General features: G+C 37.5%; 3 protein-coding genes across 3 annotated transcripts; 2 read left to right on the forward strand and 1 right to left on the reverse strand.

The window, feature by feature from the left end:
• Window positions 1-33105: 33105 nt before the first annotated feature.
• On the forward strand, window positions 33106-37242 carry LOC133782939 (omega-6 fatty acid desaturase, chloroplastic). Its single transcript, XM_062222420.1, has 10 exons — window positions 33106-33326; window positions 33418-33472; window positions 34207-34451; window positions 34536-34679; window positions 34806-34957; window positions 35260-35382; window positions 35485-35662; window positions 36243-36361; window positions 36483-36597; window positions 36743-37242. Exons 1-10 carry the CDS (start codon window positions 33288-33290, stop codon window positions 36902-36904), a joined length of 1332 nt encoding a protein of 443 aa, XP_062078404.1. The 5' UTR covers window positions 33106-33287; the 3' UTR covers window positions 36905-37242.
• Window positions 37243-38125: 883 nt separating this feature from the next.
• On the reverse strand, window positions 38126-40415 carry LOC133782940 (BTB/POZ domain-containing protein At2g24240-like). The gene has a single exon (XM_062222421.1). It carries the CDS (start codon window positions 39939-39941, stop codon window positions 38610-38612), a length of 1332 nt encoding a protein of 443 aa, XP_062078405.1. The 5' UTR covers window positions 39942-40415; the 3' UTR covers window positions 38126-38609.
• An 18051-nt stretch (window positions 40416-58466) lies between these two features.
• On the forward strand, window positions 58467-60163 carry LOC133782941 (uncharacterized). Its single transcript, XM_062222422.1, has 2 exons — window positions 58467-59291; window positions 59385-60163. Exon 2 carries the CDS (start codon window positions 59414-59416, stop codon window positions 59957-59959), a length of 546 nt encoding a protein of 181 aa, XP_062078406.1. The 5' UTR covers window positions 58467-59291; window positions 59385-59413; the 3' UTR covers window positions 59960-60163.
• The last annotated feature ends 11926 nt before the right edge of the window (window positions 60164-72089 follow it).

Below are 72089 nucleotides of genomic sequence, written 5' to 3' on the forward strand. Positions count from 1 at the left end.
CTGGCACAATGTTCAAAGTGTCAGCATCTTTCGCGCTTGCGAGTTTGGCTAAGGCATCTGCATTCGAATTCTGGTCTCGAGGTATCTGCTGGAGGGTATACTTCTGGAACTGTGCCAATAGGTCTCTAGTTTTATTTAGGTAGGCTCCCATTTTGAGACCCCGTGCTTGATATTCCCCTAGAACTTGATTCACCACCAGCTGTGAATCGCTGTAAATATCGAGCACTTTTATATCCATGTCTTTTGTCAATCGTAATCCAGCGAGGAGGGCCTCGTATTCTGCTTCATTGTTCGAGGCTACGAAGTCAAACCTAATGGCACAGTGAAATCAATGCCCTTCCGGCGTTATCAATATCACCCCTGCTCCCGCGTGAGATTCGTTTAACGACCCATCCGTAAACAACTTCCACGAGGGTGCCTCATCATGAGGCTCAGGCGTATTAGGTTTTTCGCATTGCTCGTCGTCTGGGAGTTCGGTAAACTCTGCAATGAGATCGGCCAAGACTTGTCCCTATACTGCTGCTTGCGGCGAATATGTAATATCGAACTGCCCTAGTTCAACTGCCCATTTTAATAGACGCCCAGCCGCCTCTGGTTTCTGGAGGACTTGTCGAAGGGGCTGGTCGGTTAAAACTGTGATAGCATGGGCTTGGAAGTAAGGACGTAGCTTCCTGGAGGCCAGGATTAAACAGTATGCTAACCTCTCGATGAGTGGATACCTCAGTTCTGCTCCGATTAGCCTCTTGCTTACATAGTAAACCGCTTTTTGTACGCCTTCTTCCTCTCGTACTAGTACCGCACTAGCAGCAACTTCAGTGATCGCCAGGTAAATGAACAAAGTTTCTCCTTCGATTGGCTTAGATAAAATAGGAGGCTGTGCCATATGGGCTTTCAAGGCCTGAAAAGCTTGCTCGCAGTCTCCTGTCCATTCAAATTTCTTGTTGCCCCTAAGTAGATTGAAGAAAGGGACACACTTATCCGTTGATTTGGAAATAAATCTACTTAGGGCCGCAATTCTCCCAGTCAAACTTTGTACATCCTTGATCTTTTCTGGTGATTTCATATCGATCAGGGCTTTTATCTTGTCGGGGTTGGCCTCGATTCCTCTTGAATTAACAATAAACCCCAAAAACTTCCCTGATCCAACTCCGAAGGAACATTTGAGAGGATTTAGTCTCATCTGGTACTTGTTCAATACGTCGAAACACTCTTGCAAATCCTTCACATGTCCTTCCACCTTTTTCGACTTTACCAGCATGTCGTCCACGTATACCTCCATGTTTACGCCGATCAACTCTTTAAACATGTGGTTAACTAGTCGCTGGTAAGTCGCACCTGCGTTTTTCAGTCCGAAGGGCATTACTTTATAACAGTATAATCCCATATCGGTTCGAAAGCTGGTGTGATCCTCGTCAGGGGGATGCATGCTGATCTGATTGTAGCCCAAATATGCATCCATGAAAGAGAGGATCTCGTGTCCTGCAGTAGCATCGACCAACTGGTCGATCCTTGGGAGTGGGAAACAATCCTTCGGGCAGGCTTTATTGAGGTCCGAAAAATCCACATAGGTTCGCCACTTGTCGTTAGGCTTGGGAACCAGTACTGGATTGGAGACCCACGATGGATAAAATGCCACCCTGATGAACTCATTCTCCTTTAATCTCTCCACTTCTTCTTTTAAGGCTCTCGACCGATCCTTATCGAGAAGCCTTCTTTTCTGTTGCACGGGCGGAAAACTCTTGTCTATATTCAGGACATGGCTTATGACTGCAGGATCTATCCCAGCCATGTCTTTGTGCGACCAGGCAAAGACTCCCTAGTTCTTCCGCAAAAATTCCACCAGTGCATGTTTCATAGTGGGCTCTAAGTTTTTCCTGACCTTCACGACTCTGGTCGGGTCCTTTTCGTCAAGTTGGACCTCTTCCAGGTCCTCGACGGGTCCAACATTTTCCTCAAAATCCCCAAAGTGAGGATCCAAATCTCTATCCTCACTTTGGGCAACACCCTATTTGGTGACTCCTTCACCGGATTGGGCTTGTGTATCAATTGCCATCTGCAACCTTTCAGAGGGAGTGCTTTTTTATGTTCCCTTCTTCACCTTCGTGACTGAGGCATTGTAGCACTCCCTGGCCTCCCTCTGGTTTCCCAACACGTGTCCTACCCCTGCGTCTGTCGAGAATTTCATGGCTAAGTGCCACATAGAGGTGACGGCCCGTAGGTCAACCAGTATGGGTCTTCCAATGACGGCATTGTACGCCGAGGGACAATCGACCACTATGAAAGTAGCGAGTAATGTCCTGGTAGCAGGCACAGTTCCTGCTGTCACTGGAAGTCTGATTGACCCTGCAGGGGCGAGTCCCTCGCCAGAGAAGCCGTATATTTTTTGGTTGAAAGGCTCCAAATCCTTAACGGAAAACTTCATGCGTTCCAGAGAAGACCTATACAGGATGTTCACTGAACTTCCTGTATCGATTAGCACTTTCTTCACCATCATATTGGCCATTTGGATGTCCACGACCAGCGGATCAGAGTGTGGGAACCGGACATGCTGGGCATCGCTATCAGAGAAGGTTATCTTGCCCTCCTCTGATCGAGCCTTTTTCGGCGCGCGGTCCTCCACAGCCATCATCTCGATGTCCTGGTCGTGGCGCAAGGTTCGAGCATATCGTTCCCTGGCCTTGCCGCTGTTTCCCACGAGGTGCGGACCTCCGCAGATGGTTAATAGAGTGCCGGCTACGAGATCAGGCTGCAAAGGTGGCGAGCGTTGGCGTGTGGACGCTTGCTCGTTGCCACCTAGAGCTTCTCGTTGGTAATTTCTCGAGGCCCGTACATATCTTCTCAAGTGTCCTTGTCTGATAAGGAACTCGATCTCATCCTTCAACTGGTTGCATTCATTGGTGTCATGTCCGTAGTCGTTGTGATAACGACAGAACTTGGTAGTGTCTCTTCTCGAAATATCCTTTCGAATGGGGGCAGGCTTCTTATAAGGCACACTGGAACTCGTGGCCTGATTTACCTCTCCTCGAGACTCAATTAGGGCAGTATAGTTAGTGAACCAAGGTTCATAACGATTACCCTTAGTCCTTTTGTTGTCAGAGGTGGAAGGCTCGTTGTGTGGCCGTTTTCCACCATTCTTGCCATTGCCGTTGCCGTTCCCGTTGCCTTTGCCGTTACCGTTGGGCTTGGACCTATTGGCGGCTTTGGCGGGCTCGGCTGTCTCCTTATCTTTGCCTGGGGGCTTTCCTTCATTGGTGATGGCGTCTTCGAGCTTGATGTAGCGATCAGCTCGATCTAAGAATTCCTGGGTAGTTCTAACCCCGTGCTTTCTGAGGCTCTCCCAGAGAGGGGTACGGCGCTTAACTCCTGCCATTATGGCCATCATTTTGCCTTCATCACCCACCGTTTTTGCTCTAGCGGCTGCTTGCATAAAACACTGAACGTAGTCTTTCAGCGATTCTCCATTTTGCTGGCGTATCTCGACCAGCTGATTTGCCTCAGTAGGGTGCACGCGACCCGCATAGAACTGCCCGTAAAAAATTTTCACGAACATTTCCCAGGAAATTATACTTGCAGGAGGGAATTTAAAAAACCACTCCTATGCAGCGTCAGAAAGTGTTGCAGGGAAGATCCTGCACCTAGCGTCTTCGGACACTTTCTAAATGTCCATTTGTATCTCAAACTTGTTGACATGAGATACCAGGTCACCATACCCGTCAAAGTTTGGAAGCATAGGCATCTTAAACTTGCTAAGAGTTTCCGCCATGGCTATCCTCTGGATGAAAGGAGTACCTTTTCTCTTATCGTGGTCGATATAAGATGTTCTTCCCCCGACCAGCTGCTGCATTGCCTGGTTGAGGGCATCTATCTGGGCCTGCACGGCGCTAGGAATCGCCGGGGCCTCTGCTGTTGGGGGGACGTACTCGCCGTGCCGCTCGCAGTGATCGTTGAGAACATCTCTCAAGTCCTCATCTCTCCTCCGCTACTTGCTAGCTCCGAGCCGGTTGAAGACGTTATTTTGTCTGGGCTGCCCCTCAGCGTCCCGTCTGTCGGGCTGGTCATCCTGAGGTAGCTAGCTCCTGCCTCCACCTCTTTCTTCATTTCTCCGACCGGCATTCCCTCTGCCTGAGTCGGCCTCATTATAACCATGGCCATCTCTGAATCTTGATTGGCTATGGTAGGATTGACTGTTCCCTCAATTTCCCTCTCAGGCTGGAACCTCCCGAGATTTAGAGGGTGGTTTGCGTTGGTCGTTAGGTCCCCGTGAATTATCATGTCGTGGAGGGCCTCGGATCGCAGAGCCTAACTCTAAGTTCCTCCTGTTACCAGGAGGATGTTGTCCTCTGTTCGGAAGGTTTGGCTCATCGCCCCTATGGCGTCTAGGACTACGAGGCTGCTGCCCGGTCCTACTCTGCCTCTGCTGCAGGGGATTGCCGCGACCAGCCTGTGAGATAGGCTGTGCTTCAGTATCCCTTGGTGGGAGATCTTCCTGAGGCACAGTCGGCTGCTCGGGCCTTTGTGGGCTCGAGGGTTGGATAGGCGGGCTAGGATTGGGACCCCTCTGGGGTGGCCCATCCGCGGGTTGATCAGGCTACGAGGCAGGTGCAGCCTGATTCCTAGCCAACTGTAGGGCTGCTTCGAGGGCTGACATGGCCTCCCTCTGACGGCGATCCATCTCCGCCTACCTTTCACTCAGCTCCAAGCGCTACCACTCAATTTCCTGCTGCTGCCGCGCCATGATTTCGGGGGCACTTTCCTGGCTGGCCCTAAGATTGGCCAGCTCTTCATGCAGTTCCCCTAGGGTACTCTTCAGCGTCGCGTCGTCCATTTCTTCCTCATCGAAATCCAAATGTGGCTCATCCTCAGCCACGTTTGCAGGAGGAGGAGGAGGAGGGTTAGATGGTGCATCGCCGGCCGCCTGTCCAGTTTTCCTAGTAGTTTTCGCCATTGGTTTTCTCAACGATGCTATATCAAGCTCTCAATGAAAGCACCAGAATGTTGACCCAGATTTTGGCCAACTGACACGGAGTCAAAATACGCTTGACGTGGATGAAAACATTGAAAAGAATGTGATGACAAAAATAATAAAGACACAAGATTTTATAGTGATTCGGCCCCAGGATCTGGTAATAACCTACGTCCACTTGAATTGTTATTGAAATAAGATTCAAAGGGGTGATCAAAGAACTGGGGTTCAATGAGTTTCACTAACCTTTGAAGAAGAAAATACAATTATTCTCGTGTAATCCCTCTCTAATCTCAAATGATCTTTTTTCTCCAAAAGAAAAGGATCCGCTTCCCTGAGCCCTCTTCCTCTATTTATAAGCTCAGGGAAGATTTACATTGATTTGTTACAGATATTCTTTCCTAAATAATCGGATATTCAGGAAATCATGGGAGATAATTTCGAATTCCATCATAACTGCCTAAGATTTCCTCCGCGTATAATGTGCGTACGACCAGGCTGGTCGTATGAAGAAACTGATCGCATGATACTGGATGTCTTCCTGGTCGATAGTCGAACACAGATTCTGCCAGGTGTCAGCCACGTGTAATTAATGCCTGCCATGTCATCCACTTCTGATTTTAGGGATAACAATATATTTATGTCATTCTTTTATATATAATATTTTTTATTTATTTGACATTAATATGACAATGTTACAAATTTAATAAACATAATTAATAAATTTTATAAATATAACTAAGCAAATGTACATTGCACGTTATTTGTATCTAGTTTTTCTAAATATGCTATCATCCTTGTATTTTATTAAATGACAAAATAGATCAAAATAATACCATAAACCCGATTTTAGTCAAAATATTTTCAAATATAATATTCCATTATCAGCTCTTCGATCACATTCTCATCTATTCTTAATTCATCGCATCACTAGTGGCACAAGAATTGTTCTTAATAATTAAAATATTTTGACCAAAATCAGATCTAAAATACTATTTTGATTCATTTTATAAAACACAAGGTACAAATTGTTATTTAACAAAATATAGGGATCGATTGCGTATTTGAAAAAAAAAATACAAGAGTCAAAATTGTTCATTTTATAAAACACAAGGTACAAATTGTTATTTAACAAAATATAGGGATCGATTGCGTATTTGAAAAAAAAAATACAAGAGTCAAAATTGTATTATTTCTTTTCAATATTTAAATTTTTTATTATCGATTTTTTTCTTATAATTTAAAGTGATTTTATGAAAAATTGGTGATTTTGCATTGTGGCCTAGTTTTGATTTTTTTTTTTTTGCAGAATTACATTTGTCTAAAAATTCGACTAGTTGTTTAAATTTTTCGACTGAATGTCTAAAACTTTTGACGAGCTATCTGAATTTTTCGACGAGCTGTCTAAAATTTTCGATCGACTGTCTGAATTGTCAGAGGTCATTTTGCAAAAAATTATCAAAACTAGGCTAGAGTGCAAAATAACTTAAAAAAAAGGTCATTTTGCAAAGGGACCTCCTATTTTATATCAAAATATTATTTTTTTCCCCGAACTATAGAACTTATAGACTTTTGCCCTTCGAATTTTTTTTTGGCAAAAATACACCCCAAACTATGACACTTATAGACTTTTGCCCCTTCCGTCCAAAATGGTAACTGTTTGCTGACGTGTTACAGCGGAATGGTGGTGGGTTGGCCCAATGTACAACAAAAATTTTGTAACATATTTAAATTACCTTTAAATATGTGGATCTATTAATATACATACATTAATCATAAGCAAGTAAATAGAAAAAATATCTCTTGATGCCTATCATGTGTCCTTGCTTTCTTTTCGTAATCTGAACGAACTTTACATCCATGCTGCTCCCAGGTACTCACACCAAGATCTTCTACAACGTTCTCTACACCTCAAGAAATGTTTTTCAGGGAGAGATTGAAAAGTATCGTTCTTTTCACAGAGTGAATAATTCAGTATCTTGAATCTTGTGTATATTTTCTGATAAGTCTTACTTAAAAAGAAAATATTCAAATTTAAAAAATAAATTAGTAACTAACTTACAATTTATCTTTTAATTAATTAATTATCTTATTAGTGAAAATATCCAAAAGCTGATTTTTCAATTATTAATTAATTAATTAATTAAAATTGAAAAATATGTCTCTAAAAATATGCAGTACACGCCACACACAGTCCATGGATTTTGTGTGGTCGTGTACCACCCTAATTTTTAGAGATATTTGAATTTTCTATTTTATTTAATTATTTATTCAAACTACTTTATCAGATAAAAATCTAACGACCTGATAATTAATTCAAATTTAAATTAAATATCTTTTTAACTAATTATCAAATATAATTAATTATTTGAATAAATATCAATCTTTTAAATTCAAATCCAATTTGAACTTATTAGATTATTATCTCCCACTCAAATAAAGATATTTAATTAATTGGTTAAAACCAATAATTTCGAAAATAAATATTTAATTTATTATAATTTCAAAAATTCTAATTAATTAATTATTTAATATAATTTCAAAATTAATTTAATTATTTAATATAATTTCAAAAATTACATTATAATTCAATATTAATTAATTTTTTTAATTACAACTAATTTGTAATTAATTAATTAATTAATCGCTATTATCATATAATTGCATGTTTGGCCCGAAGAACAAATTTCTTATTAAATATGTCTTTCAACTATTTTTCCCTTATATATCAATTCTTGCCTTGAATAGTGTTGATAGAGCCGTTGTGGGGACCTATGGACCTATAATTCCAAGCTCCAATACATTTTAGATTATTAATTAAACTCTTTAATTAAATAATCTTAATTTATTAATCTCATGCTTATTCCACTATAAATATGAGACTGCATTATTGTAATTATAGACATTTCATTTACTGAGTAATTTATAATGATAAAACGTCCATTGATATAATCATTGCATACAAATTAACCATCTAATAATGGTTCATAATTAATAGGGAATAAAATTACTTTTTTACCATTTTAATTATATATTGTTTCCTTAAGTGCCATTGACTTTACTAGTGAAGGTTAATTCATAACTAAATTATGAATTTGAGCTCAATAACATTTTCAGTCCCAAAAGTTAACCCTTAAGAGAACCATTATTCAATATCTTGCGAGAAGGCATAGATTCAATATCTGTATACTATGTCCCCAGCCATTTACATTAATGAGTTTCCAAAACAAAAGTTTCTAGCCTGATAATTTTGACAGATCCTAACGAGTGAATCAAAGAACTCATATAACATAAACAGAAGTTCATAGTAACTTCAGGATTAAAATCTATTTGTATATGATCATCAGTTGATATATTTAATTAATACTTCGAAACAGGATTTAACTAAGTATTAATAAATATATCTGGTCCAGTTCTATATATTCTCTAATATATAAAGTACATCCACTAAAGTATCCTACTACACTAGTGATCTAGATCTAGATCACATGTATTCATAATACTAGTGGACCGTACTTGCAGTAATTAGTCTAAAGATTCCATAACTTTATTTTATTGCGAACTATTCAAGTTCATTTATCTCAAACACAATCCTCCTGTACTAATACGTGTTTGAGATCATATATATGAACTTATGAATGTTTCTGATATTTACTTAATATTATTACAGAATAATATAGTCCATAAAATATATGCATAACAAATTCAATTTATTTATTTATTTATTAAAACAATGTCTACTACATATGCTTTCAGGGCACAATTCCCAACATGGCGTGGCAGTTGAAAAATATTTTTAAATAATTTTTTTATTAATTAATTGATTTTAAATTAGAATAAATAAATAAAAATCATTTTTTTAAATTAATAAAAAATCATTTTTAAATTTATGAAATTATATAAAATCCTATAAAAAAAATAAACATAATTTTTTTAATCCAAATATAATTTTGAAAAAACTAAAATTAATATTTCTAAACTAAATTAAATTAAAAACTTAACAAAATCTATATTTTAAATGATGATAATCAAACACATTTAGAAAACAATCAACCAAAAAATTACAGATTTTTAATTTAATTTAGTTCAAAATATAATTTAGTTTAGAAATATTAATTTTAGTTTTTTTTTAAATCATATTTGGATTAAAAACTATTTATGTTTATTGATTTTTTTATTATTGAATTTTATATAATTTAAAAAATCAACTTTTATTAATTTTTTCTAATTTAAAATAAATTAATTAATAAAAAAATTATTTTTAAATATTTGTTTAACTGCCACGTTAACAAACTATTACTATTTTGGATGGAATGTACAAAAGTTTACAAGTGCTATAATTCAAAAGTATTTTTGCAAAGAAATAAAACAAGGGGGGGAGTCTATGAGTACTATATTTCTTGGAAAAATATATAATTTGTACTAAATATAACGATGAGATGGACAAACTTACTTGTCAAACAAGTAGGTGCCCATATGTAAATCATTTTACTCACAATTTCATAAACACATTTCTCTTCTTTCTTCGCGAATTATGGGATTAGACTATTTGATATCAAAGAAGAAGAGAGTAGTAGTATTATGTCTCATGCTCATGTTCATTTTGAGTATCTTTATCCACTCTTGTGTGGTGTTGTGCTCATCTCATATCATCATCATCAACATTACTAAACATCGCATAATAGAAATTACTTGACCATTTGTTATATGATCACCATTACATGTGACAATGCAGAACATAGATTATTGAAACTGTGGTGATTAGTCCAACTAAGTGGATGTTGCCTTGGAAGTAAGATCTCATTTATATAAGTCTATATGCATGCTTTTTATTGCACAAAATAATATATAATAGAAAACATAAATACATGCATAGAAAACATACTTGAACCAAGCTATAAGGAAATCATCGTTTCACTTCTTAAACAGAAACTATAGATTTCATGTCTATGATAAATACTTTCACTCAATTATACTACTAAATGTCCAATATGTAAGTATGAGCTAGTCCGTAGGATAAGTTGGTAATAAACAAATCAAAAGACTTGAATAATACAATTAGCATAATATTAATCACTTAGAATTAAGATTGAATTGACTTATGGTCAACGTTGTGATATGATTAGATTAAATAATAACAATACTTACTTATCTTATCAATAATTAATATCGATCTAATCCAATGTAACAAAATACATCCGATCTTATCCACTTGGTCAATGTATTGGATAAGACATCACTCCATGAATGTGTAAGTACATCATATCGTAAATTACCAGATCAATGAAAATCCAATGCACTGACTTAATCTTAGGACTCGTTATTTTGAACATATAATCACAATTATAATCCATTGTGACCTAATCACTATAATTGTAATTATTTATGTTAGAGAATATATTTTATTGCTCAATGGAAATATAGAAAAACCAAAATACAACTTGTTACACCCAGATTTCGAACCTTAAGAATTGTGATCTCGAAAGCTGGACTCGTCAGGTATGGGCTCGTAATGTCTAGGACACGTGTCCGCAACCTAGACACCGAACCTACAAAGCAGGGGCAACCTCGAAGATGGTAGCCTCGAAATCCTCACAAGCTCGAAGGACAGACATCGAAGTACGTCTATTCTTGGATGACCTCGGATCAGGGGTTCCGAGCCTAACATAAGTATGAGCTCGAAGCCACATGATCTCGGGGAAAATGCTACAACTTGAAAGTCATTATGAGACCTGGGTTGGCATGGCACTGACGATGTAGATTGATAACTTTGAATATCTTAGTGAGTCATTTTGGAGAGACGCAATCTACATTTATTGATGTAAATCCCCTATAATAAAGGGGTATTTATTATTTAGTTATACGCCCCTTGGTCTTCAGGGGACGTTTCCTTGTATATAGGAGTTACAGGCTTTTAATGTCATTAAATTTATTTACATATACATAATAACTTCCCGAAACGTGTGGGATAGTATTATGAGATCTCCTCTATAAATAGAGAAGTCATGTACCATTGTAAAGGACCAAAATTTGGTGATCTTGAGAGAAACTCTGGAGAATTCATTCTTGAAGAATTTCCAGAAATCACCTTAAGTTCTAATAACAAAGACTCGTGGACTAGGTAGAGTTAACTGTTGAACCACGTAAAAAATCCTGTTTGTCTTATTGTATTTTTCTGGCCATAACTATTTATTGTTTTCGTGCTCTTTATTCACTGTTGACGAAAAACGGCGTCAACAGTTTGGTGCTTTCATTGAGAGCCTTAAGCATTCAGTCCCTGAACAAGTTATGGCCGCTAACGATCAAAACATTCCTGAAGAAAACTATCCGAGACGCCCTGGGAAACAGCCAATGGTAAACCCGGATGCTGAAGAGAGAAGCGAGTCCTCCGATTCTCGGGGACCACCCGCACCTCCAAGGGATGAGGATATGTATTACAATCCTGAACGGTATGTTCCCATCGTGGAACTTGAAAACCGGCAGCTAAAACAGCAGTTGGCAGAAGCCAACAAGCGGAATGAGGAGTTAGCAAGGATAGCCGCAGAGGCGCAGGCGGCTCAGCCCCCGCCTCCGCGGGAAAACTAAGCTCCTCCTCCGAGGGACGTACATGTTCCTCCCTGCAGGCCTCGTGGACATCCACGAAAGAATGCTGCCACAAGAAGGCCGGAACAACCTCCGGCACCAGCAAAGCCAGCCGCTCCCTCGAGACCCCAGAGAAGTACCCGAGTTAGGGCTCCGGTTAATCCACCTGCGGGGGTACCTGCGGGAACTGAGAACAACCAAGCCCCTGCAGAGGCTCGAACTCAAGTTCCTGGGAACACACAGAATGCAACCAACCCATCTCGAGCAAACTCTGGACCGTCCAGGCCGTGAAATGGGTGGCAGCCACCGTCACCCATACGGTTCCCTCCATCGCCTATAAGATATCCTTCACCTCATTGCAGGAATGCTCAACCAGTTCGAGATGAGGACAAAATACGTGTGGGGAGGAGACAAGGGAACAGGGAAGCTTTCCGGGAGCAGAGAGGCGCCCTATCTGAAAAAAGTCAAACGTCCCGGTCTCGCACTGCAGAAACGAGGTGGCACGAAAAAGATCCATCTCGAAATAATCATGCGACAAGTCTTACTAGTGACGACTCTGGAGATACCAGATCAGTCAGTATGCATGATCGACGTCAAAAGAATACTAGGAGCCACAGGAATCGCTCCAACTTGCGGGAGCACTTGAATCAGAATCGGGGTAATGCTAACCCGACGAACCAGGACCTGAGGGATCGCTTAAATAGGCGTAAAGACCCCCTGCGGAGGCGCGAACCTGGAATTGTGATCGACAACAACCAATTCCAGACAAGACCCCTCGCGGACCCGGTCCAGGAAAGAATTGATCAACTAGAAAAGGCCTTCAGGCTCTTGAAAAATGAGCAAGGTCAGGGTGGATATGAAGATTCTGACGAGGAGCTTGAATCGTTTGCTCCCCATATTTCCAACACTCTGTTTCCCCAAGGATTTCAGATCCCTCACGTCCCAACGTTTGAGGGAAAGTCTGACCCATACAGCCATTTGAGTACATTCAATACCATAATGAGAGCAAGTAACGTGGGTTACGAGCTCAGATGCATGTTATTTCCAGCATCATTGACGGGACTAGCCAAAAGCTGGTTCAAAAAATATAGAAGACACACAATAACTTCTTGGGATCAGCTGTCTAAAGACTTCAAGAAGCAGTTCAGAGCCATGATGGGGGTTAGATCTGAGACATCAACTCTGACTAACGTTCGGCAGCAGCCAGGCGAGACATTGAAAAGTTACCTTACAAGGTTTAACTTGGACGTTGCCCGAGCTCGAAATGTGGATGACATCGGTCATCTAATGGCTGTCCAAGCTGGAGTAACGCCAGGTAGTGCTCTCTGGGATGACATGCAGAGAAAATCGGTGAGGTCCATAACTGAGTTTAACAAACGAGCACAGAGGTTTGTCAATGTAGAGGAAGCGAGGTCGACACTTAATGTGACTTCCCAGCCCGTAACTACAACGATAAACGTAAACTCTGCCTCAACTTTGACGGACACACCAGCTTCAAAGCCTGCTGCGAAAAACCCTTCCAAGAGAAAAAAGAACGAAGGGAGTAACCCTGAGGCCGAGGGAGGAAAGAAAAAGAAAGGGGAGAGATATTTCTCCGTGTACAGAATGTACACCGAGCTCAACGAGTCTCGGGAGAAAATATACTTGGCTAATGAAAACCAGGTCCCCTTCAGGCGTCCGGACCCAATGAGAAATCAGAAGTCCAAGAGGGACTCCAGCAAATATTTCTGATTTCACAGAGACACCGGGCATACTACTGATGAATGTCGACAGCTGAAAGATGAGATTGAAGGATTGATCTCGAGAGGTTATTTCAGACAATATGTCAAAAACCAGAATACTAAACAGGTGTCTACGAGCCAGAGGGCAGTCGCGCCACAACCCACACAAAACAACTATTCCCGAGCTAGGGAAGAAGATAGGCTCCCTCCAATTGATGTAGAAGACGTGATAACCATCTCGGGAGGGCCTCATCCTGCGGGCATGGGCAGAAATGCCCAAAAAAGATATGTGAACGAGCTAAAGACTGGGGACGGGTCTCCTTATGAACCCGTGCCTAGAGCTCCAAAAAATCAAAAGATTGAATCCCAGCCAATAACCTTCATTGAGGACGACGCGTCCCATGTTCAGTTTCCTCACCATGACCCACTGGTCATCACTCTCTAGCTCGCAAATAAGAGTGTTCACCTGGTTCTCATAGATAATGGATGCTCGGTTAACATTCTTTATAAAACCACCTTGGAGAAAATGGGGCTCACTTTTCGCGACCTGAAAGCATGTGCAACAACACTGTATGGATTTTCTGGAGAAGGGATGGCTTGCTTGGGATCCATCAAACTCCCCGTAACCTTGGGAGACTACCCAGTCTCAACAACCAAGATGATGGAGTTCGTGGTAGTAGACCTACCTTCGACTTACAACGTGCTGCTCGGAAGACCCGCCCTGGTTGGGCTGGGGGCAATCTCGTCTGTAAGGCATCTAGCCGTTAAGTTCCCGACCCCTAGTGGCATCGGGACATTGAAGGGAGACCAGTTGGATGGAAGGGAATGCTACAGCATTTCCTTAAGAGGAAAGAAACAGACAAGCGCACATGCACTTGTCATTGTTCAGAATAAAGATGGGACGGTCTTGGAGATTGATGAAGAAATCGACCCGAGGGTTGAGGAGAAAGTTGATCTCGAACCGTTAGAAGAGCTCGAATAAATCCAGTTCGAAGAGTCCGATCCCTCGAAAAAGGTAAAGGTTGGAAAACACCCCCAGGAAGAAACCAAATAGCAACTAATTTGCTTTTTGAAGAGAAACCAGGGTGTCTTCACATGGTCACATTCGAACATGGTAGGAATAAGTCCGAACGCAGCGAGCCACGCGCTAAATATTGATAAAAGCTTCCCTCCAAAGCAACAAAAGCGAAGACAGCTGGATGACGACAGGAAAAAGGCGCTGAAGGAGGAGGTCGACAGGTTAAAAGCAAACCGGTTCATTAGGGATGCTCTTTACCCTGACTGGGTAGCCAATCCGGTGTTGGTCCCAAAGCCTAATGGGACGTGGCGAACCTGTATTGATTATTCGGACCTCAACAAAGCTTGCTCGAAGGACTGTTTTCCTTTATTGAGGATTGACCAGCTCGTGGATGCCACGGCGGGGCATGGACTGATGTCGTTTATGGATGCCTATTCTGGATATAACCAGATTCCCATGCATGCCCCCGATCAGGAACATACGAGCTTCATAACGGATAAGGGGCTATACTGCTATAATGTCATGCCATTCGGGCTCAAAAATGTTGGGGCCACATACCAGCGGCTCGTGAATATGATGTTTTCGGAGCAAATAGGGAACAACATGGAAGTTTATGTTGATGACATGCTAGTCAAGTCTCAACTTAACGATAACCGTGTTGATGACCTCGAAGAGTGCTTTGGCGTGCTCCGGAAGTATAACATGAAACTAAATCCTCAGAAGTGCTCCTTCGGGGTATCATCAGGAAAATTCCTGGGCTTTATTGTAAACGCTCATGAAATAGAAGCCAACCCAGACAAGATCCAGGCCCTGATCGACATGCCCTCATCTCGAAGACACAAAGATGCCCAAAGTTTGACCGGCAGGATGGCGGCACTAAGTAGGTTTATTTCGAAATCTACAGACCGTTGTCTTCCGTTTTTCAACCATTTGAGGGGAGGCAAGAAATTTGAATGGACGGAGGAGTGCGAGCTGGCCTTCCAGGAGCTTAAAAAGCACCTCGCAGAACCCCCCATCTTATCAAAATCTAATACGGGAGAAGTACTGTACTTATATCTTTCCACCACCGAACACGCAATAAGTGCAGTGCTCGTGCGAGAAGAAGAAAAGGTACAGAGACCCGTATATTACATCAGCAAAAGATTACTGGGGGCAGAGTTGAGATACCCCTTGATGGAGACAGCTCTCAGCTTAATTCATTCATCTCGTAAACTTCGACCCTACTTTCAGGTGCACCCCATCCATGTATTGACTGATCAACCACTTAGGCAAGTCTTGTCTAAACCGGAGGCTTCAGGTCGACTTCTTAAATGGGCGGTTGAACTCGGACAATTCGAGATCACCTACCACCCGAGGACGACCATTAGGGCATAGGCATTGGCAAACTTTATAGTGGAATGTACTGGCATGACCAATGATGAAGTTATAACCCCGGCTCACGAGCTGTGGAAACTTTACGTCGATGGGTCATCTAATGAAAATGGATCGGGCGCAGGGGTCATTTTGATTACTCCCGCAAGAAGAAGATTTCATTCTACCTTAAGATTCGATTTCAATGCATCAAATAACGAGGTCGAATACGAGGCTTTACTGGCGAGACTTCGTATAGCCAAAGAGCTCAAAGCTAAAGCAATACATTGCTACAGCGACTCCCAGCTTGTAGTTAATCAAATCTTGGGAGAATACCAGGCTCGTGGCACAAAAATGGCAGCTTACTTAGAGAAGGCAAAATCCGCATTGAAACATTTCGAGTTTTATGCGATCGAACAGGTTCCCCGAGAGAAAAACTCAAATGCAGATGCCTTAGCTCGGCTCGCTACTTCCGCCGAGAATGATGAACTAAATGTTGTGCCAATAGAACACCTCTCGGCACCTAGCATTAATGAGCCAGAGGAGGAAGACGTGTGTATGATTGAGTCCGAACCTACCTGGATGACCCCGATAGTCGAATATCTCGAGACCGGAGTCCTTCCAAAAGATCGGAACCAGGCTTGAAAGTTAATGTATCAACTTCCCTGTTACACCATTTTGGACGGAAAGCTGTATAGAAGGGGATATTCCATGCCATTACTTCGGTGCGTGACTCCACCCGAAGCCAAGAAGATCATTGAAGAAATTCATGAAGGGTTCTGTGGAGACCATACCGGGGGGCATAGCCTGTCCAAGAAAATCATACGCCAAGGTTATTTCTGGCCTACCATTAAATCGGATTCTTTCGAATACATAAAGAAATGCGATAAATGCCAGAGGTTCGCCACGATTCCTCGAGCTCCACCATCCGAGCTGACCATGATGACTTCCCCATGGCCCTTTGCGGTATGGGGAATCGACCTCATAGGCTCTCTCCCAACTGGCAAGGGTGGTGTGAAGTATGCTATCGTCGCCATAGATTACTTCACAAAGTGGACAGAGGCTGAACCGTTAGCAATAATAACTTCCAAAAAGGTCCTTGACTTCGTGGTAAAAAACATCGTATGCCGATATGGGATGCCGAGGAAAATTGTATCCGACAACGGAACCCAGTTCGATAACAACTTGTTCACCAACTTTTGCGAGAAGAATGGAATAATAAAGAGTTTTTCGTCAGTAGCTCATCCTCAGGCGAATGGCCAGGTCGAAGCTGTAAACAAAACTCTCAAGAGTTCGCTAAAGAAAAAGTTGGAGGAAGCAAAGGGACGATGGCTCGAAGAATTGCCCCAAGTCCTATGGGGATATAGGACTTCAGCTCGAACATCAACGGGACATACCCCGTTCTCTCTAGCATACGGTTGCGAAGCTATGTTGCCTATCGAGGTCGAAATTCCTACAATTCGAACTCACATTTATGACCAAAGCTCGAACCACACTCAGCTCGAAGAAACCTTAGACTTGATCGAAGAAAGAAGAAACGAAGCTCAGCTGAGGAATGCTGCCTACCAGCAACGAGCTACCAGGTACTTCAACAAGAGGGTTCGAGATCGAAAGTTCGGTGTGGGAGAGTTGGTGCTAAGGCGTGTATTTTTGGCAACGGGAGATCCAACAGCTGGCGTGCTCAGGCCAAATTGGGACGGACCCTACCAGATAGAGTCAGTCATCCGCCCCAGTGTCTACAAGCTAGCGAGATTGGATGGGAGCCTGGTACCGCGAGCATGGAATGGCGAACACCTAAGACCTTACTATCAATAGTGTAGGAAGGATGTTGCTTGTAACCATGCTTGTTTATCTGTACTGTTTTGCCTACTTTTGGATTTTGTTAAATAAAGAGTTATTTCGTCTAATATAATTTATTTTTGCAATCTCTCTTAATCTAATAACCTATGGTCACATTCATAGGATATTAAGGGGGCATCATTGGTATATATATAAATACCACCAGCTTGAAAAATAAAGTAACATATATGAAATACATACAAGTGTTTGGAGATAACCAAATGCGCCAGATAAGATAATTTGGATATAACCAATTATAAAAAATGTAAGTGTTTGGATGTAACCAGATGCGGGAGCTCAGATAGTTTGGACGTAACCAAATTATCAAAATATTGAAATATTTGGATATAACCAATATGTGAATTAGACTAAACATATAAGTGCATGGATTTCAAACCAATCACAGCCTTAAAAGGTTTGGAGCAAACCAGCTAAAACTAATTGACAATAAGTTGGAACATAAACCCACTTCGAGTTAAGTCGAGATCGAGGCTGGAATATCTTATAAAAAATAGTTTCGAACTCACAATCTCGGAGAGATAACCAAGGACGAGAAAAAGTAACTAAAAAATAAGGTATAACTAAACCATCTGCATTACACACCATACAAGCACTTTCGGGATCATGGTTAAAGTAATATCCGACCTTGATGAATGACGAGATCGGAAGCGGATAATTCGAGCAAACTGTGCATGAATGCATTGAACTTCGAGCCTAAATCCAAACTATGTTTGTACGAATAAACAAGCACATGTGACTCTTTAATGTAAAGTGTGCAACATATTTCAAATCAAGAAATGTAAAGCATGTATATTAAAAGAAAAGAAAAATAAATTGTATCAGCCCTACGGGCATAAATTAAAACAATTACGAAAATAAGGGGACGCAGCTCTGAGGTGGGTTTCAAGAAGGAGCAGTCTCCTTAGCCTTCTCGGCACCAGCAACGCTAGACTCCCCAGGACAAATAGCATGACTATCCTTCTGAGCAGCCTCCTCAGCTACCTCCCGAGCAGCCTCCTCCGCCTCAAGCCAAGCATTCCACTTATCAAGGAGCTTTGCCTCAAGAGGACCTAGGAAGATGGTATCGAGGTCTTCATTATTGGCCCACATTCTGTACATGGCCAAATCAACCGCCTGGTCTTTTTTCTCTTTGTACTCAGCAAGGAGGCGAGCCTTTTCACTCTCGATTATATCAAAAGTGGCGGCCTTGTCTTCTTCGAGCTTTTTATTGGCCTCCTTGAGCCGGGCGTTCTCCTTCTCAAGCTCCGCGAACTTAGCGTTCTGCTTCTTGAGCTCAGATGTCTTGGCTTTAAGCTCCTCAGCTCCTGTCTCAACTTTTGCCTTTGTCACCTTCAGTTCATCACTCAGTTTGAGCTGATGATCCTTGGCCTCCTGAGTGTAGGATTTGCTTGAATGAACCTCGTTGTTCAAATTATAGTTGAGCTGAGCTGAGCAGAGACAGCAAGAGCCAGACATATAGAGAAATCAACATTAGCATACGGACCATCTATAAATATAGCCAGCAGCAAAAAAAGAAAAATTACCACAGCGATGAGCTCGACACTCTTCTCGTAGAGTGTGTTGCTGTCTCGGGCCTGGGTCATAAATTTCCAGTGAGAAGCATCAAAACTGCTAAAGCTCTGGCCCACTCGGGACAAAACATCTGAGCCTAGTGTGGCCCCATGGGACCCATCAGCGTTGTCAACTACATACTCCTTGACGTGAGTAGAAACTGACAACTTGTGGGTTCGGGAAACAGAGGGTTTTTTGGGAGGAGGACCGAGTGTCGAGTGAACAAGGATGGGAGGATGGATCTCGACCATAGTGGATGTCCCGACCTGCGAAGTCGGTTCCACAGCGGAGCTCGTGGCGGGCGTAGCTGGTGGGGGAGGTGGCGTCTTTTCAGTCCTTTTAAGGACCTTAGCAGGCCGGTCTATTTTTCGTGATCCCCTAGGGCGCTTACTCCTCTTGGCCCCGCCGCTCTCGAGAATACTGTCGAGATCGGAGTCCATCTCACCTGTACAGTGACACCACAGTGTGAGTCATCAAAAAAGAAAGAAAATATATATAAAGTAACTCAACATCACACAAGTATGCAAAGTGATGAAGAGGCGAGTGGAGAGAAACCTAACTGGAACTCTCCTTCGAGCTTGAGCTCGGAGACCATGAAATTCCCCCATCTTCAGAAGAGGCGGGGGGAGTACCTTCCCTAAACATGGACGTCAACCTCGAAAGGTCCCTATAGTCATTGGTCCCGTATTGGACGGATATTCCATTCCATACCTCGTTCAAGCTATACATAGTATCGTATTGCCCGAGCCAGCTATCAAACCTATTAACCCGTTCATCTACCCAAGTCCACACATAAAAGTGGTTCCTATCGTCCTCGCATAACACTAACCTATCGGGTTTGTGTTTTAGTAAGGTGGGGGACCACATTTTCGAGCTTAGGATGACTGTACCTTGATCATCCGAGCCTGAGCTCGAGACTTCATCGTTGGCCTCATTCCCTGATTGTGGGCTCCTCTGGCGAACTGGAGGCGGGGGCCTCACCTCTCTTCTTGGGGGAAGGATGCCTATTGGCAAGGGCACGAGATCCCAGCGATCGTATTTTTTGTTAGACCAGTCCGAGGTGGACTGGCCATCTTCCAAGAGCCCGCAAGCTTAAAGTTTACCTTCATGCAAAAGGTATGAGAGTGATCTCCTGCCATAAGGGAGTTGGAGCAGGGTCTCCCTATGCACCTTCATCTCATTGGAAGGAGTGGGACGATGATAGTTGGCTGGAAAATAAAATACAACTCAACTAAGTGCAAGCCTATAGAAAAAATTTCGAGCACATAGATAAAGGAAGTTGGGGTACTTACGGATCCATCTGAAGGAATAGCATCGTGACGGAGACAGGCCATCCGTCCAGAAGAAGGCCTTCTTAAAATCAGGAGGATGGTTGGGGAGATCCTCAAACATCTTTTTCTCCTTTGGGTAGCTCAAGAGGTAATAGAAGCCATCTCCTCCCCAAGCTCAGGAGGGATTGCTTTTCAAACAAAAGAGATACAAGATCTCTTCTGGCGTGGGTCCTTCCCACTTCAGCTCGTTGTAAATCGACTTCAGGGCAGACATAACCCTATACGAATTGGTGTTGAGCTGGAATGGAGCCAACCCAATGAAGTCCGTGAAGTCCTTGAAGAAAGACTTCAAAGCCAGTAACGCTCCTGCCTTCATATGCTCCTGGCTCCAAGCCGCATACCTCAGCTTGTTATCAGGATTTCCATCTCCTGGGGATTGACAGCTTCGCTCTTGGGAGGTAGGAGCTCGCCACCTTAAGGAGCCTGACAGTCTGAGACCGTGGAAGGCCAGGATATCATTTATCTGACCTAGCGAGGTAACCGAGCTCCAGTAGTGCTCGGCCTCGAAGAACTCCCTCCTCGGCTGCAAGGTAGAGGGCTCCCCCATCAGTGAGAATTGGAGCTCTCCCGGGTTGTACGCGATGGTCACTTCTAGCCTAGGGTCGAGGGGGATCGGCCTGGGCCCTGAATCAGTTTCCGGATAAAGAGCTTCTCGAAGGATTCTCCTCTTCTTTTCCATGACCTCGACGATTTGGCGGCGATAGTGAGCTCAGGTTTCTTCCTGTTCGCGCGCGAGATCGTATTCACGAATCAGACGTTGGTTCCGAGCAAACAACGATTCTGGGCTCGGAGTTTTTGGTGAGTACGGAATTGCCAGCAGCGACCCCCACCGTCTTTCCAGATTCTGTGACATCTAGCGAGAAAGAAAAAATGGTGAGGGCCATGCATGCAAGGAGTTAAGAATAATGAGCTTGGCAAGACAAGCTCGGAAAGTGCTTGGGTACGAAACAAGCTCAATCCTAGAAACCCGATTATGGGTCAGAACGTGTATTCTACGGGAAAACAGAGGGGAGTGGATCTAATTTTTTAGAATCCCAAAATATCAGGGAAAAAGGTGACGGTTATTCAGAAATGGTAGTCTTAGGTATCGTGCATTCTTTAAAACCAAGATTTTGTACCTGATATCTTGGTGTGCAAGATATGTCTTTTAAATTTTGAAAACCCAGAAAAAGAGACCTTGTTTGAGCTTGTTCTACATCAAAACTGGATTTGGAACCAGTGGCTTAAGCCTAGCGTGGAAACTTAAACTTAAATGCCTATCGGTCAGAGCTTCCTAGCATGTCAAACTAAAAAATAAACCAGTACATTCCCAAAAATAAAAGAACAACACAGACAGAAACTGGCATAAAGGAAAATGAAAAGATCATAAGATACTTACACAATGATGGCGATTGCAGAGAAATCGTTGATTGAAGGAGAGGCTGCAGGTATAACCTCACAGTCTCGAACAGGCTGGCGGTCCTTTGTTTCTTTGGCTGGGAGAACATGCAAAAGCAAAAAGCTCTCTGGGGTGGCTTCTGGTTTTGTCTCTTTTCTTTTTTCTCTGATGAGTGTAAAATAAGAGGAAGAAGATGTCCAGGGCTTTAGAAGTAATTTGTGCTTAAAATTATAAATCTATTTTGAAAATGATAGTTTGATTTATTTTAACTATCACTAAAACTTGGGAATCAATATACTAATAAATATTATTAAACTTACATTTTGTGGATTCTAGTATCTTAATAATCTTTTCTTTTAACACTTATTTTCAAATCATTATTGGCTTATTTTTATTCTCTTAAATAGCTTTATTTTTCAATATTTTATTTTATGTTCATAATATTAAAGTTCATCAATCTTTGAAGATAGGTTAGAATTTATTACTTTTGATTTAAAATAGTTTTCTTTTTTTATTTTAGACAACTCCTTTGGGTTCGATCTCGTGCTTACACGAACACTATATTCCATATACGATTCGTGCGCTTGCGAGTATAAATTTTTAAAAAATACCCGTTTTAGGTCCATCACTGAACCTTTCATAAAGAGGCTCCCATTTATTTCCAACCTCAGGCAGCTGCTCTGCAGCTGGCACCAACACAGAAGGTGCCTCTGATACACTGGCCACTGTAGGTGCTTGCTGTTGTCTCAAGAGACGAAGCTCTTCTCCCTATCTCAACATTGTTGCCTGCAAATCGCTAACTATCTGCTGCCAGTTTACAGGAGCTGGCTGTGGAATCTATGACTGGTCATTCTCTTGACCCTGACTATTATTATTTTGGCCTTGATCACTCTGGCCAGCTGAAGTATTTGTCTGCCCTAGATTCATTCTTATTACTGATACCTTGCTGAAACAATGATCAATACGGCCAGTTAGGTAGTAATAACTAAACCTCTTGCCGCCTTACGGTCCAAGAACAAGCAGACAATTATCATATTCCACAGTCATACAATTATACAATTGGATACATGATTATAGCATTTAGCACTTAGCATGTATCACATAATAATCCACAATCAACAATACTAATAAGTATGTTCCAGCAATTTCAGTACTAATTAGCACACGGTTGCTGAGAATATAATATTTCAGGGCGCAGGTTTAACATGGTGTCTCATGCATACAGGTAAATCACATATACTATATTTAAGCAATCATACATATAACTACATAAATAGTTACCAAACCATGAGTTGAGCTTGACTTCAGTGATGTGTGACATGCCCAGCCAGTCTACAGGAACCCTAACCTTGGCATGCTCTGATACCAAGTTGTAACACCTCGATTACCCCAGAATAGTTACGGTGAACGGTGAATCAGAAATTTAACTTGCTACCCGAGTCATTTGGTTAAAAACGTGCTTCTAAGTGTTATTAACAGGCTAAGGTGAAAAACCAATCAAAAGGGAAGGACATAATTTATTTAATACATAAAACTGTTCATGGGCCAATAAAAAACTTTTACAAGTTATTTACATCTCAAAATGGTCATTACTATTTCAAATTTACAAACCCGCCGACCTAAGCGAAAAAAATAGGGTAAATCCCCTAGTTCCTCTAAGAACTCCTTGGTCGTGGTGGTCAAGTGGACGCATATGTACACATCACCATCTAAGCTCTCCACTCAAGGTTGTGTGAGCTTTTCTTTCTCTTTACCTGCACCACATAACACCCATGAGCCAAAGCCCAGTAAGAAAACACAGTAATACATACAGATATTAACAAATGATTATTATTATAATCACACAGAGCTTACAACTCTAAACAGATGAGTGAATATCACTTGAGGTTCTGGTAAACCATACTGAGTGACTGACAAACAAGTCACTAACTTAAATAGATGAGTGATTGCTGGGTAAGTCACTAGCTTAAACAAATGAGTGACTGCTGGGTAAGTCACTAGGGCTCAACACCCACAACCATGTGACTAAATAGTCACTGTGGCTCTAAGTGACTAGCCTTTGGCTAGACAAGCGCTTATAGTATTCATCGAACTTAAGGTCGGTCCGGCATTAACGCTCTTCTGAGTCATTTAATGCAGATGTCGATTAGATCTAATCTTTATTGGCTTGAGTTAAACACGCTAAGGCCGTTCCTGGCTTATAAGTCAACACTATGTGACCAGTGACCAGTGCCCAGTACCACTGCCGAACTTGACTAATAAGTCCCAGCTTCACAGTTGATACTGACACCTTTGCCAAATCTGACTAATTAGTCAGTGCCATGCACAGGTGAGCAAAATTTGCTAAGCATTCAATAATCAATCCATGTCCACATTTATACATTCAACATGCCTCATGAATAACCATGCATGTCACATATGGGGTGCAGTTTTCTTACCTCTGATTCGAGCGAGAATGAATAAAAGAACGACCCTTGAGAACGATCTGACTTTTAGCCCTTTAGCGGTCACCTAGTCATAACCAAATATGGGACACCATCAATAAATTGAACAACAAAGGTTCCCAAACCAAGATCTAGCCTCCGGGACATCAATCCCCACTAAGCCGAGTAGTAGGAACAATCATGAGGCCTAAAACCAAGTTCCTGAGGTCAAAACACTCAAACGAGCTCAAAACTACCCAAGGGCTGCGACCCTAGCACCTTGAGCCGTGGACCCCAGCCACACCAAGAGCAAGGGCCGTGGCGCCCAGCAAGGCCAAAGAGCTCCTCCTGCTTCTTCGAGCTAGGGTCGTGGCGCCCAAGAACAGGGTCACGGCCCCCAACCCAGAACCATCCACAAACTCGGTTTCCATCATCCCAAACCCTCCAAAAACATACCTAAACACTTCCAAATCTACAAATCAAAGTTCCCAAGCTTCCCAATGATCCAAAACTATCAAATCCCGAGGCTCAAACGAACCAAAAACTCAACGATTCACAAAATCTAATTCAAAGCTTAGAAACTCTAAAAACTAAAAACTTAGATTACCTTTGATTGGGTTGTTTCTCGTCAAATCCTTCGATCAAGAAGCTTCTAATCTTTTCTAGGATTGCTATGCCTCGATCCTCGCTTGATTCTGACTCCTAGAACTCGAGATTTTATCGAAAATGCCTCGAACGGTAAAACGAACTAATAAGAAGAGAGAAAAGGTTTTCTAACGTACGGTTCTATCTGATAAGCTACTTCAAGCTTAAGTAACCTTAAATAAAACCTAGTGCTCGTGGTCCCGAAAACACCCCCGGAGTCAAAACTCCTGGAATTCCTGCCTGATCTCAATAATTCCCAATTTATCATCAAATAACATTCTCATTACTCAATATCCCAATAAAAGACCCCATTATGAAAAAACCGCTAATTTATAATATAAGACCGTCTCATGCCGAATAGCTCAAATATATCTCCATAATAATGGGATCTCATCCATAATTCACAATATGCACCAAAATACACAAATATGCCCTCAACGGCCAAATTACCAAAACACCCTAATAATCAAATGTGGACCCACATGCATGCATATAACATCATATTATAATATAATTCACATAACACATGCATATTATCATTTAGTGGCATACTTAAACAGTTATGGCCCTCCCAGCCTACTAATCCAGCCATTAAACCGCATTAGGGATTTCGGGGCATTACACCTGCGCTCCTCCTAATTCATCTAGCAGCTCATCAATGGTAGGAATTGGGAAACAGTCTTTAATAGTAATGGTATTCAATGCTCTATAATCCACACAAAAGCGCCATGACCCATCTTTCTTTTTTACTAACAACACTAGTGAAGAGTAAGGGTTATTACTTGTCTGCACGAACCCATAGTTCATCATTTCTCCCACTAACTGTTCTATGACATCTTTCTAAAAATAAGGGTAACGATAGGGTCTGACCTTGACCAGTTGAGTACCTGGTTGCAAGCAAATTCGGTGATCCGTTCCACGGTGAGGCGGTAAATGGGTCGGTTCAGCAAAGACATCTGAGAATTCTGTAAGTATGCCCTTGGCAGCCATAGGTAAGGTAGCTTCTATTTCTGCCATCTCCAAAACAGTGTTATCCTGTTGTTCACGTTCCGCAGCCAGCATAAACATCTCGTGCACATCACCCTCGAACCATAGAGCTAAGTTGCGTGAAAGATAACTGATGAGTTGCCAAATTCGATGATCCTGCTAATTTAACAACCGCACCTTGCCACTGAAATTCCATTGTTAAGGCTTTGTGATCATGGATGCAAGACCCCAAGGTTTGAAGCCATTGCATTCCCAACACCACGTCGAGACCCCAAATAGGCAGAATATAAAGATCCATAAGAAATTTATGGCCTTGTAACAATAATTCCACTCCTTTGAAAAGTTGCGAACACCAGAGAGAATTCCCATTGCCCATGTATACTTTAAATCGTTTAGTTACCTCACAATTCAGACCCAACCGAGCTACTAAGGCCTCTTGGATGGAATCATTGTTGCTTCTTGTATTAATTAGAACCTCTAGAGGCTCCTTACCGTGGTGTGCCATAATGTGAAATATTCTCGGATTAGTTGAATTAGATAATGAATTCAAACTAACCTCATTTGCTTGTGAGTCATCATGTTTTGCCAATTCCTCTACCCCCGCAGGTGTATCCTCTTCCTCTTCTTCATCTCCCTGAGCACATAAAATGAGTACTCTGTTTTTGCATTTATGACCGAAGCTATATTTCTCATCACAAGTGAAGCACAAACCCTTCTCACGCTTCTCTTTAATCTCAACAGGTGACAACCGTTTAACTGGTAAGGAAGAGTTGCTGGGTTTTTGAAACTTTGAAGCTGCTGTGACATTGGAATTGGACCTAATGGAGACAGAACCTGCTCCATTTTGAGCCACCGGAACTGATGAATTCGAGAACTTAGGTGACCAACCAGAACGCACACTTTCGCCATGAGCATGACCCAACAAATCGTCATTGCGGTCTTCAAATAATTGAGCCTTGGCCATGGCATCTGCCAAATCAACGAGTTTAGCCATTAACAATTCTCTACGTATCTCATTCTTCAAGCCCCACACAAAAAAATTCAGAAAGTATTGTTTCGAAACCCCTGAAATATGTGTCATCAGAGCTTCAAATTCCGCTCTAAAAGTCGACACACGCCCCGTCTGGACAAGCTTAGCAATCCTGCCCAATGGATCATCATAAATCGAGACTCTGAAACGTAACCGTAATGCCCGCAAAAAGGACTCCCAATCCGAAAACCCTCCCCCTTTTTCCATCCATTGAAACCAAGTTGAAGGAGCTCCCTCAAGATGAAATGCTACCATAGCCAATCTAATCTCGGGTAAGACACTGTGCAGGTCAAAGAATTTATTTATTTTGTAAACCCAGTCCTCTACATTCGTTCCGTTAAAACGATGGACCTTCACTCTCATAATTTTGAGAATTGAATTCACATCCCGAGAGTCAATTGTAGCTTTCGGTCGTTGCCCAGTCGGTGAAGCCATGCCACTTCTCGCAGTTCCGTTAACCACTTGCGGTTTCGACGAGGATGATTGCAGTTGGTCCACACGGTCATCTAAACGAGCCACCTGCTCATCTAATCGTGCCGTGAATTAAGCGAATTGCTCCTCTGAGTGTTTCTGGAAATTAGTTTCCAGAGCTTAAATCATGGTGGCGAGTTCCTCGTTCTTCATGCTGGAGATGAAGAGACAATGAAAGCACCAGTGATAGCTCAGTACAAGGGAAATGTATTCTCTGAGTCAATACAAAACTCCAAAAGCAATTAAGCTTAACAATCAACATCCCCTTCATTGAATACAATCTTGCTATTTAAATTAAGCAATTAGGGAAATCACAATAACAGAAAATTAGTTTGCTCCTCCGCTCCTTCTTCAGCGTCTCTCCATTCTAACAAACTCTTGGAGCCAACGAGGTCTCATGCGCACGCGAGTCCCACGCATTCTCACTCTCTCACCATCGTTGGTATGAGAGTTCCTCTCTTCCTTGCTACCTTCGTTGGTTTCACGCAGAGGGTTGGGTTCTTCTCCTTCTGCCGACTCATCAAACCAGCCTTCCATTTTGTCTCGGATCTGATTTAGGTCAAGAGTTATTGGGCCATTCTTTTGGTTTGGGTTTGGGCTAACATAGGCCCCCTTGGATTTTGGCCCTGTATTTTCTACTACTTATTTTGTGACCGAATCATTGTACTTTATTTGTTTGTGGTATTATTATCTTCATCTTGTGTTAGGATACAAGGAAGAAAGAAACCAAGCTCCCAAAAATCCATGGAATTTAAACGCAAAAAAAAAGCTAAAAAAATTAAAATAGAAAAAATTGATTAAACGAATATATGTTTAATTTAAATGCTACATTTTGGATATTTTTTGTGTAAATTTTTTTGTTGGTATTTAAATACTATATTTTAGTAGTTTTGGTATTTTTTTTGCATTAAAAAAAGTTTAGATATTAAAGCACAGTATTTTAAAAACAATAGGTATTTTAGTTGTTATTTATTATATTAAAAAATAAATATATTTTGAATTAAAATAAAATACAAAAAAATATATTTTATACGAGATTTGAATTAAAAAAACCAAACAAAAAATAAACCTAATTTTTTTTAACTTCCCCATCCTATATAATAAAAAAAAACTTAATTTTTAAAAAAAAAAAAAGTGTCCATCTATAATAGAGTATTTAGAAAAAAAATGAAAAAGAACTCAAATAGCCTGGATCTAACCCTATCGCCAACCCACTTCGGCCCCATCGATCATGCTAGCATCGCTGTTGACCAACCTAAATTTGCCCCATCGTTGAACAACCCGTCCATGCAACCCTCGTCTCTTTAGTGTCGATCTAGCATCATCGACTTGTAATAAGAATAAGAAGAAGAGGAGGACGAGGAAAAAGAGGGAAGGTTGACCTGTAGTTCAATTTGTAGTTCAATTTTTAGTTCCTCTTCTGGTTTATAATCATGTTTTAGTTGGTATTATGATTAAAGTTGATGTGTTGTTGATATTTAGTTTTTTTTTTTCCAACATCAACTTATTTTAGAAAATTTGATAAATTTAACTTTTTCATGGAACATCAACTCTTTCTTACTAAATATCTACTGTTTTATTAGAAAAATGGAACATCACTCACATAAGCTAATTTGTTGAAGTATCAACTTTCGGGACCAATTCATAAAATTGGAAAAAAAAAAATAATGATAGTAATTTTTTTTTTAAACAAAGTTATATTTAAAAAAAAAATTAAAATAAGTATGTATAACTGACATAAAAAAAATCCCTTATAAACCCATAAATTATCTCTCATAATTCATCTTATCAAATCTGTTGTTTTCTTCATTCTTTCATTTAGTGTGCCTCTTTACCAAACACACTAAGAGTGAGTTTATTTACACGTAAGAATAATATACAATTAGACTTATTAGATATTAAATTGACATTCAATCGAATTATTAAATTGGAATCAGAATAAATTATTTACTTAATTTGCAGAAATCAGAATCACCAACATTTTTATTGATGTTTACATTACTTTTAAATTGGAATAAATTATTGGCAAATTACAAATTAAAGTCGAAACAATTAACCAATATTTTCAAGTCAATATTTTACATGTTATTCCCAAAAATCATTCACAAATAAATAAATAAAACGTGTAAAAAAATGAACCAATATGCTACACGTGATGCATGAGACATTGGATAAATTATGGGGCCAATTAAATAATGTTTTTACATTGCTTTTTTTTTCAAGCTTTCCCATTCTACCGTCCAGATATTTATTGAGAAACTAAAGCTATCTATCACCTTCATATATTTTTTAAGAATCTTTTTCTAAAATATTTTATGATTTTATTGATGGTGCCGACCAGTTATTTGTTACTATAACAATTTTGTTTATTATTTGTTGGAATGAATAATTGATTTTCGACAATTACCAATGTACTATTATAGAATAGGAGTAGGCTTCTTAAAAAATCAATTTCTAATAATGCATGCATGACATATGTCATTATAAAGTTATCATTGTATTTCTCACTTCTATGACATGCATGCTTAACATATGTCATAAAATTTTTCATTCACAATTTACTATGAAAGTTAAATTTTGAATATCAAAATCGCACAAACATATGTATTACCCTAAAAAAAATGTCACAAACAAACACCACACTTTCTCAATTTCCAATGCAAGATGTAAATTTTGTACTAAGTTTGATACAAATAATGAATCAATACTATATTTTACTCAATATTTATAATTGTGTTTCAATAAACAATATGCAAATTAAAAAAAAAAATCAATAATTCATTTGATATGTATTAATAATATACAAAAAATATATTTTTTCATTTTTTATTATAAAAAAAGAATTCATTAATTATTAATTAATATATTAGTGGTAACATAGTAAATAAAAAAATGACATTTATTATTGTGCTAAATTTGCCCCATGCTATATCTTGTGCCAAGATTGACACAACTTTTAACACGTGCTAAATTTAACATACTTTGTAGCACACCATTGGAGTGATAATTTTGCTAAAATGTGCTAAATATAACAATGCATCACATTTTTTGCACTCCATTGAATGTGCTCTAATATATTATAAATGAATAATGATATGTGCACCCAAAATATACATCTAAACATTATACACAATAATATAGCATTTTAGTCTAGCCAATTACATTTATTAAACTTGTAACATATTATTTTAAAAAAAACAATATCATGTTACTATGTGTAATATTTAGGTACAGATATCGTTACTCAATATAAATATAAGATTTAGATGATAATTTAGTATTTATGAAATTTATTGGTGCATTTACTTTATACACAATTAGAATAATTTATAGTTCGAGTTATTAGAAATCAAATTCATCTCAATTAGATTATTGAATCAAAGTCAAAATAAGTTATTTACATTTTTTTAAGAAATTAGAATCAAACCATATTTTCATTGAATTGTTTACTATATATTGGAATCAAAATAAATTATTAGTAAATTACAAAAATACCCGTAATTAAAGTTATATATGAGACTCAAAAATTAATTTTAAATTCCACTACACTTAAAATATTAATTTATCAAAAATCTTCACATTAGTACCTATAAAATGTCAAAATAGCCATCTCTCATTGTTGGTGTGAAGATCTTCATATTAGGCGAAAACCAACCCAACGGTATAAAGCCATTTTGATGTGAAATCCACATCATTTCTATTCCAACTGCACGAGAAAAGTTAACTCATTTAGTGGGGAATGCTATAGTGTCATCAATGATATTTTCTTTCTTTCAAATTTTATATTAATATTTTATAAATATATATATATATATATTATATGTGGTATAAATTTAGTTAGTGTATATTATATAATTTAATTGTGAACTAAATATACAATTAATATATTTTTAACAAAAATTTAAATATATCATAATTAAATATTTGTATAATTTTTTTTAATTTTAATAAAGATTTATAATATATATTTATAAGAAAATAAAAATTCAAATGCAAATTGATTAAAGAAACATCTAACAAAAAAAAAAAAGAAGCTAAACTTAACCATATATTTCAAAGTTAAAATCAAACACACAAAATATTAAAACGAAATAACATAGTAAAGTAAATAATAATAATATTTTTATTAAAATAATTAATTAGATATAATAATTATTTTGACTTAGTAAAATAATATAATAATGAAGAAAATATCCTATTTTATTCATAAAATAATATAATAATAAAGAATATACTTTTTAATTGGAATTAAAAGATATTTAGTTCTAAAATTCCAACATTTTATTGTTGTTTCAATATCAAAATACATTTCATGATTGAAATGAAAAAAATAGGGATCTTTACAATTATATACCTATAATATAAAATAATTACAAAAATCACATCCAGAATTTTATTTACAAAAATACATTGCCATGTCATCAAAAAATACCGGATTCTAAAAGTAATATACATAAATTTGAAACTTTCCCTAAATTCCAGTTTTTTCATTTTTCTAAGTTTAAAAATGTAATATTTTTGTTACTTAAAATGTTAATAACTTACCAATTAGTTATTTTTTTCATCATTTTTTATACAACTTTTTTTTTCTTCATGGTACGAGGCCCCCTCTCTCTCTCTCCACTATACTTTTTTTTAATCAAGTTCTTACTCTCTTATCTTTAATTTTAAAAATCTTTTACGGCCATGCTGCTAGTCGGTTGGGCTCAAAAGTAGTACCATCACGACCTAATCTTCAAGGTAATTATTTTGATATGTGGGAAACATATGTTTTTTTGGCTGTCGTCGGAGAAGACGACCAGAATAAAAATCAACATTTTATTTTCTTTTTTATATTGCGTTGACCAAAAAGTAACTAAATTTTAAACTTGATCAAAATTTAATATACTAAAAATTGTATTCTTATTTTACATTTAAAAGATACCATATTGTATTCTAAACATCTTAAATTTATTTAAAAATATTCCAAGTAATTTTTTTAAAATAGATTCTTTAGTATATTGTTTGATAACTTTTAAATAGAATATAAAAAAAATTATTGTATAGTATACTAAAAGTAACTTTTAATAATAACCTATATAATAATTTATTATATTTTATTGTAACTCATTAATTTATAAGAAAATAACTAATCGGCAACGTAAAAGTATCTTAAGTAATAAGACATCATAATATAACTTCAAAATGACTAATTAGTGTCTTAAGATAAAAAAGTTTCAAAAAATAAGTATTGGAGGTAATTAAAATGTATATAAAATAATATGCTATAAAAATAAAAAAATTTCATGAAAAAAGTAACTAATTGGTACTTATTAACATTTTAAGTAATTAAAAAATTAATTTTTTAAACCCAGAAAAATTGGATTTTGGGAAAATTTCAAATTCAAGTATATTATTTTTAGAATCTGTTATTTTTTTGATGATGTGACAAAATTATTTTATAAATAAAATTTTGTAAGCTATTTTTATAATTAAATTATAAAAAGCAATAAGAAATATAAATTTCTCAAAACAATATAGTCCTAACAAGATACATTTCATAATTGGAGTTGCCTTATTACCAAGACACCACAGTATATTATTATTATTATTATTGGTGCGATTGGTGTGAATTAAGCCTTTCTCAATAATAAAATGGCCATCAAATGCAAAAGTATAATATATAATATTAAAAATGCAGTGGTGGCTAGTGGGTATAGTTGGGTTTAAGATTGAGGCTGACAATGACAAATTGACAAGTGACAATATTAAGGAGACTTACTTAACAAGCGGTAGCAGTGACTTATCGAAAATCAGCCACATTATAATCTCACATATAAGGCTCAGGCAGAGCAGACCAAGCTTTGTATGTACAAACAACAACCCAGTTCCCGTATTCCATTGTTTGAGCCGAGGAAGCTTATCTTCTTTCTCCACATACCCAACCAAGACCTTTTTGGGGTCCATTTGAAGTGGGATTCCTGCAATTCTCGTCAACATGGCTTGCAGACTCGCAGATTCTATGTTCCTTTTCACGGTGAGCTTTCACATTCCCATAGCTCGGGAGTTTCCAATGCCTTTGTTTTTGGTATAAGGTTTTATTTATTTATTTTGGCTTTGATTTTCAGGGACCCCATCAGAAGCAAATTCGTATTCAAAGAATGGCGGCTCATTATTCACCAGGTGTGTCTTTTACTCTTGTTGTTTTCTTGCCTATTTTACTTGCTGATATATATGAACACATGGGTTCCTCTCGTTGGCTATTTTGGTTTTTGGTTTGAGTTATGAAGGCAATGGGGAATGTATCCTAATGGGCCCTTGGGTTTTCAGTATTTCACTTATTCTTTTATTTCTTTTAGTTGTTGTTATTGACATTCTCTCTGGTTCCTTAGTTTCTTGGCCAATTTGATGTTTGGTTTAAGTCTTAATGTTAATGTAGGTCCATAGGATCATAGCCAAATAGCTTAAAAGCGCTGCACATTTTTCTCCATTCCAGGTTTAAAGGAGGAAATAAATTTTAGTGATCATAAAAGAGAGTTTCTTCTTTTTCAGATAAAGCATCTGACTTGCCATTCAGATGGATTTCTTTTTAAATGGAGTTTGACCCATTCTGGGTTTTAAATTGCAATTTGATAACATTGATTTTAAAGATGTAAATGTAATTTATTCAAATGAAGCACCAAACTTTTCATTTAAGTGGCTTCTTCTTTTATGTGTGATGCTTGGCATATTCCCTAAGTTGGACCATTTTTTGTGTTTGTATAATTATTCTGCAGAGCTCTTGAATTGCAGTCATGCTTTCTATAAACTTTTTTTTTTATTATTATTATTGGACTCGTTTACCATCTAATAGCTCTGTAGATAAATCATTTTCCCAACGATATTGCCACCCTGTGACAATTTCTTGTGATGGGCAGGTACCTCTTTTCTTAAATGGGATGGTCTTCTTCAGAAGGGAATCAAACGACAACAATTTTCATATTCCAAGAGAAGAACTAACTTTGTACAAGCTGTGGCTATCCCAGTTACTCCATCTCCATCTCCATTAGACACTGCTGAGTACAGAGAACAATTAGCAGAAAGCTATGGTTTCAGACAGATTGGAGAACCACTTCCTGACAATGTTACTTTAAAGGATGTTGTTGATACTCTTCCAAAAGAGGTACTTTGTCATGATATGATATCAGTTTTGAAATATAGAGATATATGTTTAATGTTTTTCTTTGTGTCTTTTTTCTTCTGTAAGGTGTTTGAGATTAATGATGCAAAATCTTGGAAGTCAGTTCTAATATCTGTCACTTCTTATGCTTTGGGGCTCGTCATGATTTCAAAATCCCCATGGTATTTACTTCCTCTGGCTTGGGCATGGACAGGGACAGCAGTAACTGGGGTTTGTTCTTAACATTTCTCTGTATTTTATAGATATGTGAAAAGGCTTACTTTTTTCTCTCTTTGATTTATTCAGGTTATTTTAAACGAATCTAACTCCTTGTACATTTTCTCCCCAAACTTTTAGCTTTTTGTTATAGGTCATGATTGCGCACACAAGTCATTTTCAAGAAACAAATTAGTGGAAGACATTGTTGGAACGTTGGCATTTTTGCCGCTTATATACCCATATGAACCATGGCGCTTTAAGCATGAGCGACATCATGCAAAAACAAACATGTGTGTTGAGTTTTTCTTAATGTTTTCTTTATTATCTAAGTATTTATAATTATTTATTCACTCTCATCTGTCTCTGGTTTAGCATCTTCACAAGTTATACGATGAAAATGTTTTCTCTTCACGTGCATGTTTCATGACTAATTAACATTGAGTGCTAAGATTTTGTAATTTTTGCTGCATAGCCTTGAAGGCCTATAAGTTTATGAAATTTAAATGATATGTTTGCTTTTATTACTCCCACTTTGTATTGCTTTATTCTTCTTTGCTCTTGGATGTTAACTTGTAGTTCATCTAAATCTCAGGCTTTTTGAGGATACTGCTTGGCAACCTGTTTGGAAAGAAGAGTTTGATTCATCAACTACTTTGCGCAAGGCAATTATCATTGGATATGGCCCGCTTCGGCCTTGGATGTCAATAGCTCACTGGTAATGCTTATTTGTAATGTTTTGTTTGCTTAAACTGTGGAATTAAGTTTTGGACTTGGTTTTACCAGACATTATTCTTGATACTATTTTGGGTCCAAATAGGTTGGTGTGTCACTTCGATTTGAAGAAGTTCAGATCAAATGAAGTCAAAAGGGTGAAGATAAGTTTGGCTTGTGTATTTGCATTTATGTTCATCGGATGGCCATTTATTATATGGAAGACGGGGATCATTGGATGGGTCAAGTACTGGTTGATGCCATGGCTGGGCTATCACTTTTGGGTATAGCTACTTTCTTGTGTCTTTGAAAAAAGACAAAACATGTAGAAAAGATAAACACCGCATAATTGCCAACACTTGTTATATACCTAACAAAAGTGTGCATGCATTTTAGATTTTTATCTGCACTTCTATTAGTAAACTGTCTTATTTTGAATAATTATTAGTACTTTATTAACATCAAATGTACGTAGGCCCAAATTAGTTGAACATCGAAACTTGCTTAACAAGAAGAATATTTGTTTCGAGTATCTATGCTTGACGTGTGTCCTATACAACAAATTCATCTTGCTATGTTGCAATTATTTCAGAAATCTAATTTTGAAAATGTTACTGCTATAATCATGTTACAAATTGATAGTTTTTTTACTAGTTTATTCTACTGCAGTCCGGCCTTACATTTTTTTTATATCGTAACCTTCTGTAGTTTCTTCCACACGAACCTAGTAGTAGTGTACTAGATTTGCCTGCCCAGTACTTTGACTTCATTCTCTGTTAGTTTCTTGTAGACCAGATGATCTTTACTCAAGTGAATACATTTCAATATCCATGTCTAAAGTTTCAATCTCTTTTTACCCTGTAGATGAGTACTTTCACAATGGTACATCATACAGCTCCCCATATACCATTTAAATCTCCAGATGAGTGGAATGCAGCTCAAGCTCAACTAAATGGAACAGTTCATTGCGATTACCCTCGTTGGTACTCTTTCTGCATCTCTTATTTCTCATTGTTTGTGTTGATATCTTCTTAACTAATTGATGTCGGGAAGTGGATACTCTCCACAATGGGATTGTTTCCTGATCCTTTTCCTTTGGTGCAGGGTTGAGATCCTATGCCATGATATAAATGTCCACATCCCTCACCATATATCTTCAAGGATTCCGAGTTATAACTTGCGCGCAGCTCACAAGTCCATCCAAGATAACTGGGGAAAGGTAATTAAATGCATCATTGGTGATTATGTCCATTGCGAAAACATAACTATGTCCATAGTGTGTTATTATTGGTAGTAATGAAAATATAACTATTTAAGATGATTTGATGTCATTCATTTGGCTCGTCTTTGTATGAATCGCGCAGTATTTAAATGAGGCTACATGGAGCTGGCGTTTAATGAAGACGATAATGACATTGTGTCATGTGTATGATAAGGAGCAAAATTATGTTCCCTTTGATCAACTTGCACCTGAAGACTCTCAACCTGTTGGATTTCTCAAAAAGGTGATGCCTGATTATGCTTGAGTCTCTTGTGTTGCCTAGTGGGGTCACAAACTTTTTCGGCTTAATTCTTATCTCTTATCCTAATCTTTCCTCGTCGAGATAGAGCCGGCATGCTATGAATCACCATTTTGTTCCTTCACGATTTATCCATTTCATTTAACTGTACTTTCGAAAGGGTTTTTTTTTTTTTTATCAAATAGAGGAAATGTTACATTGAAGGAACCTTCCTGGAAGTTAAGGAATAGTTTGGTTGAATGTTATTTTTTGGATTATATAGGAATAACCCTCTTGTTAAAAGTTGAAAGATGCCTTATCTATAAATACAAAAAGTAATCCAGGACTGGGGGATTCTTTTTTGAGTGATGAGAACCTCCTCATTTTTACCATATAAATAAATAATTTTTTTGATTATATTGGAAGAAGAACACTCTTGTTTAAAAGTTTTCAAGGATGCTTGCTTATTTAACAAAAGTATCCTAGACTAGAGGATCCTCGTTGGGTTGTCAGAACCTCCTCATTTTCACCATATTTTAATTCATAACACTCTGGAACCAACTGATCTTCTAAGTTAAACTAAAACCAATATCATAGTAAGCAATGTTGGATTTAAAGTCATCATTGTGAAGAGCATCTTCTGACTTGTCACAAAAAAAATGATAGTGACTTTTTCTTCTTTTGGGTACAGACATAAATCTTGTGTTTGTTATCTAATGCCAGTCTAGTTGGATAAAATCTATCTTTTACCTATAAAAACATGGCTCTTAATATTTTTTTCCGTACAAACATTAACAGAGAACACAGCATATTAATATTAAATTCCCTTATGCAGGGTTTTTGTTAAATTGGTTTTATTTTTTTCACTAGCTATGCTTTTTGCTAAAAAAAACAGGGGACCTCAAAGAGGTTTATTCGATTGAAGTTGAGGGCCTTTTGTACGATTATTAGAGAGGCATATGCGTTTGCATGAGTAAAAGGTCATACATAGCTCTGATATTTAAGATACTCATTATTTATCAGATCAAATCAGAGCTCATCTGAAACTAAAGGCTGCAAAGTACCAACAACTAAGAACTTTATGCAAAGTGATTCATTTCATAATAATATCTCACCCTTCTTAGCAGTTGCAACTGCTCACATGCTCTCTCTCTCTCTCTCATAAAAATAACAGAGAGAGATTAACTTTGGGAAAGCCGAGGTCAAAAGAAGGAAAGTGAACCAGGTTCTCTGAGTTCTGTCCAAAAGTGAAAATATTAAAAGTGCCCTCTATCTCTTATTAGCAAAACAAAGAAAAACAAATGTTCAAAGATGCCACAATTGACCCAAAAAATAAAGGATTCAGCAAGATGAGAACAGAATTTGGAACAATTTTTTTTTCCTCTTTAAGCTGAGTAATAAATTTCTCTTTTTTTTATCAATGGCAAATATCAAAATACAGTCTTTTGACAGTGTAGATGTCTCATTAAGCTACATTACAGTTAAGCCATTGCTTTCACTTTTACTCTCTCTGTTTTGTTATTGAGCAAACCGAACCCCTATACTGTAAAAAGCTCAGAGCTCAAGTATACATATCTTCAAGTATTCTAACCTACAATATGGTAGTATTACTCTAACTTACATGAACCCCAAAAATAAAATATGGCACAACTATGTATGTCAAAGATGAACACAAGTAAAAAAAAACACTCAAAAAATTTTAACCAAAAAAAAACCGAACTTTTTAGGTGAATCATATGACAGGTGGAGGTGGAGTTTCCCATATATCAAACACATTTTCTTCACTGTGGAGAGCAAAGAGCCGATCCCCGCCAATGGAAAAATCACAAATGGAACCTCCATAGCTATTTCTAAGCCTAGAAGTTAAAACCCAGTCAGGTCCACAAAACACTGAGATGCAATCATCCATGGAAGAGAACAGTTGACCTTCATGTAAAGCAAGCTTGGGATAACAAGGCTCATCAGGCATTTTCCCCTTCATTAGCCTACTTCTTGAGCTCCACCTAACACCCCCACCTGAAATTCTCAGATCAATGAAACCCAATTCTTCATACTCATTCACAACACAGACTGAGTTACTCTCCTCCATAGCTATGGCGTCTCTAACTCGCCTTTCGTCTATGGTTAAAGGCGCACCGATATCAGACCAGTTCCAAACCATTCTCTTCTCTCTGAAATCAAGCAAGCTAATGTAACAGTTGTCTTTTCTAGGGAACAAAGTTGCCACAAGCAAACAATTAGTCCCATTTAGCCATTGGAGTTTGTCAGCCTCACCAAGTGACCAACCAGGTGGTTCATAGTAAAAATCAACCTGTTTTCCAGTCACTTGATCCCAAACACCAATCCCATACTCATTGCTTCTTCCTTTACAGCTCGAGTAAATCTTGTAATCAGAACTAAAACTCAGTGGCCCAGCTGTGAAGCTCTTGGTCTGCTCCTCATGTCTGACCTGAAACTTGTACCTAAGCTCACCGCTGGACGAACTAAACAACCCCATTCCCCCATCGCCGCGGCTCGGCCGCTCGCAGACACTGACCACCACATTCTCTGAATCGACCCAACCGACGTCGTTTACTCTTTGGTAATCGAGATTGATTGGAGGGTGTTCTTCCATCATCCAATCATAGACATGAACCATGCTCCCATGAGCCACGCAGCAGCCGCCATCTGGACCGGCCCGAATGGCGGTGCCGTCGCCGGGAGCTTGGCCCGTTACTGACCGGGAAAGGCCTAATCTGTTACCGTCGAATTGGCCCCACTTCGCCAAGCGAACGTGGTCCAAAAGACCGTAGTACAAGGCCTCTCTGTACAGAAGCTTTTCCGGGACGTTGGACGGGAGATAAAGCTCATGTGTTCGGAGAAGATCGAGAAGTACAGAGAAGCAATCAGGGTTCCGATCAAGGAAGTATTCGCCGGAGTTAATGGACTGCTGTTGAAGGTTCCAATTCTCGTCGAACATGGCTCCGAACATGGAATTACGACCCGCGTTGGCTAACGTTGTGGCCGTTGTTTCGAAGATTCTTCCTCCCACGTTGAATCTAACTCTGTCTGTTTGAATTCCCATTGTGGAAAATTTTCCCGGAAAATGAAACTATTTTCCCGGAAAAAAAATTTAAACACCAATAACGAGAAACCAGAATTGGGAATTGAAAAACTCGTTGAAATACCAGAAATGGCAATAGAAAAGGAAGATTACGTCTCAAGAAGCTACATGAATGAGCATTTGAGGTTACCTTGTCAGTAAACAGATGAAGACGAAGAAGAAAAACAGGGGAGGTTTGATTGATCAGTATGAAGAATTTGATCGAGTTCTAAGAAATATAAAGATCTGGGTATTGGAGAGGAGAAGCTAATGGAGATGGGTTTTTAAATTTGTGGGATTTGGTGAAGAAATTGGAGCGGTTGAACTTCAAAAGAATTAAAAATACAATCTTCTCTCTCTCTTTTCTTTACTTTGCTCTCTTCTCCATGTTTTTCTCTCTCTTAGTTTCTTCGCGACTCCCTTTCCTTCCATTTGGAGAGGACATAGTTGGAACTTTATTTCTCTTTTTCACCGCAAATGGAGTCCTCTGCGGTGTGGGTCTACGTTAAGGTGTTGATCCTCCTTAGATCTCCACCGTTGGATTCTTCTGAAAATGATCTTTTATGGAGCTTTGAGATCATCCAACGGTCAGGAGATTGTAGTGTAGGTAGTGCCTTATTAAATTCTTTTTGCTAACTAGATAAGTACAATTCCATGAAGTCAGCTCTCTTTGCCCTATACCTATGGAAAGCGTGTCTTGTGGGAGTGTTTTTAATGTTATTTAGGTTAAAATGTTAAAATCAATCAATAAATAAATACAAAAATTGAATGAAAAAATTGAGACCTTTTTTTATGTCAAGAGAAATGGGTACTATTAATTTTTTTATTTGATTTCCTTAAGTTATGTCACTAATTAGGGGTTCTTGATCTTATTCTTATCCTTACTTTGATCACATCAAATTTATGACCTAACAAATTATTTTGAGGTTGTTTAGACAAGTTATAGAATATTTTAGTCTATCTTCAATTTGATAATAATGTCCAAATGCCCACTGGGAGAAAGAAAATGTCCACAAAAGTGAGGACTTTGGCTTTGGGTAAACTTTGTTAATATTTCTTAGACTTCTTCAAACAATTCGGCTACAATAATAGTTAGGCTTCTTTTATTTAATCTTATATTAAAGTAAATTACTACTCGACAAAGCAAAATAATTTGGTTCAATACTTTAAAACTTAAAATTGAATCTCTTGCTCATTCTAAGACATACAAAATAGATTGTGACTAGTTGTGAGTTGAAGAATACAAGTCCACCATTTGAACAAAAATGTACTTCTCCTCTATATTTAACTTTTAGCCTAACTAACCAAGATTCAACAATTTATTTCCATGCTTGAAGTATTGGAGATGCTAAACTATGGTCATTGGTAAATAAATTTTTATTTTCTCCAATAATAAATATTAACTTTCCATGATTTTTTTTGTATGTTATATCATTAGTAATTAGTGGTAACCAATACAAATATTACTATTGATTACCTATTTTCATAAAAAAAATATATAAAAAAATACAAATATTGCTATTAATATAAATATGAGACATATGTTAATTATTTTTAGATGTATATATTAAAAATAATGTACATTTCGATTGAATAATTACGCATTTGAAGTTTTTTTTACCAAGCATCGCTATAACTTAATAATAAAACATTGTTATTTATTTTGAGTAGAGTACGATTTTAATACAAGCCGTAGTACTTTTATGGTTGAGTCACATTAATTTAAAAATAAAACATTGATTGTACATATTTATATCAATTACTTATAGGAGGATTTTACGGTGCGCTCCAAAAAGCGGCATACCGATACACCTTTTAATATTTTTGGCTTGAGAAGTATTTTTCAGTAATTTTTTTATGCCTATGTACATTGTAGTTATTTGGAACATTCTGCAAAATTTTCAGAAAATTATGAATAATTTACAGTGACGAAATAAGGTTAAAACATGTTACATTTTACGCGCATAAAAAAATAGTCACGTGTTCAAAAAACTATTTAAACTTTATTTTTTACACTATAAATTATTCAGAATTTATCGAAAATTTGCAAGATGCTCTAAATAACTATAACATACACAGCTAAAAAAAATTGCGTCGAAAATACTTCCCGAACCAAAAACTGGAAAGGGGGTGCACCAGTGTGCACCTTTTTGGGGGTACACCGAAGAACTACCATCACTTATATATTTAATTTAGACTTTGGATTTAAATTTTTTGGAACCTATCTAAGTGTTGATGCAACAATTTGGTCTTTCTAAATCGGGAGGTACTTGTCGTCAAACTCTGGTTCTCTGATCTCTCTCCGGCGATGAAGATGACTCCAATGACCGTCGAACTGTCTGAGAGTACTTGCAAGAAAGACACTCCGATGCTTAAGTCAGATTCCAATGTTTTCTCTAAATGAGGTCATGATATTTATAGGGTCAAAAATGAATACTAAGAAGTTATTCGGTTAAGTCTACTTCCTGATTGGTTGAAGGAATAATTGAATTTCCCGCCAGAACACTTTCGGATCTTTTAAGTATGCAGAGGACAGAGGCAAGGCCCGCCTCTAATCCGCGACCTCTGACTCTGACTCCTCTGCCTGGGCTAAAACGCTCCATTTCAACTTACCCAAAACAACAAAGCATTTGGGCTGAATATATTGAGCTCAACACTAAGTAATTATATACATAAAATTATATAATATAGAGAGATGTATATAAATTTATACATAAATGATATTATTATTACTAGAATTGGTTCTTAGTGTCATGGAATAGCAAGAGGTGAAATCAAATAATAATGGTCGTTATTAAGCTTGAGTGTTAGCCCCAGTTCTCAAGATATCTTTGAACCTTAGAATTAGCAGTTTGCTTGTTTAGAGACTTGGCTATGAAGAATGTTTTTATAGGGTTTTGAGTAAAGACTCTAAAGATAAGTATGTACTGTAGAGAGACAATCTAATTATAAAGCTTTAGTTTGAAATTAATAAGGTTGGTGAGCTCTTTTTACGGGCAAACCCAAGTAATTTCTAACTATGAGATTGTTTGTAAGGAGCTACTCATAGCTTTCAATTAGTTGTTTCCTAGGACAGCAAAAGGGTGCTTCCGCACCTTACCAAGGCGAGGGGTGTTAGCTAGCACGTCACCCTATTGTACTTTGACTATAATGGGAGATTGCATGCGATGCTATTTCCCAGGTGTCCTAGATGGGAGCTAGCCTTTAGACCAGTCATAGTGTAATTTCCCAAATTCGCTAAGGCTTAGCGGCTTGATTACTTTGTCAGGAGGGCATAATCAGATTTTTATATATTAATTGGGATTATACATGTGCGATTATATGAATTATATGAGTTATATCATGATATGACAACTTATGCATGTTTAGGTATATTAAATGTGCTTATAGGCTCGATTATGTTAAAATAACATTTTCGTAATTTTTGACCCGTTGAGGGTATATTTGTATTATATATGCTTTATGAGTCAGACCACAGGAGATATATTTGAGATGCATGGCCCGAGGCAATCCTAGTGGGCGAGTTAGCGAAAAAGTCACAACGGGGTCAAATACCTGGCTCGAGGTGAGCCTAAGGGTATTTAGTAATTTGGTGCGTAGTTAGGATTTATCGGATGATGAGTAGTTATTTAGTGATTATTTTGGTATGTAGGGATTAATTGGAATTTATAGGGCTACTTGAGGATAAGCGGGAAATGAGGTACAAAGACGATTTTTCCCTTGAGGGCATTAGAGAGTAAGCTAATCGGCTAGGGGCATTTTAGTCATTTACTGACTAAAGGAAGGAATGACACACTCAGCAAACTTAGAACTCAGTAGAACCAAGAGGAGCCCTTAGAACACTCAACACACTCTTTCTCTCTCTCTCTCTCTCTCTCTCTCTCTCTCTCTCATTTTCTCTCTTCTCCTCTTGATGCCTTGGTGAGCTTTTGATTTTTGGAGAAGGAAAAAAGCTTGAAAAGTGGACTTGTGGCTAGAAGGAAAGCTTATAAGCTTGAGGAAATAGCTGGGAACATTTTCACCAGAGGTAAAATTCGAGTTTTGTTAAGTTTAGTTTTGTTTTTCAAAGTTTTATTGGAATCCTAAGGTTGTGAGATTTTGATTGAGTCCTAAGAGTTGTTTTGATGTTTCTGGCCTGTTGAAATTGTTTCCACGGTCAACTATGAGTAAAAACAAGTGTTGGGTTGATTTTGGGAGGTTGGGAAATTCTTAAAATCACTTCTTCTTTTTTTTTTTCTGAGTTCGCAAGATCGCGTCGCGGTCCTTACAAACTCAGAGGCCAGGGTAGTTCTCAGAAACTGCCATGGCTCTGCGGCGCTTGGTGGGTTGTGCTGCGGCCTGTGTCCAGGAAATTCAAGGTCAGGGCTATCTGATTTGAGGAGGGCCGCAACGCTTTTGAGGGGCGTCGCGACTCAAATTGGAGATATTAGCCAATTAGGGTTTTTAAGCATGGGAACTCAAACCTAAAGGCTCGGCAATGATTCTACTACCCGGTTTAGTAGAATTCGAGGTCCTGAAGGCTAGAAATTTACCCTGAAGCTGTTAAATAGTCTAGTGCTTGATGGTTGTATATTATTCTATTGTGACTAGGTTATACCATTAGGGCTTGGAAGTAGGGATCACACTCAGCGTCGCCATACGTTATCTGATCGGGACTGAAGGTAAGAAAATTGTACCCTGGTTGAAATTGGGGCTCGGACCCCTATTAATGAATATGACTATGACTGTACTTTTGATTATCTGGTTAGACATGCTTGTATATGCTGCATCTGATTGTGTGTTATGCAATCTATATGTTTGATTATATCTAATCTAAAAGCTTGACCTAAGGGAGTCGGGGCCAGCAACAAGCGTGCAGTTTGCAGCTCGGTCTAAGAGAGCCAGGGTCGGCAATAAGATTTGAAAGCTCGGCCTAAGATATTCGGGCCTGAACACCACCTAAATAATTAGAAGTGCATACTACACTTGTCTAACTCATTGACTGTTAAATTGGATTATGTGTTTGTTTGAGCAGACTATTGCTGCTAAGCTTGTTGTTTATATTTTGTTACTTATTGAATTTGTTGATTTAAGTTTTCTTGTTGAGCCTTGGATCACAAGTGCTTTGTGGTGCAGGTAAGGGCAAGGGTAAGCTGGACCAACCATGAGTTGGAGAGCTTTAGGGGCGGTGTGTACATATGAAGCCTACTCGACCGCCACGGTCGGGATTGCTTTGGAGGAACTAGGGTTGAACCCTGTTTTGTCGCTTAGGACGACAAATGTGTATTTTATTTGTCTTTTATCAGTCTTTAACCACTTTTTGGGATCCCGTGTATAAACTAAACACTTTTAATGAGAAATGATTACTTCATTGACCAAAATTTTTAATACCTAATCTTGGTTTAGTTTTAATCACACATTTAAGTCCAAATGACCCGCTTAGCGAGTTAAGCACCATTTTAAACACACAGTGTAAAAGTCTTAGCTAACCAGGGCGTTACACATAGCGTTCCCCTACTCCTAGAGTTACAATCGTACACTTGAAGGCCAACAACTAGCAAACCTAGGGCTAAGGATGCCATCTCGATGCAAGGACCTATAGAGTCTTAAGACAACGCATGACAAACCCTAAGGCCATGAACTCAACGACAAACCCTAAGGCCATGAACTCAATGTTTAAGACAAACAGACTTAGGTGGGGGAAATTTCATTGAAAATGCCCAAAGTTGTACCTAAAATTATGAATATACAGACAAAATCAGGGTGGGTCAAGGCACAAAACATATACTCCAAGCTAAATTATTAATACTAGGTGGAATTTTAACTACTGAAACTCCTGTGTTGGTGATCATCATTTGTATACGGTTTTTATTAGAAAAATTTACATACATCACAAAGTGTTAAGAAAAAACTACAATTATACTGTGAGATAGAGTTTTTTTTTTTTTTCATTTTTACGGTCCATTTTTTTTACACTTATATGAGTTCTTTAACAAGTTGTAGCACCTTCAAACTTCATCTTCTCTGATGAGGCAACAATAGAGAACTGAAAGAGGCATCAACCTTCATAAATGCTTCAATGTCGCTGGCGACATTATAGAACACATAATTGATGAAGGTTCTTTGACATAGTTTTCGACCAGGCTTCAAAGATAGGTGTGCTACCAAAGGATCACAATAGAGGCCACCATTGACGATGTCAACTCAAATGATACCAGAGTCGAAGAGGATGATCTTGGGTTGTCAAGTGGCAACAATAAGAGAATCCTTGGTTGTCGGCATCGAGTGCCTTATCATTTTGCTCTTACTGCCTACCAAGGAAGAAGACGATGAAGTATAATTTAAAAAAAACACACAATGAAGTAAATATTATAATTATATATGTATATTATATGAACCTGGAAAGAAAGTTAATTTTTTGGAGGAAATGGAGGAGTTGTGGGTTCTTTTAAAGTTTGTATATATATACATTATCATATTATTATACATACATGAATGTTTGATACATAATATATATATATATATCAATGCAGGTCTGATATTAGATGTCGAGTAAAACTTAATAAATAATATTTTTAGTTTTTTTTTTCTTTTTTTGGAGATAAATATTTTTATTATATTGCACAATTGGTATTACTTGTTGTACCCTAAAATTAGCACGAGTTCAATTACTCAGCTCGGGTACAGATGATAGATAAATACGTGGAAAAGAGCCAAGTATGATATCTGGTTAACAATGATGTGAGCAGCTCGAGACTCAATTTAGTTCGTACAGGGTATACATATTATTATCAAGCCGTCTCTCAAGATAACAATTGAGTTCGAGACTTATGATGACTAGATCAGACTTTGGGCGTTCTGAGCTTACTAAAAGCTAGGGTTCATATAGTCTTTGAACACGAGCTCGAGTGAGATATTCAGCTCGTGGAAATCTGGACAGAACGCATACAGAAGGATCCCAAGAGATTTGGAGGCTCCTTATACGCTCATTAATGCCTAGGCTGTATCACATATTTATCATTTATTATTCGAGATAGCAGGAGAATATTCCAATATGTTATCAAATCATATCCCAATGTAAATGAGAATAATCTATATTAAATGTATACCTTATTTATTCACGCGGTTACCCAAACCTATCCAGGAGATTCCTCTATAAATATCAGGAATAATTGACAGGAAAATGGACGACCATTTTTGTATTACTAAAACTTTGCAGAAATTGAGAGAAAAAAGCAATAACATTGTCTTGTGGACTAGGTGGATTTTAACTACTGAACCACGTAAAAGTTGTGTGTGTTCAAGAGGGCTTTAATTATTTCATTACGGTTTATAATTTATTATCAATAGTTTTTAGGTCTTTAATGTTTTCAGAGTTACCATTTACGTAAGGCTTATTTATAAAAGTCATTTCAGTTTAATAACAGTTGGATTATTAAATAACCAATTTTATCGTATTTGTTATCACGAGCTCGCGTTGTAAAAGCAACCAAGAAGGTTTATACGTGCTGGTTGCTTAGGGGGCACATTACCGAAGAATTCCTAAGAGAATTTCATCTTACTTGGATAAGGATTAAAAATGTAGAGTTTGGAGATGATTGATTATTCAACGACTTTTTAAAAGCTTGAATTTTCAATAAACCTAATGCGAACTAAGTTTGAGAAACCATTAAAACCCTGGATTCCTAACAGGTATAATTCTATTAAGCTTATATAAAAAAAACACTGGATATAACCAGGTCCGATGCCTGATTCCTAACAGGTATAATGCTATTAAGCTTATATATAATAATAAAAAAAAACCCTGGACATAACCATGTCCGAGGCCTGATTCTTAATAGGTACGGCGTAAATAAGCGAGAAAAATCTTGGATACAACTAAAATATCGATAAAATCTATCTCGATCTAAAAGTCAACCCCTAAGATTTTGAATGTACAAGAATCTAAGGATTCATAAACATGAGAAAATAATAGACTAAGGGAAACACAAATAGATCACAAGTTAGATGTATATTAAAAAATATATCATCATCACGAGGAGGAAAAACCTCGACCTAAGCCCGGAGGCAACTGTTTTGGTCCCAAGGGACTTAGTTACAAAAGTTTAAAATATAATAATGAAAAAAGGGTAAAAATAAAAATCATCGAGGTCCATCAGCTTGCTCTAGAGAAGTCACCTCCTCGCCATCCCCCTCAGCAGCTCCAGAAGCTTCGCCAGTCTCCGATGGTTCCTGTGAGAACTGAATCTTGAACCGAGCAAGATATGGGTCCCACAGCTTGGGCTGCATGAAAGAGAAGTTCCCGTCCTGGTTGAAAACCCAGCAACGGTAAAGCATCTCCTCCATTTGAGTTGATGACTCTACAACTTCCTCCTTGGCCTTAGCCTCGACCTCAATCAGTTTCTTCTTGAGTTCTTCATTTTTGGCCTGAAGCTGATCCATGCGACGACTCGCCTCCACGACCTGATCCTGGGAGGCAGACATGGCGACTTTTGCAGACTGCTCGCCCTCGTGGGAAGAAACCAAGGCAACTTTGGCGACCTGTTCGCCTTCTTGAGTAGCGCCTAGGGCAGCTCGAAGCTCTTTGTCCTTGGTTTTAACTCAAGCAATTCCTCGAAATTGGGCTAGGATAGACTGCAGAAGAATGAAGCAAGTCAAGAATAGTTTATAAAAAAAAACTAAGTAAAGAAAAAGAAAAAGTTAGGAGAGTGAGAGGGACTCACAGTGAGGTTCATCCCCATGGAAGATTCGAGGACGTCCTCAAGAGCCTGCTCCTCTATAGCCCTTAAGTGTTTGGCGTGGGCTTTGTAGGCCTGGCTGACCATGTGACTTGCCGTCTCGTACATAATAACCCAAAAAGCCTTGGGGATATTGTCTAGGTCTAGTGGCTTGACCGGGATCTGGACAGTAGGAGTCTCGATTTGGATCACTTGAGGATTTGAGGGAGGTATGTGTCGAGGAGGAGGAGGAGGAGCTTGTTGAACTGTGACCATTGTTACTGGAGTTGGGGGAAGTTTCTTTTGTGGCTGCTCCCAGATGGAGCTGGCACCCTTGTCTTTAGCAAGAGACTTGGAGGTCCCCTAGTATTCGCAGCTATTTTCTTTGTCACCCTGGGCCTCTTCACCACGGGACTAGGTCCGGTCCCACCAGCCTTAAAAACACCCCTCAAATCCGGGGCTCCTGGCAGCTCCATCTCTTCACCTGAAATAGAGTGAACAGAGGATTCAACTTAAAGAAGTAATTATTCAAAAGTATTATAAACACAAGAAGAAGAGCAAGAACCCTACCCTCTGGGCTAGGGAAGGAATCTATTACGATAAACTCAGGATTATTGACTGGGCTAGGCACAACCTCTAACTCTTAGATTAACGGAGGAAGGGGAGAATATAAGATTATGACCTCCTGGGTCCTAGGGGGCTCAGGTCCTTCCTCGGGGCTAGACTGATCTACGTACTGCCTGAAACCAGGGGCATATGCACCCTGGCGCAGGGAAGGCCATGACCTACGATTTGTCCCAAAATCCTAAAAAATGATGGACCTAAAATGGAGAGTGTTGTCAACTATGATGGTACCTTTGGATTAGCTATGGTCATAGCGTACCACCAAATGATCCACGCACTGGAGGAGGGTTGTGTTTAGGTCTGGGTCAGTGGGGTGACAACTAACGAGCTGGTTTGGGTTGAATCGATCTTATAACTGGCGGCAGCCTGTTCTAACTCTGTGGAAGACTAGACAAGGTCTTGTACTGAACCCCAAGGGTCACAGACCGCTCTGTCCTAGCGAATATAGCTGCACAAAGAACGAACTCAGTCAGAATCCTTAAACAAAAAAATATATAGTTCAAAAGTGATAAAAAGTTCACGTGCTGAATTCATAAAGATAGAAGACTTACGAGGACAGTTGAAGTATCAATGGTCGCAGTTCTTGAACCCATTGGACATAAAGAACAAATCTTTATAGTCATTTGGGTGGCCGGGGAGGTCGATGACAGAGGCAGAGTTGGGGAAACGAGTGAGTTAGTTAAAACCATCACCTCGCCCCTTCTAGCCGGGACTGGCCTTGAGGCAGTATAAGTACATGATATCTGCCGGAGTGTGGATGTAACACCCCAACTCCTGGGACCGTTACGGTGTGCCTTGTAAACAGTGCTAAACTCGCTAATCGAGTCGTTTAGCCAAAATCGTGAACTAAGTATGATTAGCGGTTTAGGGATTAAACATTTTGGTTAAGATGTAACGTTTCACTAGAACGTTTAATTTATACATTGGGATCCCGAAAATATAATTTCAGAGTTTATTACTGTAACGCCCTGGCTACCCCAGAACAGTTACGGTGAACGGTGGACCGGAAATTTGACTCGTTACCTGAGTCCTTTGGTCAAAAACGTGCTCTAAGTGTAATTAACAGGTTAAGGTACAAAACTAATAAAAAGGAAATCGAAATTTTATTACAAACTGCTCTGCAGAGCTAAACAAAACATTTACAAGTGGTTCTCAGTACAAAATGGTCATTACAGGTTTAAATTTACAGTCCCGCCGACCTAAGCGGCAAAAATAGGGTAAACCCCCTAGTTCCTCTGAGAACACCTTGACCGTGGTGGTCAAGCGGCCGCATATGTACACAACATCCCATCAGCTCTCCACTCAAGGTTAGATGAGCTTTTCTTTCCCTTTACCTACACCACATAGCACCCATGAGCCAAAGCCCAGCAAGAAAACATAACACTTCTCATAAACATTATCAAATGATTATCATTATAATCATACTGAACATAAAGCTTTCAATAAGCAAATGAACATCACATGATTTTAGCGGGAGAGTGGCTGCTAGGTAAGCTACTAGCCTCCAAGCTCTCTTTTCTAGCGGGAGAGTGGCTGCTAGGTAAGCCACCAGCCTCCAAGCTCTGTTTGTTCATCGACCCTCAGGGTCGGTCAGGCATTAATGCTCCTTGAGTCATTCAATGCTAATAGTCGATTAGATCTAATCTCTGTTGGCTTGCGTGATTCACTCTAAGGCTGTTCTGACTAATTAATCAGCGTTATGTGACCAGTGTCCAGTATCACTGCCGAACTTGACTAGTAAGTCACAGCTTCACAGCTGATACTAACACCTTTGCCAATTCTGACTGACGAGTCAGTGCAACGTGACCAGTGCCCAGTACCACTGCTGAACCTGACTAATCAGTCACAGTTTCACAGTTGATACTAGCACCTTTGCCAAACCTGACTAATTAGTCAGTGCTATGCACAAGCGAACAACATATGCTAAGCATTCCATGTTCAATCCATGTCCATATTACACAATCAACATGCATTACAAATATCCATGCATGTCACACTTGGGGTGCAGTTTTCTTACCTCCGGTTCGAGCAAGAACAAATAAAAGAGTGACCCTGAGAACGATCAACCTTTTGGTCCTTTAGGGGTTACCTGGTCATAACCAAATTATGGGATTCCATCAATAAAATGAATAATAAAAGGTTCCCAAACCAAAACCTAACCTCCGGGACCTCAAACACTACTCAACCGGGTAGTAGCTTCAATCCCGAGGCCTTAGGCTTGAATCCCCATGCTAAAAAGCTTGCTTTGGCCAAAAATGCCTTAAGGGCCGCGGCCCTCCTTGGCCATGCCGTGGACCGCCCCTCAAACAGAGGCGCCTAAAACCAGCAGCCCCCAAGGGCCGCGGCTCACCCCTGCCATGCCGCGGCGCAACACCCAGTTCAGCCAAAACCCCTGTTTTTCTTCCCTTGCGTTTTCACTTGGAACCAACCCTTCAAACCCAATTTAAACACCACCCAAACCTTTCTCAAACACCCATTTAAACCTCCAAACATCACCCATAACTATCCCTCATCATAACCCAAGTAAAACATCCTAAGAACTCCCCTTGATTCCAACTTTCCATACCAAAATCTAAAGCTGAAAACTATGAATGAAAACAGAGCAAAACCAGTAAAACAATGGATAAAACTCACCTCAAATTCGAAACCAAACCCTCTTCAATGACTGAGCTATGTCTACAACCTCAACCTCCAAGTTCCCTAGCTTAATTCCACACCTTGAGCTCAAAACTCCAAAGAGGAAGAAGAGAGAAATGAACTTACGGGAAGGAGAAGAAGCAGAACTCTATTTTGGTTATGTTTTCTCTACATCCATCTAAACCATATATATCCAAATCCCAAATGACCATTATACCCCTAGGTCTTTAAAGCTTCTAAAACCAACTCAAGGGTAGTTTTGACATTTTCCACCTACACCGTTAATCATAATTAACGCTTCCCTTTTCCCGCTAATCTCAATATTCTCAAACTCCAATATTTCACATCCCGTTACCCTTTAATACCCGGTAACATTCTAATCATTAAAACACCCCGAGACTCACCCCGAGCCCCGAGCTTAAGCCCGTTATGACCAAACCGATAATTAACATTCCTTGATCGTCTCATGCCAAATGGCTCGAAAAAACCCACATCATAATGTGGTCTCAAATTATATCACCAACATGCGAATAAATAATCAATTTACCCTCAACGGGCCAAATTACCATCACACCCCTGTGGATAGAAATATGGACTCACTTGCATGCATTTCACATCATATCATAATATAATCAGCATATACATGCATTTTATCAATTAATAACATAATTAAGCAAGTATGGCCCTCCCGGCCTACTGTTCACGCCGTTAAATACATCGGAGAATTCGGGGCATTACAATTACAGAAAATATTTACAACAGGCCGTTCTAAGCGGCAAAACAGGGTTCAACCCTAGTTCCACTTTAAACCTCGGCCGTGGCGGACGAGCAGCTGCATATGTACACGTCATCACCTAAGCTCTCCAACTCAAGGATGGTCCAGCTTCCTCTTGCCTTTACCTGCACCACGTAGCACCCGTGAGCCGAAGCCCAACAAGAAAACACAATATAACATGATATAATATCAACTAGAACCATAGTAACCATTTGAACCAAGGTCCATCTAGATAGGTGACAATAGCCAAAAGTCACAATAATGAGCATCGCTCCCTCTAGCCACGTGACGATAGGGTCACCATGGCTCAACTGATAAGTGTTCCTTCATAAGCTTGGTTAGGATAGGTGCATGGTGATTAGTCACCAACATAACCCTCCTCACGACTCTAGAGTCGAAACTATGGACAACGTCCCTTAGCCATGTGACAAACGGTCACCGGGGTCATATACCTTGGCTATAGTCATCTGGTCGTAGACCAGGCAAGCGCTTATAGTTCTCATTGACCTTCCGGTCGGTCTAGCATTAATACCCCATATGAGTCATTCAATGCCGACCTCGATTAGATCCAATCTTTAATCAGCCCGACGCTCACAACGCACTGCCATTTCTGACCCTTGGGTCGGTAAAACACGACCAATGCTCAGCCCGTGGTGAACTCAACTAATAAGTCACAGCTTCACAGATGGATCTGACACCATTGTCGATTCTGACTAATAAGTCAGCGCCATACACAGGTAAGCCATGCCACCAAACATATATCACACGTCCAATGTCCATAAACAAGGTATTTAGCATGCTTACTAACAAATACCAGTACAATTAGGACTATGCATTAACACAGAGGCTCAAGCTCTGAACGATATCACATCCAGTATACAAAGCATGTCCTATTCACATGTTTCTTATGCATCATACGCAATATATTCAACCATCCAACATGCACCAATAACAGCCATGCATGTCACGTTTAATTGTCAACCAACATGCATCAAGAATAACCATGCATGTCACACATAATAATCAACCGACATGCATCAATGATAACCACGCATGTCATACTCGGTAATCAACCAACATGCATCATAATAGCCATGCATATCACGTTTACACAGGGTGCAGTTGTCTTACCTCAAAGTCGAGCTAGAATGATTAAAAGAACGACCCTTGAGAACGATAAACTTTTAGTCCTTTAGCGGTCACCTAGTCATAACCAAATATAAGATACCATCAATAAAAATGGTCAACATAAATTCCCAAACCAATATCTAGCCTCCGGGACATCAATCCCCACTTAACCGGGTACTAGGTACAACCCCGAGGCCTATAGCTTGAATCCCCAAGCCTAAAAACATGTTTTTGGTCAAAATGGCCTTAAGGGCCGCGACCCTCCCCTTCTGCGCCGCGGCGCGCCTTCAAACAGAAAGGCTCCCCCCCTGCCAGACGCTAAGGGCCGCGGCGCACCCCTGCTGCGCCGCGGCGCCCAGCCCAGACCAGCTAAGTCAGCCACTCGCACCAGAATCTTAACCCTGTGTTTTCCCTCTCAAACCAGTCCCTCAAACCATCTCTAAACCTCCTCCAAACATATAATTAAACCCCTAGACAACACCCATAACCTCCCCTCATCAAAACCCAATCTTATCATCCATCAAAACCCTTTTGAATCCAAACTTTTAGTAAGAAATCAAAGCTGAAAAACCAAAGAAGAAAACAGAGTATCACCTGAGTTCAAAGGCTAAAACTCACCTCAAACACAGCTTTGAATCCCCTTTGATGATTGCTACAGGTTCCCTAGCTGCCACCTTTAATCCCCTAGCTCAACATCTCCATTTGAGCTCTCAAAATCCAAAGAAAGGTGAGGGAGGAAGCTTGTACGGGATGGAAGGGAGAAAGAGAGGACAGGCTCTGTTTTACTCTGTATTTCCACAGCTTTCTAAAACTTAAAAGCTGATATAAATCCTTAAGGTCAAAAGACCATATTGCCCCTAGGCCAAATAAACCCCCTTAAAGACTTCCAAGGGTAAAATCGTCCTTTCCCGCCTATCTCGTTAATTATAATTAACGCTCTCTAATTCCCGCTATTCTCAATATTCCCAAATACCAATAAATCATATCTCATTACCCTTTAATTCCCGGTAATGCTCTAATCATTAAATTCACCCCGAGACTCACCCCGAGCACCGAACTTAAATCCATTATGACTAGACCGAACACTTACATCTCATGATCGTCTCATGTCGAATAGCTCGAACCAATCCACCTTATAATGTGGCTATATTAAGTAATCACAACCATGCACCCAAAATATACAATTACGCCCACAGTGGCCAAATTACCAAAATACCCTCACAATAATAAATTCTCCCATATGCATGCATTCACCATCATATGATAATATAATTCACGTAAACATGCATATAATCATTAAATACTATAATAAATCAATTATGGCCCTCCCGGCCTCCTAATCAAGATCCTAAACCTTATGAGGAAATTTGGGGCATTACAGTGGACCTCCCACTCGTGCCTCAGAAACAAATATTTTAACCTTGCCAAAAGCTTGTATGAGTTTGGGGGGAGCTGGAATGGAGCCAGTTTGACATAGTTCAGAAAGTCTACAAAATACTGGTCCAATGGGAGGAAGGCACCGACCTTCAAGTGCTCATCACTCCAAGCCCTGTAGTCATCTTGGAGAGGGGCGCAACTCCGCTCTCCCTCTAGCGTAGGTCAGGAAATAAGGCCATCAGCTCCCATCTCTATCCTATGACTCAGCAGGATCTTGTTAACTTTTCCGTGAGTCGTTATCCGGGAGACTATGTGCTCGACCTCGAAGAATGCGTCGGGGTCGACCACGATTTCTCTCTCCACCACAGGACCGAAATGAGGGATGGGAGAGTCAGAGACGACCTGCTTGTCTTTATCTATGTTATAAGCAGAGGAGCTCGCAGCGTTCTTCTTTGCGGGTGCCATGATTCAAATCGCTAGACGACAAAGCGGCCTATTAGTAGGCGACCTACGATAATTTCTAGCTACAGTTGTGGAGGTACGGAAGTCCAAAGGTTTAAGTGGTTTACTTTTGGGATTTGAAAAATTATACGAGCTAAGCCGTGTCCTAGCCTCAACGCGTGGTCCTAGGCCACACACTTCGATTTCTTAAAATTCCCTGATACTTCGGGATTCGCCTGTCAGATCTGTCAGACCCACTACTTTTCTTTTGAAAGCAGTTTAATGCAAAACCGCCTAAGGAAACGTAACCTTTAAGCTACATAGGACCAAACCTAAAACCCCTTCGGCTTCTACACCCCAAATAGGTATTCAAACCGATTTACCATTACAATTTTCTTTGAAAAACCCAGAAAATTTGCCAAGTTTTATGAAAACCTCATTTCTAAATAAGCCTAATATTGTTCATTTAGCCTAAACTGAATCCTATCACCTATTTACAAACAGATGTATCATAAACGACATTGGGCAAATGATATTTTTCACAGTAGAAAAAAAAACTCGCTGGAAAGCAAAGAGTTGAAAAATTCAAACCAGATGAGGAAATAGTTATAGTTGATATGATCGGTTCAGAGAAAGTGTCGATACGTCCACAAAAGATTTCATGAAATCCTTTGAGAATCTGAAAGGCGACGAAGGGTTTTTGGGAGAAGTTGGAGAAGAAAAAGGGAAACTTTGTTTTTTGAGAAGGAAATTTTTTGAATGCAAATGTGGTGAGGGTTCAGGCTTGATCACCCTATGTATACTTAAACTACGAGAATTAATTCGGGGCATCCGATTGGGTTAGCTCAAGATCCAAAGGCCAAGATTAAATGAACCATACGCAGGACAGTTGTCATAGTCCTCGAAACCCGAACGAACACCAATTGCAGGCAGCCACGTGTCCAGTACTTGAGTAGTGGGCAGACACGATTTTACATGGCAGAAGCCTAAAAGCCCCTACTGTGCATGTCAGGAAGTGACTACATCAATACGAGCAAGAGCTTGGGGGGCAAATGTTGTACCCTAAAATTAGCATGAGTTCAATTACTCAGCTCGAGTACGGCTGGCATATAAATATGTGGAAAAATAGCCAAGTAGGATATCTGGTTAATAATGATTTGAGCAGCTCGAGACTCAATTCAGTTCGTACACGGTGTACATGTTATTATCAAACCGCCTCTCAAGATAACAATTGAGTTCGAGACTTATAATGGCTAGAACAGACATTGGACGTTTTGAGCTTACTACTAGGGTTCATATAGTCTTTGAACACGAGCTTGGGTGAGATATTCAACTCGTGAAAACCTGGACAGAATGCATACTGAAGGCACCCAAGAGATTCGGAGGCTCCTTATACGCTCATTAATGCCCGAGCTGTTTCACATATTTATCATTTATTATCCGAGATAGCAAGAGTATATTCCAATCTGTTATCAAATCATATCTCAATATAAATGAGAATAATTTGTATTAAATGTATACCTTATTTATTCACGTGGTTACTTAAACCTATCCAGGAGATTCCTCTAAACATATCAGGATAATGGACAGGGAAAGGGATGACCATTTTTGTATTACTAAAACTCTACAGAAATTGAGAGAAAAAAAACAATAACATTGTCCCGTGAATTAGGTGGATTTTAACTACTGAACCATGTAAAAGTTGTGTGTGTTCGAGGGGGCTTTAATTATTTCATTACGATTTATAATTTAGCACTAATCTACCTATTTGATTTCTTAATCGACTATTGGCGAAAAATCGCGTCAACATTACTAATAATAATACTTTCATGAGGTGTAATAAAATATTTAGAGTGTGTTCTCTCAACTGATAATACTAAAATATGATTTGGTTGATTTTGTTATAGTTTTTGGTAATGTTTTTCTGAATTGATTTTTTAGTTAAAAAAATGATGTTTTTTAGTTTATGTTAGGTTAGTGCAATGAATTGACGTTTAGTTGATTTGCAATTCCTTTTTCAACACTGTCTTGTTGTGAGGTTAATGCCTTGGTGATTTGTAGTTGTTTTTTCGAACCGCACATTACAGTGGATAAATATCTAATTGATTTTCAGTTGATTTTAGGGGTTATGTTCAGTTGTTCTTATGTATATTTTTTTTGTTTATTTTTGATATATTTTAAAATGTAGTGATAAGTTTTTCGAGATAGTTTTTTTTAATGTTTTGTTAATTTATTTTGGGTTGATGCAATGTATTGATTTGCAGTTGTTGTGGGATTGATGTCTCGTTGATTTTGGATTGGTGCAATGTGTTCATGTCGAGTTAATTTGTAATTGTTGTGGGGTTGATGTCTCATTGATTTTGGATTGATGCGATGTGTACATGTCAAGCTGATTTGCAGTTATTGTGGGGTTGATGTCTCGTTGATTTTAAGTTATTTTTTGGACCATAATTTTGTAAATAAAAATTTTAAAAACACTATTTTTGAAAAGTACCAAGTTAGTAAAATTGAAAAAAATAGGGTTGTAAAAATACATAAAAAAATGTGTATTTATGAAGGAAAAAACCCCTTTTTATAAGCCTAATACTCTTTATATTTGAAGTTGATGAAAATTGAGTCAATATTAATTAATAAGTATTTTTTATTTTTAAAGTGAATAAAAAAATCAATTTTTAATTTTTTTTAAACTATGCAAATAATTTTATAAATGTTATTTCTCACGAGTCTTTAAAATAATAATATTTTTTTTAAAAACTTATAATATTTAAAGAATAAATAATATTTAGACCAATGAATATATAACTTTACCGGAGAGTTATATTAAATATTGATTTGAGTAGCTTTGCTGTTAAAAAAATAGTTTAAGTGCAATAGTTTAAATAATTAGGTATTACATTTTATGCAAATTATTACGCACAACAATTTTATTTCCATGGCGTAGAGCATTTTTATAGGAGTGTTGCTATTTGTCACTTTAAAGTGTCCAATACTAAATGAGGTGGTACTCCATGATTGGTTAGCGATACTTGATAAGACTTATGGTTACATAGTTATGTCACTTTCTTGAGGTATTGAGCACTAGTAATGCCCATTAGCAATTCTATTTTTCTAGAGGATTCAAGTGACACCTACCACTCTCGCTAGGTTTCATGCAACTTATTATATGCACAATTAATTTTGTAACCTCACACAAGATTTTGAAGGTGTTAGATTATTTTCATAATTTTATATTTTTATTGATGAAAAATACTTATTATTTAAGTTTAAACTCCTAGAAAAATGGAAGATCTCATCGTCTTCTTAAATTTTAGTCGGAGTTTGTGAGAAACGAATGTGTAGAGCGACATGATGCACCAACTTTATGCTAGGAGATCATGCAAGTCTCCCCCACCACCAAAATCATAAACTCTCACACTTCATCTAATCATGTATTGTCTAACTGAAATCCCAGTAAAGAAAATAGCTCTACCAAAATCATGCAAGTCTCCCTTACCACCAACATCATCACAGCTCACCAAAACCAAATATGGGAAAGAAAGTACACCCCCTACCTATAAATTCAGGAGACTAAAACCATAACTCTCTAATAATCTCTATAATAAATAATACTAAATTCGCTTCACCGCACGTAATAGGAAGTGTGGCAAAAGGAAGGTAAGACTTTTGTGCGATCTTCCAAAACTTTGTTTTGATCAATTTGTAATGTGACCCTGATTTTATGTATTTTCTTCTTGATCATTTTTCAAGGTACTTACAATTAAGACTGAGAAGTCATCATGACAAGGATTAGTTTGGTTGCATGGACTCTCATCTTCTTGGGGCTCGAATTCTTTGGCCATCCAGCCATTGAAGCTGCAAGAGAAGGGAGGGTTTTGAGCAGAGATCACATGAACAATGCTAACGGCTTCAACATGTTACATAATTCGCATGATGATGACGCTGGCAAGGCTAATCGAGGGCTTACGGCTGGTGGTTATGGAGCAGGATCCAGTGGTGGTGGCGGTGGTTTTGGCTCTGGTGGTGGCGGTGGTTTTGGCTCTGGTGGCGGTCCTGGCTTTGGGCCAGGAGAAAAAGGTGGGGGTTTTGGCAATGGAGGTGGTGTTGGGATTGGTGGTCCTGGTTTTGGAGTTGGACCAGGGGGGAGTGGTGGCGTGGGAATTGGAGGAGGAGGTGGTGGGTATGGATCGGGTGGTGGTTTTGGAGGAGGCTATGGTGGAGGATATGGTGGCTCCCTCCCAGGCTATGGTGACGGTCATTCGGAGACTTCCCGTAGTGAGGATCGTGATCATGATGAGACAATGATGCACGCCCGGAAAGACTAATATACAAATATATATAACACTATGCTTGCTACGTTTTAATAGTGGGAGCAAAACCTAAATAAAATGGCGCTAGAGTTTTTAGTCTCTCGTTCGTATGCCATGCCTACCTATAGGTATGTAATGTTGTAATAAATACGAAGTATTGACTCTTCAATTTAAAGCATTGAGCAGTAAATTGTCTCTAGTTATCCAAACTAACAAATATTTAGTGCAAGTCTGATCTAAAAGGAAAAATTTAGCTTTTATTAGCTTTTATATATATAATGAATAGAGTTGGAAAAAAATGACTCTCAAGAAAAATTTAAACATGCAACAATATATAACATAAAGGAGGAGCTACAATATGTACTGGAAGGGAAGCCGGACATTTAAGTAATTGAAACACTTATAAATAATTAGAATGTAGATATCAAATCACATAGGCTAATATAAATTAGAATAAATAATATTTTTGTCCCCTGAATTATTACTGCTGTTAGATTGTGTCCCAGAATTGTTCACGTTGTTAAAAATTATTCCTGAACTATTCCTGTTACTGAGTTGTGAGACTTCTGTTACTTTTCATCCTACATGGCTATAATAGAGTGTCGATTTGACACTTTAGGTACTAACGTGACATTACTACGTCACTGACTCGTGTATAATTAAAATTAAAAAAATAATTTAAAAATTAAAAATCAATTTCACTAAAAAAAATTAATTTAAATTAAATAATTAATTAAAAATCAATTTTCTTAGATATATAGAACACAAGCTAAAGTACCAAATTATGAAAACAATATATAAATAAATAGTAAAAATTCAAAACAAAAATCCACATTGTTCGTCAATCTACATAACACAAGCAAATAACTTAGATCCAAGCAAACCCAATAATCTATTCTCCATCTTCAAGCTCATATTCAAACAAAAAACTCAAATCCAAACTCGGATTCAAGTAAACATAAGAAGCTTGCGACTGGGTGCGGTTGGCGACTAGATGCTTGCGACTAGGTTCGTAGAGGCTTGCGACTGGGTGCGGTATTCACATCTGGGTTCGCAGAGGCTTGCGACTGGGTGCTTCGCATCTGGGGTCGCAGAGGCTTGCGACTGGGTTCTTGCAGCTGGGCTCGAGGACGCGCGCACCTCCAATCATGTGGGTGCCTCGATTGGGCTCGCGCACCTGCGCGAAAGGCTGGCCACGAAGTTGCGGATGGATCTTGGGGTCTCGGAGTTCATGGAGATGGGTTCAAGAGGAGGCTCAAGTTTGGGGAAGGCAACAATTTCTAGGGTGGGCTCTCACGAAGCTTGGGTTCGTGGGGGATAGGCGAGGGGTCCTAGGTATGCTAGGCTTGGAGCTCTGGTGGTTATGGCGATGGAGAATGGTGGTCGGAGGTGGGTATGGCGACTGCTAGGGTTCCAAGGGAGGAAAGAAGATGAGGGAAATAGAAGATGGGAGAGAGAGGAAGGGGTATCGGGCTGGGTAATATTTTTTATTTTTTTTAAAGTGCTCATGGCCAATCTTTTTATTCTCTGTTAGCTACATGAGACATAAAGTAACAGAAGTTTCACAACTCAGTAATATGAATAGTTCGAGAAGAATTTTTAACAATGTGAATAATTCGGAAGGCACAATCAGACAGTGGTAATGATTCGAGAGGCAAAAATATTATTTATTCTATAAATTAATAACAAATTAATGACAAACTATTTCTCCACCATAAAAACACTACCAATTTACTTTCTAGTCCTTGGTTCTATTATACGAAGAAGTGCCATCAAATACCAACACCACCCAATCAATAAATGGCCAAAGATTCATACTTAAACAGTCCAGATAAAAAAATGAAATGCTGAATGAATTTTAACCACAAAATAATAAAATTCCTAATTGCAAGAAAAAAAAGCATACCTAAAAACACTCCAAGTGTCTTTTAAATTTATGTTTTATAAATAAATAGTCTAATGTGTCATAAGTATATGTTACGGATAATATGTCAAGTCCAATCTTAGAACATCACTACATCCATCTATTTCACAACTAATTTACACGTATGAGTAATCTTGGGTGAGGACCACATTTTTGTAAAAGTAAATAATGCAGAAAAAGGGATTTATGAGTCTTTGCTTTTAATTATTGTTTATGTGGAAATCATCAATTCATTCAACTATCTCATCTTGTTGGTATTTTTTTACTATTTACCATCACCGCTGTCTATGATTGCGGGTTAGTTACGGCATATTACATTATCACACACACACACATATTTCTTTACGAACTTCTAAACGTGTGTATCTCAATAATACATTTACTCACATCAACACCACCGTTAATTAAAGAGCACTGAGGTAGTGCTTTACGAGTGATTAACAGTTTTTTTATAATAATTATTAAATTATAATATATAAGATCTGTTATTAAATTGTGCTAATAACGATTACTATTTGATATCTTAAAAATATATAATACTATATGAGATAACACTTATATATTTGATTAGCGATACTTTACTATACTTATTAAATTAAAATTGATAAGATTCGATATTAATTAAATTATACCAATCCCAGAATGACACAATTTTATGATGTTCATTCCATCAATACCCTTAACCGTACTTTAATAATATTATGACATGATGTTGATGTCCTTTAGCAATTCTATTAAGTAAAGCATGCAAACTCCATACTACAATTAATAAAACCCTTATTTATTAGGGTTTATACATTTTTGAATCATGCATTTTTTTTTCGTTATCTGTTTGGATCTTCTGTTTTAAAAATTTTATTTTTGGACCCTATATTTTGTAAAATTGTTCAAATAGATCATTAAACTCAATTTTGATGAAGAAACAATTAAGTATAACAACACAAATTTTAAGTAGAATGATTTTATTTTTGTTATGAATTGTTAGTTTGGTAAATTATTTGTGATTTCAGTTGAGAAAATTTTGATCAAAATCGGGTTTATAATTTTATTTGAACAATTTTACAGAACATAGAATTTAAAAAGTAATTTATCAAAATACATAGTCCAAATAAATAATGGGACAAAACACATATCCAAAAAATATAATTCCTATTTATTATAACTTTACTTAAGCAATTATTATTTTTGTCAACTTCAATAACTAAAACTTATTAGGGCAACATACATTTATGATTATGACTTTACAACATGCATTTAATTTTATATTTTTATAGCACACGTCATATAATTATTGCTCCTCTTCTTAATGATTTAAATTAAAAAATCTATGAACTATGCCACAAGTGCTTATATGAAATTATAGTTTGAGCTCTCTTGAATTCTAATCTATATTGAGTTACTTTTACCGCATATAAATACATAGAAAAATAATAAGAAATTTTTTCCAACGACACAATAAATATATGTGTACATGATATTTAATATTGTAAAATCTACTTAAGGCTATTTAATACATTTCGATATAATATAATAATTAAATTCTGCACACTAAACAAGCTCATATTAATGTGTTGCTATATAGTCAGACCCAATATATGACAAGAAGACAGTAGTTTTCGTGATATTTTTTATTGTTTTTTTTTTTTGCATATTAAATTTTACTAGTTAGAAGCAACGTACAATACACGATTACTTAATTTTACGCTGTAAATATTGTCTATAATTTCAATAAAAACTAGTTCATTATTTAAAAAAATATATAATAAAATGAATTATAGTTCTATAGTATATATAAATATTTATATCAATAATTTTTACATATATGACATATAAACACAACATTAATATAAATATATATTTACATAGTTACATGACATATATATAAACTACAATAATATTTAAAAAGAAATTAATAATAGAAATAAAATAAAAATAGAAAAAGTCATAGTTTAGATAGTAGTATACATACATTAAATATTTTTAGTTTCTAATGTATCTCGCAATGTCATTCGCTGAATTTGATGGAGAAAAAGAGTTCTTAATCACTTGATATAAAGTATCACACAAATTTGTAAGATAAAAAAAATAATATGTATACCTTTATTATTTTTAAATAAATATGATTTAATTATTTAAACTATCATAAAATACTTTTAAAATATCCTATTTTAATTAATTAATTTAATAATTTTTGTTTAAATTATGTTTGTTCTAGTTCTTGAATTTGGCACTTACAATAAGAGATTATATATTATATGTTTAATATATTATTAATATTATACATGGATTTTAAATTTAAGTTTGTTGCTAGTTGATAATAGATTATATTATATTATATGTTTAATATGACATTATTCTAATACGTGAAGTTTAAGTTTAATTAAATTTTATTTAAGTTATATAATTTATGATTTTATTATTTTTAAATAATTATTATTGTAAAATATCTAAAAAAAATATCTTATTTTAATTTGTTTAATTATTTATTTATTTAATTTTATCTAAGTTTAAGTCATGTTTACAATCTATCGTTAAATATAAAAATATACAGTTAAAGTTAAATAAAAAACGGTTAAAACCAATAATTTTTGTTATCTGCACACTTTTTATATAGAAGAGACATATAATAATTATATTTTGCCATTTATTTTATATTTAATTTATATAGTATTATGTCGTTTATATTTATTTTATATTTATATTGTAAAGACTATTATTTATTTTTCCTAAATCCGGATTATATTTATTTTAAATTATCAATAAAGAAGGCAACACTTTTTACAATTTATTATGTTAATTTCTCAACATCTTTATTTTCGACAATTGTCATTAGAATTTAGGGTGTTACACATATCACATAGGTTGTCGTGTCCCACAACACATAAACAGAACAGTGTTGCCGAAAGGAAACATCGTCACATCATTGAAACTGTATTAACATTTCTTGCTAACGCATCTATGCCATTTCTATTCTAGGATGAAGTTGTGCGTACAACAGTATCTCATCAACCGATTACCATCAGTTGTTCTATCAGGCCAAACTCCTTTTTAGGTCTTGTTTCAAAAACCTCCTGATTACAACATGCTTAAGATTTTTGGGCGTTCATGTTTTCCAAGCACAAGACCATACAATACTAACAAGTTAGCTTTTCGTTCAGTAGAATGTATCTTTCTCGGTTACAACCTTAAGCATAAAGGCTATAAATGTCTTGCTCCTAGTGGTCGTATCTACATCTCAAGAGATGTTATCTTCAATGAGTTTTGTTTTCCCTGTGCCACTAACGTCTCATATGTTTCCTTTTCAACACAACATAATATTCCCACAAAGACTTCAAATCGTATTCCAACATTGTCTCATTCGAATCTTAGAATCCATTTTCCTTCTATCCTCGTGTCCATTCCTTCTCAATCAACTCATCAATGCATGTATGTTCCTCCAACTTTGTCTCCCATTTTATCTACTCATGAACTTGTGTCTATCCCTTCTACTTTGTTCCCTACTTTGCCAAATAATGGTCTGTCTAATTCCACTATACCCATGTCACCTTCTCATGAGTTAAATCCTCCACCATCAGCTCCTATGAATATGCTTCCCATGACTACTCGGTCAAAGGTTGGGACATATAAACCAAAAGTTTTTATTTCTTCAAAAGAGCCTATATCAGCCACTGATGCATTACAAGATGCTAATTGGAAAGCTGCCATGGATAAAGAGATTAATGCTCTTATTAGAAATGATACATGGACTCTGGTTGATAGAAATCCTATGGGTTGCAGATGACTTTTTAAGATAAAGGAAAATCCTGATGGTAGTATACTCAAGCACAAAGCTAGACTTGCTGCTCGAGGTTTCAGTCAAAGACATGGTCTAGATTATACATAGACATTTAGCCTATAATTAAGCCTACCATAATCAGAGTTATCATTTCCATAGCTTTGTCCTGAGGTTGGTCTCTCAAGCATTTAGATGTGAATAATGCATTTTTAAATGACATTCTTGAAGATGAAGTTTATATGAGGAAACCTCCTGGCTATCAAGATTCAGTTCAATCACGCAAAGTGTGTAAATTGAAAAAGGCCCTCTATGGTCTCAAACAAGCACCAAGGGCTTGGTTGCAAAGACTACGAGATACTTCACTGACTTTTGGATTTGCTAGGGCACAGTCAAATCATTCATTTTTTGTTAGGATAACTAAGTCTCATATCACCTTCATTCTCATATATGTGGATGACATTTTATTGAATGGCAGTAGCAATTCAGAGATTCAAAAACTTATTGTGCAACTCAATGACTCCTTCTCATAAAAGGATCTTGGTGATGCTACCTATTTCTTTGGAACTGAGCTCACTTATACAAATTATGGGGTTCATTTTTCTCAGTGTAAATGTAGAGCCAAGCTTCAGTATGCTAACTCTCTTCCCACACCAATGACAGAGGGTGAAAAATTGTCTGCAGTGACCCGGTTGAAGATCAAACACTATACCACAATCTTGTGAGCGCTCTGCAATATGCAACAATAACAAGACCAAAAATATCAATTGCAGTCAACAAAATTTCTCAATGCATGCATAATCCTCTTCAGTCTCGTTGGATAATAGTAAAGAGATTGTTGAGATACTTGAAAGGGACATTAAATTTTGGACTGCAAATTCAAAGATGCACTACGTTTAATCTGGTTGGTTTCCATGATGCTGGTTGGGCATCTGATCTAGATGATAGGCGATCTACATCAGGTTATTGTCCCTATCTTGGACCTAATCTTGTTTCTTGATCTTCTAAAAAGCAACAAACAGTCTCAAGATCTAGTATTGAAGTTGAATATTGCAGCTTGGCTAATCTGTTTATTGAAATCACTTGGCTCCAATCACTGCTTTCTGAGTTACATGTTTCGCTTCATAGTCCTCCTACACTATGGTGTGATAATTTCAGCACAATCCTCATGTCGGCTAATCCAATTCAACATGCTCGCACAAAACATGTTGAGTTAGACTTGCATTTTGTTCGAGAAAAGGTGGTCAATAGGCTACTGCAAGTGAAACATGTTCCTTCCTTGGATCAAACATCAGAAATTTTTCCTAAACCTCTATCCCCAACTAGTTTTCTTCATTTGCGGACCAAACCTACAGTGGCTTCCTCACCCACTTCAGTTCGAGGGGGATGTTAGACATATCAGGATATGCTCATTACACTACAAGAAAAAGACTCTACAGCGACAACATGTTGTCGCCAAAATGGCGTCGCTGTAGATCCGTATGTTGATTAGTGTTCAAAAATATCATTTTATTAATCTTAAAGTGTAAAATTAATTAAGTTTTAATTAATATTTTCATGGATTTATTGTTATATATTTTATATTTGAAAATATTAATTTTAATTTAATTTGTGTTTAATTTTCAGGAAATAAAATATATTTTTGACACAAAGAAAAAGAAAGGAGAAAGAAAGAATTAAAATTGAAGAAATCATGAAGAAAATGGCATTTTTGAAGATGAAATGGCCCAAAACTAGGCCCAAAAAGGAGCCCAGCCGCCAGCCAAGCCAGCCAGCCGCCTCTGCCACGTTCTGACGCCGTCTGACACACGCGCCTGCCACCTGACGCCGACAGCTGCCACGACTGATGCCTCCAGCCGCCCAGCCAACCGGAGCATGACACCTGTCCCGTGCGTCAGCCCCTGTCCCCCCACGCTGCAACACGCTAGTCTGGCGCAGCCAATCTGCCACTGCCACGTCGCCTCATGTTCCCATGCGATCAGCCTTTGTCTCCCCACGGCTGAGCACCAATTTCCCCACTTTGCACCTATTTTTCAGCCATTTACCCATTATTTTATACACGATTTTTACACATTTTTTAGCTCTATTTACACTATAAATAGAGGACCAAATGGGGTAAAATTTCATCAGACTGTGTAAGGGAGAATAGAGAGTATTGGAGAGAAAAACACTTATTTTTCATATTTTTCTTTTACATTTTTGCTAGTGAAAACAATGCCTATTTTAGGCTAAATTTTCTTGTGGAAAGGCTAGAGTGGAGTTCATGTGTTACATTATATTTTTAATATATTGATTCTTTATTTTGTTCTTCATTTCTATATATTTGTTACAATTAAATTTATTTTCTTCTAATTTTTGTTCTAAATTTATTATTATCTTTTACATAAGTCTAGTCATGCTCTTCTTATGTAATTTAGGTTTTTAATTTAATTTAGAATATTTGTTATATTACATGCTTTTTACTGCATTCTTCCAATGGTATTTTGTCACTCTAAAGTATATAATATGATAGGTTTTTAAAATTAGAAGTTAGTATAATTTAATTAAAGAACATATTTTAAGGTGAGCTTTATTATATATATTTTCCAACTATAATTAATGGTGTAGAATTATAGTTGAGTATAATGAATCAATTTTATTAAAATATATATATGTTTGCATGAATGAAACTTATGCCTTTCATACTTTCTTTCTGATTCTAATCCCTCGATTTTATTCATTTAATGTTTATATTCTTTTTCAAATTCACATTTTTCCAAAGTTTATTATTTTTAATTTACTAATCTTTCTTTTAATTTTGCACTTTATCTCTCTGTGGATACGACATAGCCCGATTACTACTGCGACCGCTTAGGAATTTATTGGGCGATATCATATGTGTAGCAACCTACAGCGACAACAAAACACATATGTCGCAGTAGTGTTTTACTATAGCGACGACACGTCGGTCGCAGTAGGAAATCTTTTTTTACGGTTGGACTGAGATATTGCGATGACATGTCGTCTCTATACGTGGTTGCAAATTTTAAAAATTTGAATTTAAAAAACTCCTACAACGACGACGTGTGGTTGCTGTAGGTCCGTCAACCGCCCTATCTACAGCGGTTGATTGTGAAAAGTGTGTGGGTTTACATACCTACAGCGACGACGCCGTAGTGTCACGAAATCTCAAATTTTTGTGTTCAGCGAGCACCCTACGACGACGACATGTCGTCGATGTAGGTATATAATTTTTTAAAAAAATTTAATTAATTATATTGATTAAAATTTATTTAATAAAATATAAAATATTAATTAAATAAATAAAACCAATTTATTTAATTAAATAATAAAACTAATTCAACAATATCCATATCTCCAAAATGTAAAAAATAAAATATAAGTAATATTTTCTCCAAAATAAAAAAACAACACAAAATATTAATAAGTTCAAAATAATAATGTAATAAAACTAAATGTCATCAAAATCAATTCCAAAATCATTATCGTTGGGCTGTTGAGGTGGATGTGGTGGATGCTGTTGTGGTGGTTGAAAGTTTTCCATCATAGACTATATTATATTCATGTCCAAGTTGACAGGGTGAAATTGTGGAGCTTGAATGTTCAGATTTGTTGCTTACAAAAATTGTTGCATTTGCTGGAAGTTGTTATTCTGGGTCATAAGGCTTAACTGAAATGTTGAATCATGGATTGGAAAGCCTTAGGTGGTACCATTGGAGGGCTGACTGTGGTGGACAAAAATGGTAATGCCTTTGATTGTGAAGAAGATCTGGTGGCGCTTGAGGCAAATGTACTAGTGCTCTTCAACTTGCGTCCAATACCTCTGTTATGGCCACAATGTTGACCAAGTACCTTTGAGACGACTTGTGTCTCCCGAAGCATTAACATGATTCTTGGCCATTTGTATAAATGCTTGAAAACTATTCCAAAATTCATCAGAGTTACGTCGTCTATTAATTATCCAACTCTTGTTAATCGTCATAACAGATTCAAGTGAAAAATAAATTATCACAATGTGATAATCATAAAAGACTACCTTTATTTGCTACTAATTTTTTTATCACCAAAACACTAATTTTTTCAAGTAAATTGTGAAATCATATGAATAAATTATTAAATTTTATGAATATATATTATTGTTAGTTATGAATGTATTATACAGTTTCATTATATAATCAAATATTTAATTATAATTATTATTATGTTATTTAATAATTATCAAATTTTTAATATAATTTTCACTTTTTATTTTTAAAATATAACAATAAAATTTTATTATTTTAGAATTGTTATTTTAATTTTAACTTAATTTTAAGATTAAATTCAATTTAATTACTTATTTTGTCTACATATATTATCAACTTTTATGAATATATTATAAAATTAATTAAATAAACAAATATATAATTATAAATTTATTAAATTACTATTAAAAATTATTAGTTTAATTTCTACTTATTTTATAAAAAAATATTACTAAATTTTATACTTGTAAAATTATCATTTTAATTTATAATTCATAATTTTTTTAAATTAATTGCTTTAAATTTTATTAATTAAAAATTTTAAACAAACTAACTTTAAAAATATTTTGTAGTGTTTAGTATTTCTAAATCTACAAAAATTTCAGCAGCATAACAACTGTAATCTAGTCTATTCCAAAATTTAAAATCTGCACAAAAATACATAAAATTTAATACAATCATTTGAATTCACAAATAAACAACAAAAATATATTATAAACATATTCTCAAATCGACATATTATTTATCTAACCTAACATATATATAATTCGAAACACAAATTTTATTTAACCTAACATATATACAATTGAAAACAAAAAATTAATCTAACCTAACAATATTTCATAACTTAATATCAAATTAACTATAAAAATAACAAACATAAAAATTTAATTTAAAAACTATTTATGTATACAAATTAACTATCAATATTTATCAATACACTAATAATCACAAAACAAAACAAAAATATTAAAATTGGAAACAACTCCCAAAAGTTAGAGATTATATCCAAACACTCCAATGCAATCTGAAAAGAAAAAAAAACAACAAAAAATTTAACAAATATTTATCAATTAATATACTAATCAATCAAAATTTTTTTTTTACAAACAATACCCAGAGACTCGGGATGATATCAATGAATTGGGCAAAGGCTCGGGATGCTCCAATACAATCTGAAAACAAAAAAAATAAATGAAAAGTTTAACAAACCCATTACAATAACATACAAAATACCACAAATAATCATAAAAAAAACTAAATTTAAAAGAAATAACTACATTATTAGGGTATACAACAACTAATATTAACAATGGAGGGCCAACAATAGCGTCGGAAATCGTTGGCCAGAGCTGGGTGGCGCTGTGCGGAGGAGAAAACAGAGAAAATGCTCTCTGTTTTGAGGAAAAACTGAAGAGAAATGAGGAAGAAAGGCTCTGCTTGGGGGGTTATATCGTTGTGACCTATAGCGACGACATGTCGTCACTATAGGTAATAAATGGTCGTTGCTGATATCAAACGCATTGTTTCACTCAAATGGTGAGACCCTAAATCGATGACATGTCGTCACTATAGGATAATGAATAGTACACAAATCCTCTCATGTGCTACGCGTCTACCCTACAACGATGACATGTCGTCGTTATAAGCAGTGAAATTTGACTTAAATTTTTTAGCGGTTCCCTTTCTCACGTTTTTTGGGCCCCATGTCGTCGCAATAGATTACAAAATAACCGACTAGTGGATTAAATTAGACTCATGTCGTCGCTATAGGGAGTGAAAATAGGCAACCAACTCTTGGCGGTTAAGTTCCCTCCCTATCCTATAGCGACGACATGTCGTCGCTCTAGAATAACATATTTCCCTCCTTTTTTTTTCCACGATGACTCTATAGCAACGACAGGTTGTCGCTATAGGGGGTGCAAATAGGCAACAAACTTTGGGCAGTTGAGTTCCCTCCTTATCCTACAGCGATGACAGGTCGTCGCTATATAGAAACATATTTACCTATTTTTTTCGATGAAGACCCTACAGCGACGACATGTCGTCGCCGTGGAGTCATTTCCCACCCCCTGTTCCATCTGAATTCCTGGTACCCTACATCAACGACGTATTGTCGTTGTAGGGTATCGGGAATTTGGAGGACTTGGTCCCGTGTTGTTGATGAACCTACAACGCTTATTTTTTTTAATAAATTAAGAATTTTTTTTTTCGTGGATTTCGACTAGATACAACGAAGACTTTGGAGTCGTCACAATAGATGTCGTCGCTGTAGAGTTTTTTTCTTGTAGTGTAATTAATTGTAATCGGTTTGTTAGTTCACATTTTGTTGTATTTTGTTTAGAATATAATATTGTTTATTTATTTAAAATTTATATAATAATTCTAAAAACTTAATAAATTTTTTAAATAAAACTAAAGAAA

The sequence above is a fragment of the Humulus lupulus genome, chromosome 6, assembly GCF_963169125.1.
Source record: "Humulus lupulus chromosome 6, drHumLupu1.1, whole genome shotgun sequence".
Classification (NCBI taxonomy): domain Eukaryota; kingdom Viridiplantae; phylum Streptophyta; class Magnoliopsida; order Rosales; family Cannabaceae; genus Humulus; species Humulus lupulus.

Coding starts and splice junctions, on each gene's coding strand:
- LOC133782939 (XM_062222420.1), top strand. CDS start 33,288: ATGGCTTGCAGACTCGCAGATTCTATGTTCCTTTTCACG. Junction 33,327..33,417: donor ATTCTATGTTCCTTTTCACG/GTGAGCTTTCAC, acceptor TTTGATTTTCAG/GGACCCCATCAGAAGCAAAT. Junction 36,362..36,482: donor CATTGCGATTACCCTCGTTG/GTACTCTTTCTG, acceptor CCTTTGGTGCAG/GGTTGAGATCCTATGCCATG.
- LOC133782940 (XM_062222421.1), bottom strand. CDS start 39,941: ATGGGAATTCAAACAGACAGAGTTAGATTCAACGTGGGAGGAAGAATC.
- LOC133782941 (XM_062222422.1), top strand. CDS start 59,414: ATGACAAGGATTAGTTTGGTTGCATGGACTCTCATCTTCTTGGGGCTC.